We start from the raw sequence: 72,089 nt of genomic DNA, 5'->3' as shown, positions 1-72,089 counted from the left end.
CACAAAACATTTAATGAAAAGTTTTCTTCACATATTGCGGCCTTTAAAGAAGGCCTTTAAAGAACCAATCTTGACAAACTACATCACGATTCTCCAGTTTCTACCTCTAGTTTCTTCCAAGAGCTTCCTCGAGGTTCAATCAATCTATGCAGGCTGAATGTTTTCCTGCTCACTCTCACCTCATAGGTAACACAAATGGATAGAAACCAGGGCAAAAATATATTTGCTGCTAGCTCTTTAGTACTATGGGCATTGAATGCAACCAATAATACCGGAACGTTCCTTACCTGGGATCTAATAGGGCAGTTAACCGCAGACTGCAGTTGGTGCAAAACTCTGCGGCTAGGCTCCTCTGCAGGATAACCAAAACCTCCTCCACATCGGAACATCTGCCCGGTTTACATTGGCTCAGGGTGGAGAACCATATTAAGTTCAAAGCCCTGAGCTATATGTTCAAAATCAAAACTGGCACTGCACCTCAGTATCTTCAGTCACTTGTTCACCCATATGTTCCCACCCGCCATCTGCGCTCCGAATCTAAGTGTACCTTTGTGATGCCTAGAGTCAAACTGGCCAGGATAGGGGGAAGATCTTTTTCCTATTTAGGTCCGTTCCTTTGGAATACTCTCCCCCTGCCTTTACGTACGGAAACTTTCCACACTACTTTTCGTCGAGCCTTAAAGACTTGGTTATTTAACCAATAATCTCAGCTGTATGCCCTGCCTTTCTGCACAAACCCTGCCTTTCTGCTCGGCACAAAGTCTGTCTGGTGCCGGGAAACCCTTTTTGGGTAGCTGTTGCGCCCTACAAATTCAAATAATAAATAAATAAATAAACTGCTGGGTACCAGTATTCCTTGTGTGATGAGAGCCGTGAAATGATGTAGCATAAGGCCGACAATATGGCAGATGCTTCAGCACAGGTGGCTTTTAACGGATATTAAAATCTCAGGCGTTTATAATTCATTTGAATGACCAACATTTCAGGAATTTGGGAGGTTTTAAAAAAAAATCTGGGAAATATATTTTCTCCATTGACTTCTATTGAAGCAGAGGTGTTTTCTGGTGGGAAACAGGTAAAAGAAAGCAATTTTGGCTTAAAAAATTGTGTCTCCCGCCTGAATCCGGTCTGTTGGCATGCATGAATTACGGTAAGGGTGGAAAGCTCTTGGTTATGTCGCGCATGAGGGAAAGTGACACATTACTGTGTTTGACTCAAACGCTTGTGTCATCTGTTGAAGGCAATAACAGTTTTGAAAATAAAGTCAATAAGATCTAGAGAAATATAAGAAGTTGAATAAGATGGCTCGTTCTTTAGATTTTTCGGAAAACCCCAAATGTGTTCTTTTTGGTTCAATGAAGTGCAGCGCCTCCTCCCACTTGCTGCTTTCAGAGGTTTGTCAGAACTATCAGTATCAGAGATGAAAAAGTGCATAAAGTCTTAGAAGAGGGAACTCAACCATACATTCAGCATGTGCCGCCCACGGATTCACTTCCGGAGGCAAATACCTTTTTTCTCTTTAATGCTAGTGAGTGACTGGAGGATGTCTACATGGAGTACAATTAAAGGTGACAACTTTGGTGCAAATGTTGGGCACTCCTTTATTTACTAATTAAATGTAGCCGTTATATTCCCGACATACTTTTATTTAATATTATGGGTGCACAGTATAATTTCATATTTAAGTTTTGCCTTTTAGGGTAACCTTAGCATGTCTCTTTTTATCAAAGTGTTCTAAGTGATTGCATCAATCTTAAGATTGGACAGAGTACAGAGGCACCATTACCTCGAAGAGTGAATGACATGTCAGCTAAAGTAATAATGGTTATCTTTTTCTTAAGCAAGACAGTTCTAGAGTTGCATTTCCTAGGGATTTACTTAAATGAAATAAAAGTAAACACCAAAGATAATTACTTTTCTATGGGCGGTAATGGAAACAGTGAAAATACTTGCTTTTCTCTGGAAAGCGCTTAGAGATCAAAAGTGATTACCCACCTTCAGCCAGATGGATGCCTACAAGCAGGGCCATACTGAGGAATCAAAAGTAGTCCTCGCAAAAATGTTTATACTATAAACGCTGTCCTTTGTCTCCTCATGCATCCATCCATCCATCCTCTCTCCTATAACTCTTCACCCTCTCTGATCGCTTTCTCTCTACCCCCCCCCCCCCCCTCTTTCTCCCTTGAATTCTCTCCCTGCACGCTGCAATTAACCTCAGGAAATGGGAGGGACTAGGAAGGGCCTTGGACTTTCAAATCCAGACTCCAAGTGCTCCAGCCCACTGGGGAAAGGCCTGGTGGAATAAAAGGCCTGTCTGGCCCTGCCTACAAGTAGAGTTATTCTAGATTGACAGTTTTGAGGACATTCTGTCCTTCATCTAGATCCATAGGTGGGCTCAGGATAGAGTCATTAGAGTGAATGCTCAGTCTGCAATCTGCCAAACATCAATGCCGTTTGGAAGCACAGTTCACCGTTTGTAAGAGGGTTTTGTAACACCTTCAATGGTTGGTCAAAGTGGGTTAAAGAGGAGAATTTGATTAGAGGGGAATGTTTCATAATATAGAAGCATAACATTCAGTTTGGGAAGTTCCTTTCTTAAACGGTTGAGTTGCTCACCTCAAAGATCTGTGCAATTCTCTGCAGTCATTTACTGATAAGTTGCTTCATGGGAGCATGTTTGAATTTGTAATGGCACATGCATTCTGCACACATGTAAGTGTGCAAGGGTGTGCAGAGAACTGTGACACACTGAAGTGACTACCAGGAGTGGTGTGACTTGCCAACCAAACCCAGTGAGCGACCAGAGTTCAACTTTGAACCCATTCTGGAGCCACATGGGTGCCCAACAAATGCTAACAGGCCGCCCATACATTAGATCTTATTTGCGCTGTGATCAGAGTGCGTATTGAGGAAGAGAATATTGAGCAAGATAGAAAGAGAGGGTTTAGAGGGAGCCTGGGGGTTAACCCTGTACCCTACACAATAATGGATTCCAGCTGAATGCATGAGAAAAGACCGCTTTAAGGCTCAGCAAAGGGGGAGTAAAAGACTTGCTCTGCAAGAGCTACCAGAGAGAGCGCTGTATTGAGTTTGGAGCCCCTAAAGGATGAATGTAAGAATGCAAAATGTGAGAGGGAGAAAATCCATGTGGAGAAGAAACAGAATAAGGATAAGGAGGCAGTAAAGCATAAATGTGGCAGAAAGTCTAGAGGAGGATGAGGCTGTGTGTAATTGAGGCTACAGGAATGCAGTGTGACCTGCCATTGCCCTCCTTTAGGTCTCACCTGCTAGTCAACGCATGGTCTGTCCATTGCAAAATTATATTTAGCTTACAGAGGGCTTAGACCGCACATTGCTTCCATTGATTGGCTTCATTGTCACTCTCATTTGCTTGTTTCTTATTCATTAACTTGTGTGTGCTTTTCTTCTTCTGTCCTTCCACTGCTCATTTAATTCTTAAGCTCTCTGCTTGTCACTCTCTCTCCGTTGTTTCCTTCCCTCCCCACACCCTCCATGTTGCTTCCCCACCCATGCCCCGTGTTCCTTCCCCTGCTACTTCTCCCACCCTCCATGGTTCTACCATCATCCTCCATATTCCTTCTTCTTCTTCCCTTTCCCCACGCTCCATATTCGTCTCTAGTTTGTGTTGTTTTCTTTGCGCTTGATTCACAGAGAAGTTGGGGATATTTGGATCTGCTTCGACCGGGAGCAAATGACCTTCAGCATTTTTTGGATCAACTTCACTAGGGAACAAATACTGCAGCACCACTTCTAAGGGGCCGCAGTGGGATCAACAGCCCCCAGACCTACAATCACAGCCTGTGGTGTCACAGTGAGGCTTACTTTAAGTTTGCACAACTCCCTCTGCTGATGCATACTGATGGAGCGCGCGGGTCACCTGACCAATAATTTCGCCAATTCTGGCTTCGGGCCCATATATTTCAAATCACCATATACATTGATCAGATGACCTCACGGTCTGCCATCAGATATTTGTGAGTTCCTTTCGTTATTCCTCAGAGTACCCGACTTACCATCCACCGACACGGGTACCTATGACCACAATGGATCAGGGAGCTAGCTGTAAAAGGAAAGGCAGCAAAATACAAACCCAACAAATAACATTCAATACCTTTTGTAAAATGACCACGGACAACTGGAAGTTTTAAAGTCTTTATCTAATTTAGTAAAATTCAGAAATCATCAAGTTCACAGTAATTAAGCAATCGATGATCAGAATAACAGAAAGTACATAGCTGAATAGCAAATAAGTCAGTGCAACCATTTATAAACTAATGGAACCAGGACACACTTGAAATGAATGGATCCAGAACTATAATGTTTGAGATGAATCACTAAAGATGGGACAGGCTTTGATTAGGACTAGTATTCTAGAATTATCTCAAGGGAATGAGACAGGAGTTTGGGACATTTATACAACTATAGGAGAGTCTATGAAGAGAGACACGCTATGTTTAAGGCAAAAGTTCTTTAGACAAATTAAGTAAGGAGGTTCTAGACCATATCAGGAAATGACAAACTGCAATGCAAAATATAATTTCTAACAGGTAGGGTAACATAGGAACACGTTATGAATATATGCAAATGACTTTACGATTCAATGGTTGCGGCAAAGCATGGAAAATTAACATATGCAAAGGTATGTCTTTATTAAAGCAAAAGACAGAAAAATAGAAAGGTGCAGTTTCAGGAGATTCAGAGTGATATTTACCTAGACTGGTGTGGAAACCATACCCTGGCCACGGGTCAGTTAAGGACAGGAAACCCTCAAGGAAGGATACCCCTCAATGGACAGCAGGTGCAGAATGGACACCCAGGACAGGACAGGAAGACCAGATTAGGATCAGGACAGGACCCTCAGGACAGGAACCCTCAGGACAAGACCGGCACCCACAGTTCGGAAGCAACGCCTGCGCTCCACCCTCTCTGCAGCTATCGATCACGACCCAGATTGGGTCAGGGAACTCCCAGCAAAGTGCTCCGCCAGCACTTTAAGGTTTAGTAAAACCTTAGTCTATGGTCAATTTCGGACAGAGTACTCCGCAGTGCTCTGTATCTTCAGTCACCTATTGAGTGCGTTGGGTCAGTGACAGGTCAGCTAAACCAGACAAGTCGGACAAATTCCCTAGGTGAACCCAGGGTAGTTATACTGTTTTGGGACGGTGTACCACCCCCCAATGTTGCAAAGTGTCAGAATCCCTCAATTTGGATTGGTCCTAAGGTAGGCTTTGGGTAACACACCAATCAGAATAGACTATTTGGAGGCCTAATTTACATCTCTGGGTACCGCCTAGCGAGATTGGGGTTCCCATGAGAAACTGCACGGCAAACAGTAGCGCAACACACATTGTATCATATAAGGAGCAACTTTCTCCGTTCTCGTAGGGCAGAGGTGGCTTTCCCATGAGCATCTTGACTGTGGCTGCCAGCTGGCTGAGTTCCACTGTCCAATGTTGCCACCTTTCAGTGCTCCACGAGTATGCGCAGAAGGGACCTTCAATATGGCTCCCAACCGGTTCGGGCCCCCATTCCCCGCAGTACATGAAAAGTAAGCGAGAACAAATTAATACATAGAAATAAATGTATGTAAACACATCATTGGTTTTGTACTTTAAACTTATCATTATAAAAATATACTATGCAGTTTAAATGTTAGCAACATATACACTGTCACAAGAGCAACTGCGCGAACAGTACCACGTTATTGCCAAAGCTGCGTATTACGCATGCGCACCCTTTCCCACCAAACTTATAACTACGTCAAGTCACGTGAGTGTGACTGACACATGCGCAGAAGAATTTCTCAAGCGGCGGCCATGTTTTAGAGACATGGATTAGTTGTATTAGAAAACACATACGCAAGCTTCCTCTACCTCGTTCGAATATAAAAATAAAAGATTAGTAAGACGAACACATTTTTTAATTGATTACACACGGGCGAGGTTCATGACTCGAGCAAGTCGCGATGCGATGCTTGCTCTATCATGCATACCATCAGCTTCACCCCTGCCCTCAAAGAGATGCTGCAGAGGAGCAAAGTGGTTTGTCCTTTTTTTGCCCCGCAATTTTGAAATTTGACTCCAAGGAGTTCACAGTTTTGCAACATCACATTTCTTAGGTTTCGCCTATTCGACAGCTTTTAACTGTCATTTGGAAAAAACCATTTGTGGACCACAGTGCTTTAAGTGGGATGAAATGGGTGGTAGGGGAGGGTGCTGTAAAGGGGCCCTAAGTAACGAAGGGTGTTGCTTAACACATGTGAGTTACAATTAGAATTGGTCATTACAAATGGTACATGTGTGAGCATCACTTTATGTACTTCAGAGAGACAACAAAGTGGATGAGCATGTAATCCGAACACTGTTATGACCCACTTACTCACACTGCCTTAAACCTCAGCTCCAGAGTTCCTAATAATAGCCCATTATGAATACCCTCTCACAACCAGAACTCACCCCGACACCTAAATATGACTCAGCTCACATGTATGATAAAAGCATTGGAAAATCCAATAATATCAGACCTTGACTTTGACAATACTTAGTAAAGTCAATTCGAATTCCAGTACCAAATTTCACTAAAGTACGGTTTATAAATTTTAACAAATTCAAAGTCTTTGCTTATGTAAAATATGCAATCTATATACAGTAGCATATTGCTTAAAACATTGACGAAACCAATAGGTTCCAAAGGTTAAACCTTTTGCCTTTGCCAGTGCTTGCTCTTTTTATCTCTCTATTTTATGTAGGCCTCTTACTCTCATGTACTGCTAACTCTTCCCTATCGGACTCATAACACATACCATTATGAACCCCTTTTCTCTACTGCATGCTATTGCACTTTTACACCAATTTGCTGTTTTCATTCATTTTCTAAGAGTAAAATCAAATAATGCCAGCTTTCCAGAAGAAGATAGGTCCTACTGCAAAGCTTGCCCAGGTCCCAAATGAAGTGGAGGGGATGAGGGAGTAGAGGGGTTGCTCTTGAAAAGTAGAATGTAAACCCACACATTTAAATGCAAAATATTACTCATATAGAGAAACATAGTGAAAAAAGAAATCAAATAATGCCAGGTTTCCACTGTTCTGAATTCACAACAGAAGAAGATAGGTCCTATTGCAAAGCTTTCCCAAGTCCCGGATGAAGAGGGAGGATGAGGGAGCAGAGGGGTGGCTCTTGAAAATGAGAATAAGGAACCCACTCATTTATATGCAAAATATTGCTCATATAGAGATAAATAGTGAAAAAAGAAATCAAATAATGCCTGGTTTGACACATGTACCACAATCCAATTGAGTCCAGGGTATCAAACCAGGGCCAGAGTCTTTTGAATTGCAGCACAATGGTACTTTCTTCCTGGCAGTGAGTTTCCTTCTCATCAGTTATAGATGTTTGAAAAGTACTTCCTCACAGTACTTAATTTGAGCCAGTGGTTTTGTGTGCTCAGCATTGGCACTTCATTCACAACACTGGAACTAATGAGAGTCCACCAAATGGTGACACTGTTTATCTAAAATAGGGATGAGCACAACAACACTATTTAATAATTCAATATACATGAAAATGACCAATACCTGCACCGTGCTCTTTTTATAGCTTTGGAGCCTGGAATAGTCTGAATTGTCACATAGTAGTTGTGTTGGTACTGTCATTGGCAGCGTTGGCTGGGGAAATAGGTGGTGCAGGCTTCCGTGGCCTCCTTAGAAGGTCCCCGACACTCACTCACTTACTTTGTTTCCCCCCCTAATTAAGTACAGCTTTTCACTGATCTAGATGCACAACAGAAGATCATAGGTACTATTGCAAAGGTTGCCCATGTCCCGGGTGAAGTGGAGGGGATGAGGATGCAGAGGGGTGGCTCTTGAAAAGGAGAATGAAGTACCCACACATTTAAATGCAACATATTGCTCATATAAAGATGAATAGTGAAAAAAGAAGCCAAGAACAACAAGAGAGTAACAATCAGAGTGAAAGAAGAAAAGTCGAGCTGCAGAGAGTAGCAGTAGTGGCTTCTCCATGGCAGACTGGCCGGGCGGGGAAAAGGGGATAAAAAAAATTATCAGTTTCTAGCTGGCCGCCGCCACCTGTCCTCCGTCCTCTTATGTCATCCGGAAGCACACAGGCTCCCAGACTCCACTAGCCAATCACGATGCTAGTGTTACCAGCATGACAGCAGCTTTGTGATTGGTCTGAGCGGCCTGGTTCAGTGCTCAGACAGAGTGGGAGCCTGTGCATGTTGTCCACCCAGGCTGTGCAATACAGCCGGGTGGAGAACATCCTAAGTGCGCATGTCTGTTTGGCTGGCCCAACATGAGCACTTAACTGCACCAACCACTCCTTCCTCTCTGGGCTGTAACGACAGCCAATCCCCGCCCCAAAACTGTCTTCAGCACATCCTGTTATTGTCACTTTATTTTTCCTTTTTTGCACTGCTGAAAAGCAGTGGCGCAACGCTCCTCGCAGCCACTGTGAGCAGTAACAGGGCTGATATGAAAAGGGTGTCAAGCTTCGTCCTCACTAAATTAGGTTGTGTCGGAAAGACATAAGGTGATAATCTTACGAGCAAATAATGGATATTGTATTTCAAAGTGTAAAGTGGCTGTGAATGTTGATACGACATTGACAGGACTTTTCAGGAAATCTTTTTTATGTGGATCATGGAAATGGAAGGTTATCCTCTTAATAAAGATTACCCCAGCAAAGCATCCACAAAGAAGGTACGCTCTTTGTGTGTTGCTACTAATGATCGATGCAGTGTTTTTTTAAACGTGTTTCCTCGGATGGAAATCTGACTTTTTTTGACCATTTCCATGATCCACATAAGATTACCCTTTCTTTGGAGAAAAGTATTTTTTTAGAGTCTGTAATATGCTTTTCTTTCATTCATGTTGAAAGAAATGCATAATGTGTATTTTTAAGACCTCTCGATGTACTGAAATGGCAACGATTTCTCAAAAGAGCTTTTCTCCTATTAAGTACATGACAATGCCTCGCACGCGTTGGCCTTTTTTGCTGTAGTCAAATCTCCTGCTGCCCTATATATAACAATGATTTCACACAGAACTATGAAAGGACCCCATGGTAGAAGTTATCAATTTAAAATCCCCTTGCAGGGGGTAGAACACTAAAAAACCAAAGGCAATGATTGAGAAGCGAGCATGAGTTGAACCAGGGATCACCCCCATATGGCCCCTGGGTGAGCGCCTACCAGTAGGCCATAGGAAGGGAGTAGCAGGAAACAGATTGATGTCACTGGTGTCACCACCCAGGCTTTCATCTCGCCCAGGGCCGTCGGGCATAAGTGGGTGATTACTGGTCCTCATGCCCTGATGAAATTGACAGTAAGTTACGGGGTGGCTATGAAATATGTCGGCCGTTCAAATTAAAATGATCTAAACATGGTTGTTTGTTTTTAATCATGAGTGTGCGCATAAAATAAATACGTATGCTAAATGTCACACCTAACTCATTTTTAGCTTTTTTTGTGAGAAGATAATTCTGCTTCCTTTATGAGAACCTTGGAAGGCTACGATATGAGTGGCACATTTGATAGGATACACACATGCAATATCTGTTATTTAGTCTAGGTGTTAGTTCCTTCGGTTTATAGGAAAGCTGCCAATGATGGGACAGCAAGTGAATTGGTGAGTAAAAGCCAATTAACTCAGGATGATTCCTTATGTGAGGCATTTCCTATATATACATATTACCTACTGTCGGTCGCCAGCAAGTAGTTATAGTTAGATGTCGTTTCCAAGAGTTTTTTCATTTGGGAGTAACTTTTGCATCATTTGATGAATCCTCGTAAAATCTTCAAAACTAGTATGATGCTCACTTCAACTGAAAGTTTTGTGGTGATCCGTCAAGCAGGGGCCAAGAAGAAGGGGGGCCCCAAAACAAGTTTTCCCTTGTTAATTCCTATAGGAACTACAGCCCTCACTGCTGAACAAAATTACACCAAATTTGCCAATACAGTAGAAGTTGGTCCCGGGAAGTGCATTTTTGTGTTTAGTGTAAATCCTTTCAGTAGTTGCGGGATTAGTAAAAGAAATATATGTATATATATGGATGTGGATCCTTCAAGGATCCAATAGTGCCCGTGCTCAAATCTGATTGGCTGCCAACAATTCAAACCAGGATGTGTTGGCAGCCATCTTTGGACTCGGCTTGAGCCAAATACCAGATTTTTTATTTTTTTTTGTAAAGAAAAGGGCAGGGTAGGAAAACCCTGACCCCGTAGGCCTTTTAATGGGCTCCAAGTGGGACCACACCAGGGCAAAAAACCACTTGCAAAAAAAATAGTCGGAAGTGCGTGCTCCCGTGCTTCTCTATTATTTAGCTCCCAGATGGGCCAGGTCCCTCTGCATGCAGCCATAAAAACTCAATACGTAATAGATCAAAATAACTAGATAACCACTACACAAGGTTTGTATAACCTAGAGATTACACTCTTGTTTCAGATAAACCTAGATACTGAGAAATCTTATTTGTACATACAATGAGAAACGTATGTCACATATTGCTTCACAAACACATGTACTAAATTCACCTAAACCTACATACGAAATCCCCGTAGACATTGCACAGGGAAAAAGCATTTTGGGACCCCCTTTTTCTCAGCCTCCGCTTGAAGGATCACCCTGAAACTTTCCGTGCAGAAAACACAGTAGAGCTCTCTTTTGGGAAATTTTCTTGAAGATTTGTCAAATGGCGCTAACCTTATAAAAAAACATATATATTAATTACCAGGTCAGTGTTTCCATAAGAAATGCCTTTTTGGCTTATAACTTTGCCACCATTTGATGAATCTTCACAATACTTTCCAATAATGTGCTCTTTTTTACCTAGTTTGTGCATGGAACGTTTGAAGTAATTTGTTAAGCGAGGGGCCTAAAAAAAGGGGCATTCTAAAACGCAAAGTCCCCATGCATCTTCGAAGGTTTTTTTTGAGAAGCACTACCACAAAAACTGCAGAACAGAATCACACCAAATGTGGCAAGAAAATCCTGGTCCAGAAAACGTGCTTTTTGTGATTTGGTGTAAGTCCGTTTGGTAGTGTTTGAACAATATATGTTAAAAAATATTTTATAGACGTTTAGGTTTTGAGGGACTCACAGGAGTCCATTGAAGCCCTTTTTTAAAAAAGAAATAGGGCGTCCTGATTGGCCAGGGAGATTTTTTTTCCTTGGGCCAATTCGCTCCCATCCTAAAGTCTCCTGTCCCGAAATTCAAAAGAAAAAAACAATATAAGGGGGAAGGATAGGGATACCCTGCCTCAACTAGGCCCTCTAGGAGGGGGACTCAGAGGGAACCCCGGGTCTAAATAAAAAAATGTGGTCAGCTTAAAAATAAATATTTGAGGCGGGGGCGTGAGTAGAGCCTTCCTACTTAATATTTGGGGAGTCGTTTTTTGGGGAGGGGTCCTTTTTAGGGCTCAGGTATGGGTCGGGGTTGTTTTTAGGGCACAGGAAGATTGGGTTGTTAGGGCTCAGGGGGTCTGGTTGTTTTTAGGGCTCAGGGGATCAGGTTGTTTTTAGCACTTGGGGGGGTCGGGTTGTTTTTAGGGCTCAGGGGGGCTCGGATTGTTGTTAGGGCTCACAGGGATCAAAGTTGTTTACGGGCTATGGGGGGGTCAGGGTTGTTTTTAGGGCAGGGGCCGGGGGTTTAGGAGTAAGGGCGGTGGGGGGAAAGTGACAGTTTTCAGGGCTGTGGGCAGTTTTAGGGCTCAAGGATGGGTTTGGGGGTCGGGTAGTTTCTAGTATGTGTGGCCGGGTTTTAGGAGTCAGTGCGGGAGGCCTGAGGTGTGATCTTTACCACGGATATTTCTTTACCAATCATGCCTTTACAACGTAATTGCATGGTAAAGGCATGCGTGGTAAAGGAATGCGTGGTTAAAACGCATTTGTTGTTGGGGCTGTGTAGTAGAGGCACGCATGGTGTAGCCATGCGTGCTTCGGTCATACAACCATTCATATCTGCCTGTTTGAAATCAAAGTAATAGCAGATGCTATTTCTGTATTGTTGAGCTGCCCTAGGTAGCTGGGTATTGCACCAAAAGTGGCACTTAGTTGTGGGTTTTTAGTAATAGTAATAGTAATTGCAAAATCAGTGATAACTACATATTGGAAGGCCAAAAAACTGCTGTGTTTTCAAGTATGAGTGACAAAAAATAGAAACGTTTATGACCTGAGAAGAATCTATGCGAAGCGTATAAGTGTTTTAAATATGTTTGACAAAATCTGGAGATGGTATGAGCATTTTATGGAAGTTAATAAATTTTTTCTTTACAATTTTTTTTGATACCTTGAAACCTTAAAAATTAAATTTGCTGTAATGAAATATGACGTATGCAACGACACTACTATACTCCTATTCCTGCCTTAGGTAAAATATGTACATTTTTGGGCTATGTTTATTGTATATTTCAGGAAACCTAATAACAATAATAATAATAATCATAATAAAAAAAAAAGCTCAGCAAATAAAGAATTTTGGCTTCATCGAAAGGGCGCCTAAGTTCCCGTGGCTAACGACCAAGAATGAAAATTGTTCTAATGTCTCGTATTGACTTGGAGAGCATGTTGCTACCTAGATTGCTGGATGGAAAGAGCTACCTCTGCAGAACATCTCCATTGACCTTTCAATTTCTAATCCGCACGTCAGAACGCCGAACCATATGTCCGACTGCAGAGGTGCCTTGAGATGGAATAGTTGGGCGCAAAAATCCAAGGAGGCAAAACTGATAGTTGCTGCAGGACAGTAAACCATGGTCTTTGATTCCAATCAGGACGATCAGAAAACTTCCACTTGATTGTCTTCGATCCACGGGTAAGTCATTGCATCCAGGCTACAGACTTCCAGAGAAGGAAGAGTGGAGCACAAATTAAGAAGGCTATGGTTCTGGGGGACGCAAACAGATCTAACCATTAGGATCCAAGCCTGTCTTAAATGGCGTGAAATAGGCGATTTCAAGAGCGAAGGGTGGGTGACTACAGGAAACGCTGACTCAGCCATTCTGTATAACCATTCTCCAGCCCCAAAACATGCATTACAGACAGCTACAGAAAACTGAACTCTGCCCAAGAGCCCATAGTGCCCACCAGTTGGGCTAGTCTTGTAACACTTGACCCCCTCCCAAGTCATTGAAGTAAGCGCGAGTCATCTGAGTGTCACCTCTGAATCTGAAATGTCTCACTCTGAATCTGAGGAGCAGATGACATTGGAGCTTTGTAGAACGCTGCCAACTCCTTCCAATTCAAGAGTGCCCCTGATTGGTCCTTTGTCCACAGACCCTGAAGAGCCTGATCTCTCAGAGTAGGTTACACCCTCTGCTGCTGGAATCCATTGTTATCACTGCAGGTTGTGGAGGGGACAGAGCCCTTTGGATGGATGATATGGAACTAGCCAACACAGAAGATCCTGAAACCTTAAAGAGTGACTGGAACCATCAACTTATAGTCCTCTGACCTCGTGTCCCAAAGAGTCATATGGTTTATTGATGATGGCTGAAGATGCAAGAGAGCCTCATTAATCTACACTCTCAGCCAATACCTGGCCAAAGCGCAGGGAGCTGCATCTATGCAGCCAGATAATTCATCAACTTGGACTTTCACTGAGGAGGAAGAACACCCTTCCTAGGCCTGTTCAGCAAAGTGCATCTCTGAACTGAAGATTAGGAACAAGAACCGGATACGATTTGGCTTTGTTTAAAAGAATGCATGGGTCCTTAAAACTTTACAAACCTGATCAAAAGCTACTATATCCTTTAAGAAAACATACACAAATTGACCTGTCATCCAGGTATGGCACTACCAGTATCCTCTTAGCATGAATATTACCCTCCAGATCAGCTAGCATCTTGGTGAACAGTAAACTCTTAGGGCAGAAGAGCATAAAGCGCAGGATTTAAATGGGAAGTGTAATTCTTCCATGCAAATGTAGAGATACCTGTAGCAGTATGGATGGAACAGAAAATACAAATAGTGTGCAACATGTAAGAAGCAAGGAAATCAGTTGAAGACATTAACAATACAAAGGTAACCATTTGGAAGTGTTGATGAGGCAAGACGGTGTTCACTTTCTTTGTCAATGATTGATCGAAAGTCCCCTGAAGGCTTCTGACCAAGAAAGATTTGATTTTATTGTTTTTGTTTAAGGTCTCTTATATTAGTCATATATTCCACAAATACAACAAATAATCCACCTACATTCAATGGTCGGTGGGCATGTACAAAGCAACCTGAACAGGAGAAGAAGAAATGTGAGTACAAATGGAGAGAAACAGGAGGGGGACATGTCATAAGGGGAGGGTACGTGGAGGTGACCCCAGTGAGTTGAGTAAGACATCATGAGCATGCTAGGAAAGCACAGGGGATTAGAGCCAGGCCTTGGACAATCACCCTCCACTTATCTAATCTTGGTCTCTGTCATTGTGGGTTGGACGAAGAACTCTTAGGAATATTGGGCACGTCAATTCTCAAAATTCACCCGAGAGATAGCAGATGCAAGGTCCTAATATCTTGTCAAATAATGGCAAAGTGTGTTGCAACCGCAGTCATCTTCTCCATCCCCAGTAGATCACACAGTTTGTGAAGCCAGTCTGTGAAAGTTGGGATGGATTCAGAACATAGAGCAAGAGCTGTTTACTGTTCCCAACGCTACAGTATTGGCACACTCTTAAGTTGATTTCAGAGTATATGTCAGCGGGTTCGGGAGTCCCAACAGAATGTATCTGTGGAGTCAGGGTAAGTCTGTTTCATATATCCTAAGATAGGGGGATATATATTTCTCTTAAGAAAGGGGAAGATGTGAATATTGCTAACTTGCAGGTAAAAAAATGGAGAACAGGAGCACTGGATAATGTAGCTCCCAAGATTACCAGGGACCAAACAAGTACCTGTAGTTTTGCACCTTGGTTCAACAAGTTCTTAGTTGCATCCAAGAAGACATGCATACGCCTGGAGTGCATTTGGTGGAAGGACTACAGTATAATCAGTCTTCAAAAATAAAGAATGCTAATAATTCCTGCAAAGAATTGTTCCATATTCTTAACTCGCTTTCCTCCCAAGAACACGTTGCAGCCATAGCACCTGCATCCTTAGACAGCTGCAATAAGAGTGCCTCCTTCTTCGCTTCTAAAGTAGCTATGATATACAACACCTTTCTGGCAGAAGCTCGCATTTGCAGGAACCTAGGCTCCCTTTCAGTGAATTCCCCATCTTTGGAAGATCTAAAAAGACTTTTTATGATCATTAAATCAGGTTCTCTTCTAGATCCTGCATCACCAAAAATTATGTTGCAAGGGATGGAGGTTATTCCCCACCCACCTACAACAGCTGATTTCAATGTCCTTCCGGTCAGGTGTGATCCCGCAAAAATGGAAGCATGGGCTGGTGCTTCCCCTACTGAAAAAACTTTCACTGATCCCCACGTAACCAGAAAATCTGCGTCCCATTTCGCTCCTGCCGTTCTATGCAAAAATAACTGAGAAAATTGTGAAGAGCCAACTTACGAGTTTTATGACCTGCTTCACCCGCCTCACCCGCCTCAATCTGGCTTTAGGGCCTCTCACTCCACTGAGTCTGCTCTCCTTCTTGCCACCAAAATTCGGAGACAGTGCGAGGACAAAGGGCATAGAGCCACCCTGGTGCTGATAGATCCAAGTGCGGCCTTTGACACTGTATATCATGACCTACTCCTCCACACCACGCTGTGCACATTGGCGTGCTCGTACCGAAGACCCTTCACGGAGAGTGAATTTGAATTCGCACACGGAACTTGGCCCGTCAGACCGCATTTTTTCACGAACAGCTGAGCAAGCACATGCTGCCGAATAATATGACTGTGATGACTGTCGGTAATCAAAACGAGAATTCTTCACAATCTAGATAAATTATGCCCCTGAAGAAGGGCTAAATGCCCGAAATGCATTGGGCTATGTACTATAAGTGAATTATAAAAACAATTGATGTTTTTCATGAATGAAATTAAGAATACAATGAAATCAAAAAAAAAATTTGAATAAAATTTTATTTTGAATGATCTAAACTTGAAAAGAAAATCATTTCTTGAGTGCTTGTGAGGGCGTCATTCCCTGTTGGAATAACGCTACTAATCTCTACTCCTCCAGAGGCTCAGGCTGTGCGGTGTCGTGGGTGCCGCTCTGCGTTGGATGACTCAATTTCTCCAATACCGTAGCTTTCAAGTTACCCAAAAGCCGTATATGTCAAAGATCATCTCTCTAATGCAAGAGGTACCACAGGGCTCAATATTGAACCCAACATATTCAACCTATATATTTGCCCCTCAGCCGAAATTGTGGAAAGGCACAACTTCAAAATTATGTCATATGCTGATGATACGCATCTCATCATCACTCTCTCCAGGGACACGGTAGCTGCTGTGGACCAGTTCTCTCTATGCCTACTAGAACTAGCCTCCTGGATGACAAACAACTGTCTTTAACTGAATGGCAACAAAACGGAGGTACTGGTAGGTGGTAAAGCACCCTCTATCTGGTCATCAACACAGTGTCCTGTGGTCCTGGGTCAAACCCCCACCCCGAGATCCAAAACTCAAAACTTGGGTGCATTGTTTGACTCCAAACTTTTGTTTGAGAATCAAATTAGTAGTGTAGCTGGGAAATGCTTCCGGACTCTAAAAATCCTGAGGAAGACACTGGACCTACTACCAATAGCAGTCAGGAAAACTATAGTATAGGCTCTAGTAACCTCTCAAATAGATTACTGCAACATCCGTTACCTTGGGGCCACAAAGTGTAGTTTGAAAACTCAAACAGATTCGAAATACAGCAGTCTATTTAGTTCTAAATCTTCCCAGAAGGACATCCCATTCCAAATACCTTGACTACATTGTCTTCCAGTGGAGAAGAGAATCATTTACAAGGCCATGTGTTACGGTCACCGAATCCTGATGGATAAAGGCCGTAGATACCTGTGCTCCATGATAGTACCTTACACACCTTCACAGAACTTAAGACCCGCTAAGGCTAATGTAGTAAGGGTGCTTAGAGAGCAGAGGGCCAGGCTGGGGGCTCGGTATTTTAGCCATCTGGCGGCCAAGACATGGAATTCCTTACCACCATATTTGAGAGCAGAACCAGTAGACGGGGACTTTCACAAAGGACTTAAAACTTGACCATTCAGGACATTAGATGCAAATGTCTAGAGGAGAGGTCTGCTCCCCCTGTTTCTTTTTACCCTTCGTTATGGTTAGATCTTAGAGCTCAGATCTCCCTTATTGTTGTGAGGCTAGGTTTATAGCACAAGGACACACCGGTCGGTGTAACCATGTGCTTTATCTAATGTTTTCTTATTATTTATTATATGCTGTCTATCGTGATCAGGACTCAAGAAAGAGTTTTTGTGTAACATCCCACCTTTCTCTCTTCCTCAGTGACTGGGGTAACTTCTGCCGTGCTTTGGGTAGCTTGATGAACCCTTTGATGCCAAAGCAAACACCATGAACAGGAGTTGCCAGAAAGAAATCCAATTCTCTGGAGTGTCCTGGATTTGATTCTGGTAACTGGACCTTACTATTTGGAGAACCCAGGAGTCCAACACTGAGGCTTGCCAGATCCAATAAAAAAAGTCTGATTCCTCTTTCCCATCTTCTCAGAATAGACATGACTTTGCTGGGGTAGGGTTGGAATAAGAGATAGCATGTCGGTTTAGGAACACCCCCAGGCAGGACCTTTGCCTAGTTCTTCCCTTAACCTCTCAAAGAAGAAGGAAGACAAACAGATCTTAAAAATAATCCTCAGCTTTTCACTCAAAGTCATATCAGAGCCAACGATTGGTGATCGTCTATTGACTTCTTAACTTAGAGGCATATTTACCAAACGTTTACAGCACAACTCAGCAAGCCACCTTGGTGCTCTGCGCTGCATGAAAGGGGAAGGACAGAAATGTGCCATATTTAATATTTTAAGGTGCATTCTTGTCCTTTCGTTGCTCTGGCACTTTAGGCTGCCTCGAACCAATGCAGGCACCCTTGCGTCATGATGCAAGGGTTCCTGCCTGCAATCCTGCCTGTTTTGCAGGCAGGATTGGTTTTGTGCAGAAAGGGACACTATCCTGCACAAAAACAGTCCTCTAAGGCATGTTCCTCTTTCTATGTGTGCTGTTGAAGGCAGCACACGTATAAAGAGGAAAAAACTAGGAGAAATAAAGATATTTCGTCCCCTTACACCTCTCCAGGGAGGCGTGGCATTTTCATGCCTACCCAGGTCTACGACTAATGGTAAATCTGCGCATGCGCCAAAATCCATGTGTGGGAACACCCATGCTCCACCCATGGAAGGGCTCCCTGGTGCAGAGTAACGCAAGGCAGTGATTTGCGCTGTCTTGTGTTACTCTAAATTTACCAAGCCGTACAGGACCACACAAGGGGGCCTTGCGTGGCTTGATAAATCTGGCTTTAGTGTTGCATCTCCCTTGCACCCCCTTGCAAGGTGCAAGGCGACACACCACTATGATAAATCTGGCCCTAAATCTTCTAGCTGTGATCCAAAGAACTTGACATTGTTGAAGGGAAGATGACAAAAGTGATTTTTGGGAACTTTTGGCCATACAAGCCCTCATCAATATCTGCCCTCTTACTCCAACATCTGATATTGATGCTGTGGTGTGGAGCCCATCAACAATGACGTTTACTAAAAACCTAAGCTGATGTTCTAAGAAAGTCAGGCAGTACGGATTAAGTCCTGTCACATCTCATCAATCAAAAACAGAAAATCTCAAAAAAGCGATTTCACTGTGTAGGTACATACATTCCAGCTCTCACCGCACAGTTGGAACCTTCACAGCATCATGCAAAGGCAAAGAGCCAGGTTCCATTTCATTATATAGCTAAAAAGTAATCTTCATCCTCCTGGGAAAGAGAAGAAGGAAAAACCAAATTACTGGGCAGGTGTTGTATTACTTCAGATAAATCAGCCCCTTACATGGCTTCTCAGTTCCAGTTTCTCTTCAGATACATTAGTGGAGCAATCATCAGGGGAGCCATCAATATTGCTTCTTTTGCATGGAGAAGGACTCTCTCTGACCTGAAAAGCTGTTTCCACAAACTGATTACTCAAAGACTACATCATATCCAAAGAAGGCATGATCTCCAGATCTACCCTTGAGTGGGGCGGATCCTCCTCTCATGAGGAATTGAATTGTGGCGTTTGCTTGTTTTTACTGCCCCTTCAGCCACACTGACTAGTCGTCTGCACAATGAACAAAACAACGCTCCACGCATCTCATTTCCTAGCACAGGGTTCTCCGAAGTCGGTCCTGGATGGCCGGATCCATGCCAGATTTTCAGCATATCTCTATTTAGATAAATGTAGTTAACTTAAAAATGTGGCTTGGATCCGTCTCTCCAGAACCGACTTTGGAGAACGCTGCCCTAGCATATAAACAACGCAGCTCTTTGTCAAGTCTCGCAGGACTGCAGCTCTGTTAGGAGAACCTCATCACTTAGTGGAGGTAGGTGGGGCATTGAACCCCACATATATTCAGTCCATCTCCTTCTAGACACGGCCATTGTAAGAAGACAACATCAGCACTACCTATCACACTGCAGAGGCCAGCAGCAATACAGCAGTTTCAAGGGTAGCAGAGGCACGCTGCCACAGAACAAAACTACAACCTGCATTGAAAAGGGAGCTCTTGGGATGAGGGAAAACCACATTTCTTATTTTTGGCAACCCTTCAACCTGGACTGGACTAATTGGTGGCCTGTCGCTCTTGCAGCTCTTCCAACCCTCAATGTACAAGAATTCTGGGGCCCATGTTTGAACCCATAGCTCTCCTTTAAGAAGTATATATTTCATTTGACCTGAACCTGCTTTCATCTCTTGAGTATAATCAGAAAAATCCTGGCTTATTTCCATCCACCATTTTCCAGGAAAAGCGTAGTACCATCCCTAATAACTGCCAGGCGGGACAACTGTAATCATGTGCTTTTGGGCCTGCCCCGGTACTTAAATTCAAAGGCTACAGGTGGTCCAATGGGCAGTGGCTCCTCTGCTACAGGGGATGATCAGACGATCACTCGTCTCTTCCCACCCAGCAAAGCTCCATTGACTACCTGTAACCAAAAGAAGTCCGTTTAAGGCTCTGTGTTTGTGTTCTACATCTATCTAGGCCCCTTCTTGCCAGAAGTTACAAGCCCCTACTTTCCTCCTGGTATGGTACTCCACCACACCCGGGCCTTTTAGTCTAGTTCTCTTCACTAGTGGTAGTCCCAGTCATAGAAAAGCTAGACGGTAAGACGATCGCTCTCCATAGTGACAGCACAGGCAGGACCAGCTTTAGCGCTAGTGGCACCTGCGATAATCTTTTTTGGCGTCCCTCCTCCATGGCCTCCTCCTTGGATTCCCTCTCTATCATCTGGCAGAAGTGCCCCAAATATATTCATAGCCCTTCGCTCACATACATTCCATTTGTTTTAAAGCACCAGTAAAGGCTCTCTTTACTAATCCATCCAGCTATCCACATAAAATACAGATCTGGTCTTTGCAGCAGGCATATTAACCCTCTGCGCCACTTTGTGTTGAGTCAAAACTGCCACTCAAAACTCCAATCTCTCTCTCTAGCAGGAACATTAATCACAAGAGTCATTTTTATTGCTGTCTGAAAGCTGGACACACAATGAACTCTGCAGCAGGTGATTTTAAATTGTAAGTAATTGCTAAACACAGTGCCCCCGTGCCAGGTCAGTGCCCACTGCTGCCGCTCTGGTCACTAGACAAAACTCCAATCTCTCTCCAGCAGGAACATTAATCACAAGAGTTATCTGGACATTTTTATTGCTGTCTGAAAGCTGGACGCACAATAAACTCTGCAGCAGGTGCTTTTAAATTGTAAGCAATTGCTAAACACAGTGCCCCCTTCCAGGTCAATGCCCACTGCTGCCGCACTGGTCACACCGCCCTAAAGCCGACCCTGAGCAAAGGCCTCCAGTAACTTTCCACCTGACCTGACGGCAGAAAATAATTAGCTAAAATGTTAACGTTGAGGAAACTGTGCCTTTTTTCTACCAGTGCACAGTTGTTTTTGTTTTCCTGTTATCTGTTACCCGAAGTCAGCACCAGGAGGACTCTTTTTGGAGGATAATTGAGGGCGTATAAAGAGAAAATCAACCAATCAATGCAAAAGTGTATGCAAATGGTATGAAAGTGAAAATGTTGGGAAGAGTGATTGAGCACGATAGTGAGCATATCAATTCAACACTAATGCTTTATGGGTTCCAGAGTAGCGGGCTACTCACCAAAAAAGTGCTTTGACGCCTCAGTGGTGGTAAGCACTAGAATAATGCTATTACAATCCAATCCAATATCAGAGAGAGTGGCCAGTACAGGGGTAGAACGAGTAAGCCACAAAGCGAATTGCACGTGGTTGAGTGAAGCAGTGACTGACCTTTGAAAAGAATAAGCGAGACAGCCCACTAGTGAGTGAGAAAGAAAACCTTATGAGTGGGTGGGTTACAGTTCAAAATGTCTACATCAATTACCAGTATTCTTCATTACTCCTAATCCAGTTTTTCGTTTGCTTCTTGTGCACGTACTTGAAGGCTGATCACAGCCTGCAATAATGTCATCAGTGCATAATTTGAGCCAGTACTTTCTGGTGCTTGGCACCGGCAGATAATTGTCAACATCGCCACTTATGACAGCCTGCCACAAGGTGGCACTGTTTATCTAATTTAGAGATGAGCACAACAACAGTTTTCTATTAATTCAATATACATTTAAAAAAATGACTAATGCCTGCCGCCAAAGCCATTCTTATTGCTTTGGGTGCGTGGAATGGTACGAACTGTCATCCTTGTAGGAGCCTGATTGGTAGTTATTGCGTTGTTTCTGTAATTGGCGGCGCTCACAGTTGCAATGTGCAGTGCAAGCATGAGTGGCATTCTGAGCGGACCCTGGCACTTATTGTTTTTACAAATTAAGCTCTGTATGCCACCATACACTGCTCTAACTATTGTAGTCAGTATTTCTACATATTGGACCTAGAGCTTTAATTGCAACTACCACAACCTGCTGCTTTTCCCCAGACTACTGTTTGATGAGTGTCTCATTCTCTGACTAGTTACTTCAATATCGTTTTGACCTCCTGCTTGTGTCAGTCTGGTCCAATCAAGAGCATCCAAAAGGCATGCGTGTGAACTACTGTATTATATATATATATATATGTAGATTTATATAGCCCAGCTTATCACCCGCGAGGGCATCCAGGCGCTGTCCATGGGCATAGGCCATGGACACTACTGTAGACGCTTCTTAATTAAACTTTTTATAAAACCTTACAAATGAATCCCTGACCCCTTTTACCAAAGTGCTCAGTAAAAGTCTCATTATTCCTGAAACTTAAACTCAGCCTTAACTGTACCATCTTCTCTTACGTATACACCAGTAACTTCTCTGCCTTTCCTCTGTTCTCCAAAGAGTATTTATTTCCTCTAAACATGCTGTGTTCTATGTGTTTGGTCTTTTAGAGATTTCATTCTAGCCGAGATGTTAATAGACTGACAAACATGAAATACATGTAACATAAAATAGAAAACTCTGAAGATGGTCAATGTGTCAGTAAAGGCCGAAGATGAGAGCTTTTGTAGCGCAACAAATTATTTTTCCCATCGCTTTTTATATGTGGTGGTGTCCCAACACCTTTAACGAATCTTCATACACAAGATGCAATCCATTTTATACTATTGGTTTCTGTAAGATAAATTGTAACATGGACCTCATTAAGGGGGTCATTAGGATGACGGGCGGACTTTGTCCGCCCGCCATCCTGTCGGTATTCTGGACCGCCCGCCATAAGGGCGGGGGTCCCGTGGGGGTATTGGGATGTGCCCGCCACAGTGGCGGGCACATCCTGTATTTTTAGCATTGTGGCGCGCGGTGCTCTCTGCACCGCCCGCCACAATGCTAAAAATGCATTTCAGCATTTGCATTAAGAAAGCGGCATGTACTGGGCGGTGCCTGCCGCTTTGTTAATGCAAATGAAGGGGGGTACCACAGGTACCCCCTGTGTACACCCCCCACCTATACTTCACTCTGGGGGCCCGTAGGGGGCCCCGAGAGTGAAGACCGCATGCCTTTCCAAAGGCACGTAAATACAACCATCATAATATGGCTGGCGGTGTCTGATAGACACCGCCACCATATTATTCCTTTTCCGCCCCGGCTGCAAGGCGACCAGGGCGGAAAAGCGGCGGACGGTCTTTCCGTCCGCCACGGTCCCCCCCGCCATACTAATATGGCCGGGGAAAACGAGTGTGGATGTCGGGCGGATTGCCCCCGCCAGGCTGGTGGTGGCTACCGCCAGCCTGGCAGGGGAAATCCGCCCGACATCCTAATGGACCCCTAAGTGTCTTAATGTAATCAAGTAATACATATTCTGCGTAGACCCAAATACAGAAATATTCAATAAATGTGTAATAACTTTTCAGATACGGGGACCAATCGTTTTATTTAGCATTTGAGGACAGCATGATAGCCCATATCTCAGACTGCTAACAAGATTGCACAATACAAGAGAAGTTGCTCCCTTGTTCTCCTACAGTTGTCAGGTCTTCCAAGACTTTTAATACTATTGGTGCTGCACGCCTGCTAGGTCTTAGTCTTGCCGGATGCCACTGTAGGGTACTGTTGCTCTCCACAGGCCAAAATGAGCACTATTTCCAAACCTGAGCATTGTACAGAAGGCTTGAGATGAGCCGACATGTTTCAGGTTGGTTCTCAGCCAGAGAGGGGCTTCTTCGGTCGGAGTTGATCAAGGCGGTGTAAATACAGGGGGCATCAGACAAGTCACCAGGGATCGGCTAATCATTCAGCACAGATGGGCAGCCCTTCAGGATGGACAGTCAGCCCTTCAATTATATGCGGGGACAGACACACATCCAAGGGTGAGCTTTTACTTGCAACTATCAATTTGGGGACATCCTTAGAGAACAGGAGACAATGACTGAGCCAAAGAATTCAAAAGTAGTTCACTGGGTGTTAAAGAAGGAACCCCTGGTCTTGTGGATTTTGTTACTCTTAATATTTGATATGTGGATTTAATAGTAGGGAAAAGTAAGGATTCCAGTTTATTATATGAGCCTTGGCATGGTGCGTATTGCACACCTTAGACCATCCTGTAAATTTTTAATACATTTTTATAAATTTCTCCTGTGGGAGAGAGGGAGGCACTCATGACAGGTTTAACGTAAAAATCGTCTGCCTAATTACATCTTTTGAGCTGTATGGGAAGGTCAATAATTTATGTTTGCCTAAGTTTCATGTGATAATCACCATTTTCGTTGAAGTTGATATAAATTGAAAGAAGACCAATTGTAATTGGGCGATAATAAGTCTTCTTGACTGCATGGCTTACATTTAAAAGTGGACAAGCCAATCTGAAACACAGAATGCAGTCCCTAACTACTGGTGCTGGCATGCTTACTCACAACATACAGCTCATTCAAAGCACTGCCATTGAACATGGAGAACTGATGAAATGAGATAGTCATGTGTTAAGAGCGATGTTGACCTTGCACCCAGTAAAAACGCTAGTTATTGGCCCTTGTCTTCCTTGTGTGCCTTCGTGGATTGGGGAGAGATTAAAACCATAGGCCAACAATTAGAGTTTTGTGCCAACTTCAATAGAGCCAGCAGCCAATAGAGCTTTATTAAAGTGCTTTGGAGAAAACCTCTATAGAATTACACACAGTAGAAATGTAATCCAAGCATGTTGTGTGCACAGGAGGACATGCATTTCCCTTTTCATTAAAGGAATATGAGAGACACTGAAATTATCTGTGTATTTGATAGTGTAAGAAACAATTATTGAAATGTTGCTAGAACATAGTTAGCCAGCCGGTCACTCCTTTAATAAGTCTAGGTTCAGACTCTCTTACACCAGCCACCTGCTGGGTATGTATGGGAGAGGATGACAGTTCTTGCACTTTCATCTTCTAATGTATGGCTCCCATAGCGAGCCTCTATCATTTATTTCACTTTTTGTAAGTCATAACTGCTTGCTGTGACATCACAACAGTTGAAAACAAAATATCAACTGCTGTGATGTCATCAAGCTCTTCCAGGCCTGGTGACAGGGCTCTCTGAGAGCCTGTCAGTGCACCTCTGCCTGTCTGCTTTGGCTGAGAACAGAAAGCACACCCGCAAGAGGGCTGGGGGGAAGGTAGTCGGTTTTGGTTAAGGATAGCAGGTAAGATATTAATTTTTCACATTTGTGTCGGGGAGTAGAGGGCATGTTATGTATAGTTCTCAAATTATCCACTGCCCATGCGCAGTAAGTGAAACCAGGCATAATATAAAATTATAGATGAGTAAAATGTGATTGCAGGGATGTTTTTCACCTCGGAATTCTGAGAGATGACATCACAAACAACTTGAGCGTCACTCTTGTTGTCTATTTGACGTCACTCAGAACCCCTTGGTGAAAAGCATTCCTGTCATTCACTCCTATCCATCTATAATTCAATATATTGACCTTGAATCCAGTTGATTACATTAGCTATTGTCCTCTTGTCTGAGTTGTCTCCTTATATGATGCAACCTAATATTGGACCAAGAAGTCAGGAGCAGAGGAAAATAATATGCTTTTCATCAGCTCCATTGTCAGTAATGATACAGCAGCAGGACATTCGTGGCTGCTCGTAGATTGCTTTAGTATTGCTGATGTATCCCTATCGCACACAATTTCCCCATTATGCTCCCCACCAACGTGCCCTACCCTGTTAAGCCCCCTTCAAGAATACCTCTGCTTACATTGCTGTAAATTCACCCTTTAAAATATGTTATAGTACAGAGGTTAGTGTAGTACTGCAGTGACATAAGGATGGCTTTGCGGGTTACGTCAAGACTGAAGTTTGATTTGGGATTGCTTGAGTTGGATCATCAATAGAGTGGGAGTGATTTATATTGTGGTCTTGTCTTCTTGGTCATGTGTGTTGAAATGGTTAGTTGCGCCCAGGGTCCTTTGCCTTATCTGGAATGTGCCATCTAGGAGGGCTGGTATGTGTCTCTCACAGCTTGAAATATGTCTCTGAGGTCATTGACAGTTAGTTGTCTTATTCTTTCAACCCAACTAACAGTGCCAGGTTGGCTGGGTGTTTGTTTACTGCTGTATTGGTTTTTCTGGAGTATTCTGGGCTCATGGATGTAAAACGTTATGGTGACTCAGAGAAGTGCTGGATGTATGTGCATTGTTCTGGCTAATGTGTTCTTTGGAAAAACAGATACAATATGGTACTGCTATTTTTGATTCCTGTTTAAGTCTAAACTCTTGTCATGCTGATTTTATTGCACTGAATTCAATATATTGGTTGTATTTTTCATTAATACCTTTTTTAACAGACTGGGTAGCTCAGTAAGTTGACCCACTTGCTGATGAAATCTGTATATAACCTTGGCATCACAGGTTTGAAATTTAGCAGGCCGTGTCCTGCTCCGCCTGTCATCTTCGTAGCTTGATAAAAGTGAGTGTGAATATGTTAGGTTGTAGCCATTCTTATTTACTATACCAAAACGGTAAAATAATGTGGTAACATTATTTTATTTAATGTGCCATAAAATACAAATTGACCTTGGTGGCAGCAGAATGGCTCAGAAGCAAGAAGACATCCTGCAAGCATAATGTGTCCGTTTTATTTGAAATTTGATACTTGCAGTGCTATGAAGTAAGAAATGTCTTTTTACAAAAAAACTCGAATAAATAAAAAATAAATAAATAAATAAATATGGACAGCCTTCCACAAAACGGTTAAAAAGTAGACTGGAAGCATCCTGGGAATTATATAGAGTGTTGGAGATGGTGCTGAGCAGGATCTCTCTGCAGCCGGGTGGTCACAAGCCTCACTCCTGCAGCCATTCGGTGCTGAGTCTCATTCCTGCAGCCAGGCGTCACTGTACCTTAGTTCTTCCTAGGCCCTGAGGGGAACCAAGAAAAGGGATTATAGAATGTGGAAATAAATAAATCACCAATTTCATAAACCTGATCAAGACGAAACAGTACTCAAAATGTACCATTTGCCCACAAATCATCCGGAATAAAACTGCTCAGGCGATAGAGAAAATCTGCAACTTAACCTTAAATATCATGGGACGACTTCAAGAAACCAAAATCTCAATTACAACAGGAGTATATAACCTAATCACTGTATTAATTTACTTCGAATTCCCATAAATTTCTGACTTATCCATATATTTAAAAAAATGCCTAAAAAACAGAAGTTAATTGTATTCATGAAAAAGCTCATTTACACCTATCTCTTTTATGCTAGGTGAGTAAATAATTCATTTCTAGGGTTAGGTAATTTTAAAATCTCTGTTAACAGTTTTCCCTAACATCTTCCTTTTTTGCGCTCCTTTGAAAAGTAGGCTAATTGTTCTCTATCAGCAGCTGTTTCACGTTGGAATTTTAAGGAATGTACATGTTCTGAAAAAGTTAGGAAAACTTCCTTACGCATTTCTGTGATTGACCACTAAGTTCTGAATGAGTGAGTGTTTGGTACATTGCATGGGTTTTCCATGCATGCATACTCCCTGGCACACCTCATGGAACACCCTCCAGTGGAGTGTGAATCAGAGTTGACTATTAACTTGTGTCTTATATGCATTTACAGTTATCATTCTTTATTAATCAGGCACAAATTACTCAGTGTAAGTTTTGATTTGCTCTGATAACAATCCTACTTACTATTGCATTTCCCTACCTTAATAGCCTCGCCCAAGCTACATTATCCCTTGTGGTCAGAAATCTTGTTATGCAATTCCGCCTGCCTCATCAACATCTCTACATGTGAAGACTCTGGCAGCACACCTTCGTCCAATTGGACAAGAACCCTCATCTACTCTCTTGTCCTAGACAAACTGGACCAGGGCAACATTCACCTCCATGATCTTCCCCAGCATGTACTCTGAGTAAATGTATTTATTTCACCAAGTGCATGCTGTTCTCACAGCTTGCTGTCCACACAAATTAAGGTCCTGTTTTAATTCCTTAAACTGGTCTTAGCAGCAGTTGATGATCATTACCTGATGAGCAACATTAGCTTTAACTGTCCAACCTGCATCTATCTCACTGCTACCCGGCACCTAGAGCCACCGGCATTCCTTCACACGCAATGTCTTCTTGCTCCTGGGCCCACTACATTGGAATGCTCTTCCTTTGAGCTAGGCAAACTCCTTTCTGGTAGCATTTACAGAAGGTTCTTAGGGCACAGCATCTAGCCCCAGAAATGCCTCCACAAAGTCATGTCAGTAGCTCTCAAAGTGCCGCATGGAACATACCAACAGCCTGACCCTACCGAACAGTCTATAGACATGCATGCTAAGTATGTTTGTTTGAGTCTGTATTATTTCCCTTTTCCAACCTCCTTTCTCAGCCACCATCTTAATGCATGTGTCCTTTGACCTCTGCGTGTTTATATGCTGATTGTTATTAGCTATTATAAAGTTTTTTCTGGTCCAAATGTTATTTCAAATATTACTGATATTTCAATCATATTTTTATGTACTGGTCTTCTTCAGTGGCCAGTCCAATTTCTCTTCTATTTTCTTTAAATTGGCCTCGAAGCTTAGAATGTGTGCTTTATCTCAGTGTGTGTCGATAATGGCAAAAGAGATATACCTCGTAAAAACTCCCTCGCAATATAAGCCTCTCTGAATTGCATTATATGCTGTTAAACATGCAAAAACCAATAAAGACAGTTATAAAAAAAATCTCAGTGTGTGTCACAACAAGGAGGGAGATACTCTTTCATAAGGAGATGTCTGTGTATGTTGGCTGTGTTATCTCAAGTTTGTATATTTGTTTTCATACAGCTCTACCGCTGACTAGGTGTGCCCTAAATTGTTCACAATACAAAGCTGCAGACTGCATGTTTTTACATAGTGCACAAACAGGTGAGTCACCTCTGGATGCTGGGAATGTTCTGCTCACAAATGGAGACCGATTAATGGTTTGGGATGCTGAGCTCCATTTGTGAGCAGTACATTCCCAGCATCCAGAGATGACTCACCTGTTTGTGCACTATGTAAAAACATGCAGTCTGCAGCTTTGTATTGTGAACAAGGAAGGACATTGTGATGAACATGCACTCCTACCAATGATTATTAACATAACATGGCCTTTAAAGAAACTTCATAGTTAGTTTTATGAACCAAGGATACAGAGGGGTGAAAGACAGCTGTACTAATTTAACTTGACACATTGCAGCAAATCCCCCCGAATCAAAGAGCATTACTATTGACACTATAATCTTTCCACGACCATGCCATATTTGCTCTCAACTGTTCTTTAATAAACCCCATTGTCATTTTCCTGACTTACACAATAACCAGCTTTTGTCCCACTTTTCCTCCACTTTAGAGGCCTGTGTTCATCCAGCTGTGCTGTAAGTTGTCCGGCTCACTTCCCTAGGTATGCATGATGTGTTCCCCAAGAGGTATTCCACCTATTACGATTATTATATCACCTCTCCCCCATGTGTGCCGCACATATTCCCAGTTGCTTATCACCTCTCCCTCACATGCAGCATAATTGTTCCCAACTGTGATATCACATCACCCCCATAAGTCATAATTATTTCTAGTTGCACATCATCCCTCACCCACATGTACCACAATATGTTCCTAATCATGCATCAACTCTTACCCACATCATACCTGTTCACATGTGTACATCTCTTCTCCCTCACATGTGTAATACATGGTCCAAGTTGGTTATAGCCTCCCCATATGCATCATACCTGCTCTCATGTGTCGCCTCCCACTGCGTGCATCATGCCTGTTCCCAGTTGTATAAGACCTCTCGCCTGCATGTGTCATACCTGCTCACAAGTGTATATGTAAATGGGAGTATCTCGGTGCTTGTACGCATACCGCTGTGGAACCCTTCTTGGCTTTTCCCTGTGAAGTGCCCACTCATGGGCACCCCCAAGGTGAAGCCAGGCATCCTAGCGTTGTTGGGGCCGTTTGTGGCCAGGGTTCAATTCCCGACTTGGCGGGTCTTGGGCTCAATTTCCTCGGACCTGATAATTCTCGCCTCGGTGCCTGTTCTAATCACCTGAGGCGAGAATTATCAGGAAATTGAGCCCAAGACCCGCCGAGGCAGGAATTGAACCCTGGTCCCGGGCCAGACCTCTGCATCAGGGTCTGCCGCTCTAACCATTGAGCCACACTTCTCCGCCTCAGGTGTATGTGCGCCCCCCCACTTGCTTCACCCCTTTTTATCAGTTATATGTCCCTCTCTCCTCCATGAATCATACATGTTTATAGGTGCGTGCCACCTCTGTGATGTACTACTGTCTCCTGATTGTGTGCAGTTTTCTCCCAGTTGTGTGCCACCTGTCCCAATTCTGGCCAATCTACTCCAAGCTCTGCCCAGCTTGCCCTCAGTTGTCCCCCAGTCTTCCCATAATGTTTGTCCTTTAAATCCAGTTTAAGGTGGTTCAGCCTGGACTCACCATTGCAGCCCATGCCGCTCATGGACCCGATCCGGTCAATGCGCCGTCCGAAGCACCCCGAGTCGCGCATCATCCTGGGGTTCTGGATGGCGCGGAGCCCCTTCAGCAGGGAGTCCTTGAGGGAGTAGGACGCTGCAGCCACCCTTGGCTCGGACTGCTGGCTCTCGCCGTCTTCAGAGGGGTCAACTTGAAGCCCACCTTGGACCTCCGGCTCCTGCAGGTCGGGGCTGGACTCCAAGGTCTCCATCAGAGAGAACTTCTCCTCCAACCTCTCGAGGATGGTCTGAAAGAGACGTGTGAGCTGGAGTGAGTGGTCTCTGGTGTGCCATTGAAGCTCTTGCGCCAACCCCCATATCACTATAGTACTTCTTTTGGATAACATAAGAATAACATTACCTTTGGTATCAATAGCATGCGTTACATCATGAACTATAAACTTGATTCAACATTTTCTCATTACATTCCAAAGGTTGACTGGCCAATGAACTCTTGACAGTAGTTTGAAACAGCATTAACAAAAATAGGAGCACAGAGGGAAAAATCGGACACAGGTCGTCCTCCACTCATAAAGTCATTCCAAATACAATGACCTGGTCCACTTAGGCAGTGTTTTTTATTTCTTTGACAAATGTACAACACGTTGCAAATATTTACAATTATCTCCCCTGTCTTAGAAGTTCATGGGGTAGAGAGTACACCGTGACCATGCCAAATTTAAAAGGCCTCAATCCCTTACCAGACAGTCGTGACGAATGGACAACACACAACAATGTGTCTTTGTGAAAAAATGTGAGAAAGCGAGATGACCCCTCACGGGCGAACCACCAACGGGGAACCTGGTAGGTACTCACCAGTGTTGCCCTATTCTCATCATCGGCAGTCATCAAGCTTTTAAATGAAATGTGTCCAAACAAACATAGATGTGTATGTGAAAATAAAGTGCAGTGGAAAAAATTAGTGAAAAACACATACATATTTGTGCCTTTCAATAAAGTTTTTAAAGAAATTGTCTCGGAACATAGTCGCGTCCTCCTTGAAAGGAGTAGTTTGAAACAGCCATGTTTATCACAAAATGTGTCAGTTATGAGGATTCCGCAATAAATTTGCACAAGATGAATACTTCACATATATAACAATGACTTAAAACAGCATGATAAGCCATAACTCTCATGCATGGTTAAATCATTAACACTGGGCTTCCTGTCTACCAAGCGCTTCGTTACCCCATCAGGACTAGTGAGCGCTACATAAATAATCACATCGTGACATCACTGTCAGGGTCAGCTTTATTGCTGTTATGTTTGTTCTTGATACGAGTATTATTTCCAGTAGAAGGTGTAAGCCCCAAAGGCTTCAGATATTTAGCTGCAGCCTAAGGAGTGTTTGATTCAGACCTGCATCGCCGCATGCCCACGTTTAACTCAATTATAAATTGTTAGTCGTCAATTTCTTTCAATATGGCTGATTTTTCTGCTTTCTTCTTGTAAAGTTAAAACCGTAATACCACCTTCAGCGCCAATCTGGACAGATGTTCAAAGACTCGGCAACGTGCACCGACCCGTTCACCTGTATTTCTATGTTTTGCAATTTATATAGCGCCAATTTCACCGGAAGGTTTTGAAGCACTATACGTAAGCACCACTTGGATTACACAAATTCGCGTTCACTTTTTTAGGCGGGGGAATTGAAGGATTTGTCCAGAATCACACGATGTTAGGGCCGACGCCGAGACTCGAATCTGATTTACAAGTTCTAAAGTCGATAATTTTGGCCCCTTGCGCAACATCCTACCTTCTCTATTCTGGTTCATCACATTCCTGTTTTTAAAAGTTCTGAGATCTATGGTTTAAGCGTATGGCAGTTAAACAGTCTAATGGTGTCGTATATATCGGTCATTTCTACCGGGAACGCTTAGGAATAGTTAGTGGCCCCTTACGAGTTTAAAAAACAATTTTCGATCCTGCCCTCGAACTCACGCATTTACTCTACACCCCTCTCTGGGTCAATTCGATCATTTCCCCCACCCGTGGAAAGGTAGAGTGGGGGTAGGGCCCCCGGCTCATCACAGGGACAGACCCTCCCCACCCCTACAGCGTCCGATGACATGAACTGCTACACCCGTTCCTGCTCTGCTCAAGCTCCGAACGAAAAACCCCCGACCCCGAGAGGTACGGCCGGGGTCCCTTTGTCCCCGCAGGGAGCCCGCACGCCTCGCGGGGATCCCTTTCCGGAATCTGCCGAACCCTTTTCGTGACAGCTCGGACCGGACGCCCCTCACCGCAGAGCCCCCCGCGCGCTCTTCAACATCAAGTCTCAAAAATACTTTGGGGCAGATTTACAAGCCACTTGCGACACTTTTGCGTCATTTTTCACATGGGAAAAATGACGCACAAAATGGCGCAAGGGGCTTGTAAATGTGCCCCTCTATGCGGTTACCAAGGGCCAACAAAGCACGTGCATGAGATAAACACAATAGTGAATATCACTTAAATCTTCCTTAACAAAATCTCTTATTCAGAGAATAAATGTGCAAATTAGCAAAGCGTCACAATTACTAATGTAATTGTATTAGCAGCCAAATAACACTTCTATCAAGCAGCATCGCAAAGTATGGAACGATTTTATTAATGTAAAAGCATTTTAAAATTACTTTTAGTCGGGTTCGTATGAAAACAACGCGCAGTACAATACAGCAGAGCAGCCTTCCCTGGAAGGTGCGCAGTTTACACCCAGGAACGTGGTTTTAGGTCGACAGGTAACAGTATCGATTCTCGCTTCCAGCAGACATTCACTGCAACTACAATTAGGTCTGATGTATCGGTTTTCAAAGTCCTGTGAGCAACAGGCACCTGGTTACCTGAGCTTCAGACAGATAGGACGAATCCATCCCACCTGAAGCCCAGGTACACTGGGTAGAAAAACAAGACATGCTCAGGTCTCAGTGGAGCCCGCTCCCCTCTTTTCAGGACCCCTCTCTCTGCACGGACACTTCCCTCTCCTTCCGAGACACTGTTCCTGCAACACCTTACTTCCTTTAAGAACCCGTCACCCAGAAGCATCCCTCCTCCGAGAGCCCTGTCTCCTGTGGCATATCTCATCCTAGGTCATCTCTTCTCCCTGCAGTACCCTCTTTCTGCAGCACCCCTCTAGCTATAGTCCCCTCTCCCTGCAGCACCCCTCTAGCTAGAGTCCCCTCTCCCCAGAGCACCCCTCTAGCTAGAGTACCCTCTCCCTGCAGCACCCCTCTAGCTAGAGTCCCCTCTCCCCAGAGCACCCCTCTAGCTAGAGTCCCCTCTCCCTGCAGCACCCCTCTAGCTAGAGTCCCCTCTCCCCAGAGCACCCCTCTTCCTGAAATCCCATCTTCCTGCAGTACCCCCCGAGCTATGGTCCCCTCTCCCTGCAGCACCCCTCTAGCTAGAGTCCCCTCTCCCAGGAGCACCCCTCTAGTTAAAGTCCCCTCTCCCTGGAGCACCCCTCTAGCTAGAGTCCCCTCTCCCTGCAGCACCCCTTTAGCTAGAGTCCCCTCTCCCTGCAGCACTCCTTTAGCTAGAGTCCCCTCTCCCTGCAGCACCCCTCTAGCTAGAGTCCCCTCTCCCTGCAGCACCCCTCTAGCTAGAGTCCCCTCTCCCTGCAGCACCCCTCTAGCTAGAGTCCCCTCTCCCAGCAGCACCCCTCTAGATATGGTCCCCTGTCCCTGCAGCACCCCTTTAGCTAGAGTCCCCTCTCCCTGCAGCACCCCTCTAGCTAGAGTCCCTCTCCCTGCAGCACCCCTCTAGCTATGGTCCCCTCTCCCTGCAGCACCCCTCTAGCTAGAGTACCCTCTCCCTGCAGCACCCCTCTAGCTAGAGTCCCCTCTCCCTGCAGCACCCCTCTAGCTAGAGTCCCCTATCCCTGCAGCACCCCTTTAGCTAGAGTCCCCTCTCCCTGCAGCACTCCTCTAGCTAGAGTCCCCTCTCCCTGCAGCACCCCTCTAGCTAGAGTCCCCTCTCCCTGCAGCACCCCTCTAGCTAGAGTCCCCTCTCCCTGCAGCACTCCTCTAGCTAGAGTCCCCTCTCCCTGCAGCACCCCTCTATCTAGAGTCCCCTCTCCCTGCAGCACCCCTCTAGCTAGAGTCCCCTCGCACTGCAGCACCCCTCTAGCTAGAGTCCCCTCTCCCTGCAGCACCCCTCTAGCTAGAGTACCCTCTCCCTGCAGCACCCCTCCAGCTAGAGTCCCCTATCCCTGCAGCACCGCTCTAGCTAGTCCCCTCTCCCTTTAGCACCCCTCTAGCTAGAGTCCCCTCTCCCTTTAGCACCCCTCCAGCTAGAGTCCCCTCTCCCTGCAGCACCCCTCTAGCTAGAGTCCCCTCTCCCTGTAGCACCCCTCTAGCTAGTCCCCTCTCCCTTTAGCACCCCTCTAGCTAGAGTCCCCTCTCCCTGCAGCACCCCTCTAGCTAGAGTCCCCTCTCCCTGCAGCACCCCTCTAGCTAGAGTCCCCTCTCTCTGCAGCACCCCTCTATCTAGAGTCCCCTCTCCCTTTAGCACCCCTCTAGCTAGAGTCCCCTCTCCCTGCAGCACCCCTCTAGCTAGAGTCCCCTCTCCCTGTAGCACCCCTCTAGCTAGTCCCCTCTCCCTTTAGCACCCCTCTAGCTAGAGTCCCCTCTCCCTGCAGCACCCCTCTAGCTAGAGTCCCCTCTCCCTGCAGCACCCCTCTAGCTAGAGTCCCCTCTCTCTGCAGCACCCCTCTATCTAGAGTCCCCTCTCCCTGCAGCACCCTTCTAGCTAGAGTCCCCTCTCCCTGGAGCACCCCTCTAGCTAGAGTCCCCTCTCCCTGCAGCACCCCTCTAGCTAGAGTCCCCTCTCTCTGCAGCACCCCTCTATCTAGAGTCCCCTCTCTCTGCAGCACCCCTCTAGCTAGAGTACCCTCTCCCTGCCGCACCCTTCTAGCTAGAGTTCCCTCTCCCTGCAGCACCCCTCTATCTAGAGTCCCCTCTCCCTGCAGCACCCTTCTAGCTAGAGTCCCCTCTCCCTGGAGCACCCCTCTAGCTAGAGTCCCGTCTCCCTGCAGCACCCCTCTAGCTAGAGTCCCCTCTCCCTGGAGCACCCCTCTAGTTAAAGTCCCCTCTCCCTGGAGCACCCCTCTAGCTACAGTCCCCTCTCTCTGCAGCACCCCTCTAGCTAGAGTCCCCTCTCCCTGCAGCACCCCTCTATCTAGAGTCCCCTCTCCCTGCAGCACCCTTCTAGCTAGAGTCCCCTCTCCCTGCAGCACCCCTCTATCTAGAGTCCCCTCTCCCTGCAGCACCCTTCTAGCTAGAGTCCCCTCTCCCTGGAGCACCCCTCTAGCTAGAGTCCCCTCTCCCTGCAGCACCCCTCTAGCTAGAGTCCCCTCTCTCTGCAGCACCCCTCTATCTAGAGTCCCCTCTCTCTGCAGCACCCCTCTATCTAGAGTCCCCTCAACCTGCAGCACCCTTCTAGCTAGAGTTCCCTCTCCCTGCAGCACCCCTCTATCTAGAGTCCCCTCTCCCTGCAGCACCCCTCTAGCTAGAGTCCCCGCTCCCTGCAGCACCCCTCTAGCTAGAGTCCCCTATCCCTGCAGCACCCCTCTAGCTAGAGTCCCTCTCCCTGCAGCACCCCTCTAGCTATGGTCCCCTCTCCCTGCAGCACCCCTCTAGCTAGAGTACCCTCTCCCTGCAGCACTCCTCTAGCTAGAGTCCCCTCTCCCTGCAGCACCCCTCTAGCTAGAGTCCCCTGGCACTGCAGCACCCCTCTAGCTAGAGTCCCCTCTCCCTGCAGCAGCCCTCTAGCTAGAGTACCCTCTCCCTGCAGCACCCCTCCAGCTAGAGTCCCCTCTCCCTGCAGCACCCCTCTAGCTAGAGTCCCCTCTCCCCAGAGCACCCCTCTAGCTAGAGTACCCTCTCCCTGCAGCACCCCTCTAGCTAGAGTCCCCTCTCCCCAGAGCACCCCTCTAGCTAGAGTCCCCTCTCCCTGCAGCACCCCTCTAGCTAGAGTCCCCTCTCCCCAGAGCACCCCTCTTCCTGAAATCCCATCTTCCTGCAGTACCCCCCGAGCTATGGTCCCCTCTCCCTGCAGCACCCCTCTAGCTAGAGTCCCCTCTCCCAGGAGCACCCCTCTAGTTAAAGTCCCCTCTCCCTGGAGCACCCCTCTAGCTAGAGTCCCCTCTCCCTGCAGCACCCCTTTAGCTAGAGTCCCCTCTCCCTGCAGCACTCCTTTAGCTAGAGTCCCCTCTCCCTGCAGCACCCCTCTAGCTAGAGTCCCCTCTCCCTGCAGCACCCCTCTAGCTAGAGTCCCCTCTCCCTGCAGCACCCCTCTAGCTAGAGTCCCCTCTCCCAGCAGCACCCCTCTAGATATGGTCCCCTGTCCCTGCAACACCCCTTTAGCTAGAGTCCCCTCTCCCTGCAGCACCCCTCTAGCTAGAGTCCCTCTCCCTGCAGCACCCCTCTAGCTATGGTCCCCTCTCCCTGCAGCACCCCTCTAGCTAGAGTACCCTCTCCCTGCAGCACCCCTCTAGCTAGAGTCCCCTCTCCCTGCAGCACCCCTCTAGCTAGAGTCCCCTATCCCTGCAGCACCCCTTTAGCTAGAGTCCCCTCTCCCTGCAGCACTCCTCTAGCTAGAGTCCCCTCTCCCTGCAGCACCCCTCTAGCTAGAGTCCCCTCTCCCTGCAGCACCCCTCTAGCTAGAGTCCCCTCTCCCTGCAGCACTCCTCTAGCTAGAGTCCCCTCTCCCTGCAGCACCCCTCTATCTAGAGTCCCCTCTCCCTGCAGCACCCCTCTAGCTAGAGTCCCCTCGCACTGCAGCACCCCTCTAGCTAGAGTCCCCTCTCCCTGCAGCACCCCTCTAGCTAGAGTACCCTCTCCCTGCAGCACCCCTCCAGCTAGAGTCCCCTATCCCTGCAGCACCCCTCTAGCTAGTCCCCTCTCCCTTTAGCACCCCTCTAGCTAGAGTCCCCTCTCCCTTTAGCACCCCTCCAGCTAGAGTCCCCTCTCCCTGCAGCACCCCTCTAGCTAGAGTCCCCTCTCCCTGTAGCACCCCTCTAGCTAGTCCCCTCTCCCTTTAGCACCCCTCTAGCTAGAGTCCCCTCTCCCTGCAGCACCCCTCTAGCTAGAGTCCCCTCTCCCTGCAGCACCCCTCTAGCTAGAGTCCCCTCTCTCTGCAGCACCCCTCTATCTAGAGTCCCCTCTCCCTTTAGCACCCCTCTAGCTAGAGTCCCCTCTCCCTGCAGCACCCCTCTAGCTAGAGTCCCCTCTCCCTGTAGCACCCCTCTAGCTAGTCCCCTCTCCCTTTAGCACCCCTCTAGCTAGAGTCCCCTCTCCCTGCAGCACCCCTCTAGCTAGAGTCCCCTCTCCCTGCAGCACCCCTCTAGCTAGAGTCCCCTCTCTCTGCAGCACCCCTCTATCTAGAGTCCCCTCTCCCTGCAGCACCCTTCTAGCTAGAGTCCCCTCTCCCTGGAGCACCCCTCTAGCTAGAGTCCCCTCTCCCTGCAGCACCCCTCTAGCTAGAGTCCCCTCTCTCTGCAGCACCCCTCTATCTAGAGTCCCCTCTCTCTGCAGCACCCCTCTAGCTAGAGTACCCTCTCCCTGCCGCACCCTTCTAGCTAGAGTTCCCTCTCCCTGCAGCACCCCTCTATCTAGAGTCCCCTCTCCCTGCAGCACCCTTCTAGCTAGAGTCCCCTCTCCCTGGAGCACCCCTCTAGCTAGAGTCCCCTCTCCCTGCAGCACCCCTCTAGCTAGAGTCCCCTCTCCCTGGAGCACCCCTCTAGTTAAAGTCCCCTCTCCCTGGAGCACCCCTCTAGCTACAGTCCCCTCTCTCTGCAGCACCCCTCTAGCTAGAGTCCCCTCTCCCTGCAGCACCCCTCTATCTAGAGTCCCCTCTCCCTGCAGCACCCTTCTAGCTAGAGTCCCCTCTCCCTGCAGCACCCCTCTATCTAGAGTCCCCTCTCCCTGCAGCACCCTTCTAGCTAGAGTCCCCTCTCCCTGGAGCACCCCTCTAGCTAGAGTCCCCTCTCCCTGCAGCACCCCTCTAGCTAGAGTCCCCTCTCTCTGCAGCACCCCTCTATCTAGAGTCCCCTCTCTCTGCAGCACCCCTCTATCTAGAGTCCCCTCAACCTGCAGCACCCTTCTAGCTAGAGTTCCCTCTCCCTGCAGCACCCCTCTATCTAGAGTCCCCTCTCCCTGCAGCACCCCTCTAGCCAGAGTCCCCTCTCCCTGCAGCACCCCTCTAGCTAGAGTCCCCTATCCCTGCAGCACCCCTCTAGCTAGAGTCCCTCTCCCTGCAGCACCCCTCTAGCTATGGTCCCCTCTCCCTGCAGCACCCCTCTAGCTAGAGTACCCTCTCCCTGCAGCACTCCTCTAGCTAGAGTCCCCTCTCCCTGCAGCACCCCTCTAGCTAGAGTCCCCTCGCACTGCAGCACCCCTCTAGCTAGAGTCCCCTCTCCCTGCAGCAGCCCTCTAGCTAGAGTACCCTCTCCCTGCAGCACCCCTCCAGCTAGAGTCCCCTATCCCTGCAGCACCCCTCTAGCTAGAGTCCCCTCTCCCTGCATCACCCCTCTAGCTAGAGTCCCCTCTCCCTGCAGCACCCCTCTAGCTAGAGTCCCCTCTCCCTGCAGCACCCCTCTAGCTAGAGTCCCCTCTCCCTGGAGCACCCCTCTAGCTAGAGTCCCCTCTCCCTGCAGCACCCCTCTAGCTAGAGTACCCTCTCCCTTTAGCACCCCTCTAGCTATGGTCCCCTCTCCCCGCAGCACCCCTCTATCTAGAGTCCCCTCTCCCTGCAGCACCCTTCTAGCTAGAGTCCCCTCTCCCTGCAGCACCCCTCTAGCTATGGTCCCCTCTCCCTGCAGCACCCCTCTAGCTATGGTCCCCTCTCCCTGCAGCACCCCTCTAGCTAGAGTCCCCTCTTACTGCAGCATCCCTCTAGCTAGAGTCCCCTCTCCCTTTAGCACCCCTCTAGCTAGTCCCCTCTCCCTTTAGCACCCCTCTAGCTAGAGTCCCCTCTCCCTTTAGCACCCCTCTAGCTAGTCCCCTATCCCTTTAGCACCCCTCTAGCTAGAGTCCCTTCTCCCTGCAGCACCCCTCTAGCTAGAGTCCCCTCTCCCTGCAGCACCCCTCTAGCTAGAGTCCCCTCTCTCTGCAGCACCCCTCTATCTAGAGTCCCCTCTCCCTGCAGCACCCTTCTAGCTAGAGTTCCCTCTCCCTGCAGCACCCCTCTAGCTAGAGTCCCCTCTCTCTGCAGCACCCCTCTATCTAGAGTCCCCTCTCCCTGCAGCACCCTTCTAGCTAGAGTCCCCTCTCCCTGGAGCACCCCTCTAGCTAGAGTCCCCGCTCCCTGCAGCACCCCTCTAGCTAGAGTCCCCTCTCACTGCAGCACCCCTCTAGCTAGTCCCCCTCCCTTTAGCACCCCTCTAGCTAGAGTCCCCTCTCCCTGCAGCACCCCTCTAGCTAGAGTCCCCTCTCCCTGTAGCACCCCTCTAGCTAGTCCCCTCTCCCTTTAGCACCCCTCTAGCTAGAGTCCCCTCTCCCTGCAGCACCCCTCTAGCTAGAGTCCCCTCTCTCTGCAGCACCCCTCTATCTAGAGTCCCCTCTCCCTGCAGCACCCCTCTAGCTAGAGTCCCCTCTCTCTGCAGCACCCCTCTAGCTAGAGTCCCCTCTCTCTGCAGCACCCCTCTATCTAGAGTCCCCTCTCCCTGCAGCACCCTTCTAGCTAGAGTTCCCTCTCCCTGCAGCACCCTTCTAGCTAGAGTTCCCTCTCCCTGCAGCACCCCTCTATCTAGAGTCCCCTCTCCCTGCAGCACCCCTCTAGCTAGAGTCCCCTCTCCCTGCAGCACCCTTCTAGCTAGAGTTCCCTCTCCCTGCAGCACCCTTCTAGCTAGAGTTCCCTCTCCCTGCAGCACCCCTCTATCTAGAGTCCCCTCTCCCTGCAGCACCCCTCTAGCTAGAGTCCCCTCTCCCTGGAGCACCCCTCTAGTTAAAGTCCCCTCTCCCTGCAGCACCCCTCTAGCTAGAGTACCCTCTCCCTGAAGCACCCCTCTAGCTAGAGTCCCCTCTCTCTGCAGCACCCCTCTAGCTAGAGTCCCCTCTCCCTGCAGCACCCCTCTAGCTAGAGTCCCCTCTCCCTGCAGCACCCCTCTAGCTAGAGTCCCCTCTCCCTGCAGCACCCTTCTAGCTAGAGTTCCCTCTCCCTGCAGCACCCCTCTATCTAGAGTCCCCTCTCCCTGCAGCACCCCTCTAGCTAGAGTCCCCTCTCCCTGGAGCACCCCTCTAGTTAAAGTCCCCTCTCCCTGCAGCACCCCTCTAGCTAGAGTACCCTCTCCCTGCAGCACCCCTCTAGCTAGAGTCCCCTCTCTCTGCAGCACCCCTCTAGCTAGAGTCCCCTCTCCCTGCAGCACCCTTCTAGCTAGAGTTCCCTCTCCCTGCAGCACCCTTCTAGCTAGAGTTCCCTCTCCCTGCAGCACCCTTCTAGCTAGAGTCCCCTCTCCCTGCATCACCCCTCTAGCTAGAGTCCCCTCTCCCTGCAGCACCCCTCTAGCTAGAGTCCCCTCTCCCTGCAGCACCCCTCTAGCTAGAGTCCCCTCTCCCTGGAGCACCCCTCTAGCTAGAGTCCCCTCTCCCTGCAGCACCCCTCTAGCTAGAGTACCCTCTCCCTTTAGCACCCCTCTAGCTATGGTCCCCTCTCCCTGCAGCACCCCTCTAGCTATGGTCCCCTCTCCCCGCAGCACCCCTCTATCTAGAGTCCCCTCTCCCTGCAGCACCCTTCTAGCTAGAGTCCCATCTCCCTGCAGCACCCCTCTAGCTATGGTCTCCTCTCCCTGCAGCACCCCTCTAGCTATGGTCCCCTCTCCCTGCAGCACCCCTCTAGCCAGAGTCCCCTCTCCCTTTAGCACCCCTCTAGCTAGTCCCCTCTCCCTTTAGCACCCCTCTAGCTAGAGTCCCCTCTCCCTTTAGCACCCCTCTAGCTAGTCCCCTCTCCCTTTAGCACCCCTCTAGCTAGAGTCCCCTCTCCCTGCAGCACCCCTCTAGCTAGAGTCCCCTCTCCCTGCAGCACCCCTCTAGCTAGAGTCCCCTCTCTCTGCAGCACCCCTCTATCTAGAGTCCCCTCTCCCTGCAGCACCCTTCTAGCTAGAGTTCCCTCTCCCTGCAGCACCCCTCTAGCTAGAGTCCCCTCTCTCTGCAGCACCCCTCTATCTAGAGTCCCCTCTCCCTGCAGCACCCTTCTAGCTAGAGTCCCCTCTCCGTGGAGCACCCCTCTAGCTAGAGTCCCCGCTCCCTGCAGCACCCCTCTAGCTAGAGTCCCCTCTCACTGCAGCACCCCTCTAGCTAGTCCCCCTCCCTTTAGCACCCCTCTAGCTAGAGTCCCCTCTCCCTGCAGCACCCCTCTAGCTAGAGTCCCCTCTCCCTGTAGCACCCCTCTAGCTAGTCCCCTCTCCCTTTAGCACCCCTCTAGCTAGAGTCCCCTCTCCCTGCAGCACCCCTCTAGCTAGAGTCCCCTCTCCCTGCAGCACCCCTCTAGCTACAGTCCCCTCTCCCTGCAGCACCCTTCTAGCTAGAGTTCCCTCTCCCTGCAGCACCCCTCTATCTAGAGTTCCCTCTCCCTGCAGCACCCCTCTATCTAGAGTCCCCTCTCCCTGCAGCACCCCTCTAGCTAGAGTCCCCTCTCCCTGGAGCACCCCTCTAGTTAAAGTCCCCTCTCCCTGCAGCACCCCTCTAGCTAGAGTACCCTCTCCCTGCAGCACCCCTCTAGCTAGAGTCCCCTCTCTCTGCAGCACCCCTCTAGCTAGAGTCCCCTCTCCCTGCAGCACCCCTCTAGCTAGAGTCCCCTCTCCCTGCAGCACCCCTCTAGCTAGAGTCCCCTCTCCCTGCAGCACCCCTCTAGCTAGAGTTCCCTCTCCCTGCAGCACCCCTCTATCTAGAGTCCCCTCTCCCTGCAGCACCCCTCTAGCTAGAGTCCCCTCTCCCTGGAGCACCCCTCTAGTTAAAGTCCCCTCTCCCTGCAGCACCCCTCTAGCTAGAGTACCCTCTCCCTGCAGCACCCCTCTAGCTAGAGTCCCCTCTCCCTGCAGCACCCCTCTAGCTAGAGTCCCCTCTCCCTGGAGCACCCCTCTAGCTAGAGTACCCTCTCCCTGCAGCACCCCTCTAGCTAGAGTCCCCTCTCCCTGGAGCACCCCTCTAGTTAAAGTCCCCTCTCCCTGCAGCACCCCTCTAGCTAGAGTCCCCTCTCTCTGCAGCACCCCTCTAGCTATGGTCCCCTCTCCCTGCAGCACCCCTCTAGCTAGAGCCCCCTCTCCCTGCAGCACCCCTCTAGCTAGAGCCCCCTCTCCCTGCAGCACCCCTCTAGCTAGAGTCCCCTCTCCCTGCAGCACCCCTCTAGCTAGAGTCCCCTCTCCCTGCAGCACCCCTCTAGCTAGAGTCCCCTCTCCCTGCAGCACCCCTCTAGCTAGAGTCCCCTCTCCCTGCAGCACCCCTCTAGCTAGAGTCCCCTCTCCCTGCAGCACCCCTCTAGCTAGAGTCCCCTCTCCCTGGAGCACCCCTCTAGCTAGAGTCCCCTCTCCCTGCAGCACCCCTCTAGCTAGAGTACCCTCTCCCTGCAGCACCCCTCTAGCTAGAGTCCCCTCTCCCTGCAGCACCCCTCTAGCTAGAGTCCCCTCTCCCTGGAGCACCCCTCTAGCTAGAGTACCCTCTCCCTGCAGCACCCCTCTAGCTAGAGTCCCCTCTCCCTGGAGCACCCCTCTAGTTAAAGTCCCCTCTCCCTGCAGCACCCCTCTAGCTAGAGTCCCCTCTCTCTGCAGCACCCCTCTAGCTATGGTCCCCTCTCCCTGCAGCACCCCTCTAGCTAGAGCCCCCTCTCCCTGCAGCACCCCTCTAGCTAGAGCCCCCTCTCCCTGCAGCACCCCTCTAGCTAGAGTCCCCTCTCCCTGCAGCACCCCTCTAGCTAGAGTCCCCTCTCCCTGCAGCACCCCTCTAGTTAAAGTCCCCTCTCCCTGCAGCACCCCTCTAGCTAGAGTCCCCTCTCTCTGCAGCACCCCTCTAGCTATGGTCCCCTCTCCCTGCAGCACCCCTCTAGCTAGAGCCCCCTCTCCCTGCAGCACCCCTCTAGCTAGAGCCCCCTCTCCCTGCAGCACCCCTCTAGCTAGAGTCCCCTCTCCCTGCAGCACCCCTCTAGCTAGAGTCCCTCTCCCTGCAGCACCCCTCTAGCTAGAGACCCCTCTCCCTGCAGCACCCTTCTAGCTAGAGTCCCCTCTCCCTGCAGCACCCTTCTAGCTAGAGTCCCCTCTCCCTGCAGCACCCCTCTTCCTGAAATCCTATCTTCCCGCAGTATCCCTCTTTCTGGGGACCCATTTACAAGCAGATCCCTCTTTCTGATCCCATCTCCATGGAGCATTCCTACTCCTGGGGCCTCATCTCTCTACTGGTCCCCTGTTCTTGGGCCCTCTTGTCCCTGTCGCTTCCCTGGCCAGAGCATCCCATCTCCTTGAAGAATCCCTCTTCTCATTTCCCCATCTTTGTTCACTATCACTGTTCCTAGTATCCTATCTCCCAGCAGCATCCCTGGTCTGAGGATCCCATTGCCTTGCAGGATCCCTCTTCCCAGTGACCCATCCTCCCGCAGCATCCTGCTTCCATGTATCCCATCTCCCTTCAGCATCCCTATTCCTGAAGCCCTACGACTCTGGACCATGCCTCTTTCTGAGCTTCCACCCCCATGCAGAATTCCTCTTCCTATTGTCCTACCTCCCTGCAGCAGCCCTCTTTCTAGAGGGCCATCTCCCTGGAGCACCCCTCTTTGTAGGATCCAATCACCCAGCAGCTTCTCTTTTCTTATGCTCTCATCACCCTTCAGCATCCCTCTGCCTTTGATCCCATCTCCCTGCAGCATTCCTCTTCCCAGGACACCATCACCCTGCAGCATCCCTCTTCCTGTGAACCCATCACCTGCAGCATTCCGCTTTCTGTGACCCCATCACCCCCCAGTATCCGCTTCCTGTGACCCCATCACCCAGCAGCATTCCTCTTCCTAGGATCCCATCATCCTGCATCATTCCACTTCCACTGGATCCCATCACCCTGCAGCATTGCTCTTCCCAGGACACCATGACCCTGCAGCATTCCACTTACACTTGATTCAATCAGCCGGCAGCATTCCTCTTCCCAGGACCCCATCACCTGCAGCATTCCTCTTCCTAGGATCCCATCATCCTGCAGCATTCCGCTTTCTGTGACCCCATCACCCCCCAGTATCCGCTTCCTGTGACCCCATCATCCTGCATCATTCCACTTCCACTGGATCCCATCGCCCTGCAGCATTCCTCTTCCTAGAACACCATCAGTCTGTAGTGTTCCTCTTCCTAGGACCAAATCACCCTGCAGCATTCTTCTTCCTATGACCCCTGTCACCCTGCAGCATTCTTCTTCCTATGACCCCTGTCACCCTGCAGCATTCTTCTTCCTATGACCCCTGTCACCCTGCAGCATTCTTCTTCCTATGACCCCTGTCACCCTGCAGCGTTCCTCTCCCTTTGATCTCATTACCCTGCAGCATTCCCTTTCCTAGGACCCCCATCACCCTGCAGTGTTCCTCTCCCTTTGATCCCATCACTATGCAAGGTGCTTTCTTTCCTTGATCCCATCACCCTGCAGCATTTCTCTCCCTAAGACCCCATTTCTCTGCATCAGTCATCTCTCTGAAAACACTCCACTTCCCACGGAAACTTCTCTGACTGGAGCATCCCTCTTCCTAGGATTCCACCTCTCCACCCTGCAGCAACCCATCACCCTTCCCCATCCCTCTCTTTATGATCCCTTCTCCCTGCATTATCCCTCTCCCTTCAACACCCCACTTCCTATGGGACCTTCTCTCCCTGAAGCATCCCTCCTCCTAACACAAGTTGTCCGAAAAGTTCCTCTCCCTGCACCATCCCGTGATCAACGGGTCACATTTCCTTGCCCTCACTTCCTATAGGACACCCTCGCCTGCAGTGCCCCTTTCCTCTAACATGACTCTCCCCAAAGAATCCCTGGCCGACCCTTTCGCCTTTTCTTCAAGGGCCCGTCTCCTTAGCAGGTATCTTCTTAAGACCCACCCTCCTTGTACCACCCGCCAGTGCTTAATTTGAGCCGGTGGTTACCAGTGCTCGGCACCAGCACTTGATTGTCAACATCACACTTATGACCCTCTGCCACGTGGCGGTGATGCTCATCTAATTTCGAGATGCGCAGAAAACAGTTGTTCATGAATACACTATACATTAAAAATTGCAAATGCCTGCTTTCCCAGCCATGCCTTTACCTTTGGGGACATAATCTGAACTGTCTCCCTTGCAGGTGAGAGAGATGCTCAGTAGTTGTTCTGGTACCCTCATTAGCAGTGATGGCAGGCCAAAGGGTGGTGCAAGCTGCAGACACTTGGCCAGGACCCCGGCACTTATTATTTTACAAATTAAGCACTACCCCTGTCCCCATCACACCTCTGATCCTATACAACCTTCTACCTCTTGAGCCCTTCCCTGCCCCGGGGTCTCACCTTCAGGCTGTCCAGCTCCCGGGCGGGGCTCAGGTCGTAGATGGGGCCCGCCCTGGCCCCCTGCAGCTGCAGCAGCAGGAGGAGCAGGAGCCCGGAGAGGAGCGGCGCCCTGGGGTCCATGCCGGAGGGGAGGGTGCTGGGCTGGAGCTCGGGTCCTCTGGTTTCCTTGAGTCTGGCCGGTCTCTCGCTTCGGCCTCTCGCGCTCTCTACCTCGCGCTCACTGTTCAGACTCCGGGTCTCTCCTGTGCCTCCGGTGTCTTCCGCACTCGTCTCCAGGTGTATCCTGTATTTCTTGCTCTGTTCTCTCTTCTTCTTTCTCTACGGTATCCTTTTTTTCTCCCTCGGTCTCTAGTTCTGGTACTCCGGCCTTTCTTCGCTCCTTCTCTTCTGTCTCTTCTCCCTCAATCTTTGGTCTTTTATACTCTGTCGGGTGCGCTCCCGGACCCGGGTTTATCGGGGTCTTATCTGCACACATTCCTGTCCCGGGCTGAGATAAGGGGAGCTCGTGTCCCCCTCCATGAGGCACCGGTGAGGAATGTGTCACGAGCCCGCCCCCCGGCTCCCGCTATCCCCGTGATTCCGGCCGTAGATAGCGCCCCGGCTCTCAGCGGAAGATTCTTCCAAACACGGTGCGTTCCGGGAAAGGCGCGAAGACGCCACAGAATCACTCCCCGCTCCTCCGACTCCCACAACAACACCTAGGCAGAGCCGTAGACCCCAGCCGGGAGACGCATGAGGAGACACTTAACCAAATAAGCTACAGGACCAAGAACTCACACTACCAAGTCAAGAACTTCCACAGGCACCACACTCCAATAACAAAGACTTCCCACAGAACCACTAACTCACACAACAAAACTAGAACTCTCGTAACCGAGCAAGGAACTCACACTACTGAACGGAGAACTTACACTACTGAACCAAAAACTCACACTCCTGGACCAAGAACTCACACTACTGAACCAAGAACTCACACTACTGAACCAAGAACTTACACTACTGCACCAAGAACTTACACTACTGAACCAAGAACTCACACTACTGAAGCAAGAACTTACACTACTGAACCAAGAACTTACACTACTGAACCAAGAACTTACACTACTGCACCAAGAACTTACACTACTGAACCAAGAACTCACACTACTGAAGCAAGAACTTACACTACTGAACCAAGAACTTACACTACTGAACCAAGAACTCCCACTACTGAACCAAGAACTTACACTACTGAACCAAGAACTCACACTACTGAACCAAGAACTTACACTACTGAACCAAGAACTTACACTACTGAACCAAGAACTCACACTACTGAAGCAAGAACTTACACTACTGAACCAAGAACTTACACTACTGAACCAAGAACTTACACTACTGAACCAAAGAACTCACACTACTGAAGCAAGAACTTACACTACTGAACCAAAAACTCACACTACTGAAGCAAGAACTTACACTACTGAACCAAGAACTTACACTACTGAACCAAGAACTCACACTACTGAAGCAAGAACTTACACTACTGAACCAAGAACTTACACTACTGAACCAAGAACTTACACTACTGAACCAAAGAACTCACACTACTGAAGCAAGAACTTACACTACTGAACCAAAAACTCACACTACTGAAGCAAGAACTTACACTACTGAACCAAGAACTTACACTACTGAACCAAGAACTTACACTACTGAACCAAGAACTTACACTACTGAACCAAGAACTCACACTACTGAAGCAAGAACTTACACTACTGAACCAAGAACTTACACTACTGAACCAAGAACTCCCACTACTGAACCAAGAACTTACACTACTGAACCAAGAACTCACACTACTGAAGCAAGAACTTACACTACTGAACCAAGAACTTACACTACTGAACCAAGAACTCACACTCCTGGACCAAGAGCTCACACTACTGAACCAAGAACTTACACTACTGAACCAAGAACTTACACTACTGAAGCAAGAACTTACACTACTGAACCAAGAACTTACACTACTGAACCAAGAACTTACACTACTGAACCAAAGAACTCACACTACTGAAGCAAGAACTTACACTACTGAACCAAAAACTCACACTCCTGGACCAAGAACTCACACTACTGAAGCTAAAACTCACACCACCAAATCAAGAACCCCACCAGAGCCAGGACACCACACTCCAATAAAAAAGACTTACCACAGAACCATGAACTCAAACAACAAAACAAGAACTCTTGAAACCAAGCTAGGAACTCAAACTACTGAACCGAGAACTTACACTACTGAAACAAGAACTCACACTACTGAACCAAGAACTTACACTACTGAACCAAGAACTCACACTACTGAAGCAAGAACTTACACTACTGAACCAAGAACTTACACTACTGAACCAAGAACTTACACTACTGAACCAAAGAACTCACACTACTGAAGCAAGAACTTACACTACTGAACCAAAAACTCACACTCCTGGTCCAAGAACTCACACTACTGAAGCTAAAACTCACACCACCAAATCAAGAACCCCACCAGAGCCAGGACACCACACTCCAATAAAAAAGACTTACCACAGAACCATGAACTCAAACAACAAAACAAGAACTCTTGAAACCAAGCTAGGAACTCAAACTACTGAACCGAGAACTTACACTACTGAAACAAGAACTCACACTACTGAACCAAGAACTTACACTACTGAACCAAGAACTCACACTACTGAACCAAGAACTTACACTACTGAAACAAGAACTCACACTACTGAACCAAGAACTTACACTACTGAACCAAGAACTCACACTACTGAACCAAGAACTTACACTACTGAAACAAGAACTCACACTACTGAACCAAGAACTTACACTACTGAACCAAGAACTCACACTACTGAACCAAGAACTTACACTACTGAAACAAGAACTCACACTACTGAACCAAGAACTTACACTACTGAACCAAGAACTCACACTACTGAACCAAGAACTTACACTACTGAACCAAGAACTTACACTACTGAACCAAGAACTCACACTACTGAACCAAGAACTTACACTACTGAACCAAGAACTCACACTACTGAAGCAAGAACTTACACTACTGAACCAAGAACTTACACTACTGAACCAAGAACTCACACTCCTGGACCAAGAGCTCACACTACTGAACCAAGAACTTACACTACTGAACCAAGAACTTACACTACTGAACCAAGAACTCACACTACTGAACCAAGAACTTACACTACTGAAACAAGAACTCACACTACTGAACCAAGAACTTACACTACTGAACCAAGAACTCACACTACTGAACCAAGAACTTACACTACTGAAACAAGAACTCACACTACTGAACCAAGAACTTACACTACTGAACCAAGAACTCACACAACTGAATCAAGACCTCACACTCCTGGAGCAAGAACGTACACTACTTAAGCCAGAACTTACCCTACTGAATCAAGAACTTACACTACATAACTCACACTACCAAGTCAAGAACTCCTGCTGAGCCAGGGCATCATACTCCAATAACCAAGGCTTCTCACAAAGCCATGAATTTACACAACAAAACAATAACTCTTGTAACTGAGCTGCAAACTCACACTACTGAACCAAGAACTTACACTACTGAACCAAGAACACACACTACTGAACCAAGAACTCACACTACTGAACCAAGAACTTACCCTACCGAATCAAGAACTTACACTACGGAACTCACAACACCGAATCAAGAACTCCCACAGAGACAGGACACAACATTCCAATAACAGACTTACCACGGAACCATGAAGGCACACAACAAAACTAGAACTCTCGTAACCGAGCTAGGAACTCACAACACTGAACCAGGAACTTACACTACTGAACTAAGAACTTACAATACTGAAGCAAGAACTTACACTACAGAACTCACACCAGGAAATCAAGAACTCTCACAGAGACAGGACACCACACTCCAATAACAAAGACTAACCACAGAACCATGAACACACACAACAAAACTAGAACTCTCATAACCAAGCTAGGAACTCACACCACTGAACCAGGAACTTACACTACTGAACTAAGAACTTACAATACTAAAGCAAGAACTTACCCTACTGAATCAAGAACGTACACTACAGAACTGCCACCACCAAATCAAGAACTCTCACAGAGACAGGACACCACACTCCAATAACAAAGACTTACCACAGAACCATGAACGCACACAACAAAACTAGAACTCTCGTAACCGAGCTAGGAACTCACAACACTGAACCAGGGACCTACACTACTGAACTAAGAACTTACACTGATGAACCAAGAACTCACATTACGGAAGCAATAACTGACCCTACTGAATCAAGAACTTACCCCAGTGAACCAAGTACTCACGCTAGTGAACTGAGAACTTAAACCACTGAACCAAGAGCTTATTCTCCTGATCCAACAATGTACACTACTGAACCAAGAACTCACACTGCTGAACCAAGAACTTACCCTACAGAACCAAGAATTTACCCTACTGAACCAAGAACTCACACTACTGAACCAAGAACTTATTCTCCTGAACCAAAAACTCACACTACTGAACCAAAAAGTTACCCTACTGAACCAAGAACTCACACTACTGAACCAAGAAGTTTCACTACTGAACCAAGAACTCACACTACTGAACCAAGAACGCACACTACCTGGTCCAAAACGCCACAGAGCCAGGTTGCCACCCTACAATAACAAATACTTACCACAGGAACACAAACTCACGCCACAAAATTAGAACTTTTGTAACCATAGAACATAAAAAATAACGTGTTTTGTAAAGTGCATGTTTACCTGTAGGCCTCTTGGCGCAGAATAACAGATGTATATTGTTAACCAACAGTACTAGTTTTATCAACTTCAGATGGATGAAAGGCTGAGAGGACCTCCAGGGATTTGATTCTGTTACAATGGGGCAGAACACAGAACCCTGCAGTGGATGCATTAGTCCACTGAGCCACCAGACCCCAGCCAGGAACTCTCACTACTGAATCAAGAACTTACCCTACTGACCCAAGAACTTACCCTACTAAACCAAGAACTTACCCTGCTGAACCAAAAACGTACCCTACTGAACCAGGAGCTCCCACTACTGAACCTAGAACTTACACTACTGAAACATGAACTCACACTAGCAACTCAAGAACTACTGCAGAGCTAGGATGCCACAGTACAATAACAAACACTTACCACATAACCAAAAACTCAAGCAACAAAACAAAAACTCTCATAACCGAGCTAGAAACTCACATGAATGAAGCCAAAACTCCCTATAGCAAATCAAGAGCTTGCACCAGGGAACCAAGAGCTCACGCTAGAGAGCCAATATGTTAAACAACAGAGCCAGCTCCCAGACCAGTAACTAAGCTTATAGAGCCAAGGACTCATGCTGCAGAGCCAGGAACATGCCCTACAGAACTTTCACCCAGAGAACCACAAACCCACCCACAGAGCCAAAAACTCACCCTCCACAACTAAAAACACACAGTATAGAGCCGGGGATACAACTTCCAGACCAGGAACTAAACTCGCAGAGCCAGAGATTCACTCTACAGAACCAAGAACACACCCTACAGAGCTTTCACCCAGAGAACCACAAACCCACCTACAGAGCCAGGGACTCACCGTCCACAGCCAAGAACACACTGTATAGAGCCAGGATTCAACCTACAGACCATGGACTAAACTTGTAAAGCCAGGGGACTCACTCTGCAGAACCAAGAACACACCCTACAGAGTGTCCACCCAGGGAACAACGACCACCACCCACAGAGCCAGGGACTCACCTTCCACAACCAAGAACACACAGTATAGAGCCGGGGACTCAACTTCCAGACCAGGAACTAAACTCGCAGAGCCAGAGATTCACTCTACAGAACGAAGAACACACCCTACAGAGATTCTACCTAGGGAACCACGACCACCTCCCACAGAGCCAGGGATTACCTTCCACAACCAAGAACACACAGTATAGAGCCAGGATTCAACCTACAGACCAGGGACTAAACTTGTAGAGCCAGAGATTCACTCAACAAAACCAAGGAAACACCCTACAGAGCGTCCATCCAAAGAACCACAAACACCCCCACAGAGCCGGGGACTCACCTTACAAAACCAAGAACACACACTATAAACCAGTGATACTCAAAATACGTCCCTGGGACAGTTGCGGCCCTCCTAACCGTTACACCTATTCCCTTCGTGAACAGCAGCATTGGGTTGCTCTTTACTTAACCAAGTACTAACTTTTAGAAAGATGTTGAATAAACGGGCAAGAATTTATTTACATGCTAACACAAGTAAAAACAAATAAGTAAATAAGGTGCCCTGTCCCACTTGCCTTTAGGAACACATTCTTTTTTAAAGACATCATGCAACAAACATGTAAAAATATGATAATGTCTCTTCAAAATTCAACAAAGTGTATTTCATTAACATGCAGAAGCATTTCACCCTGAAACATTAGATTATAAGAGCGCATTGAGAAGTTTTTTTTTTAAACTGACTGTTTTAAAAAATAAACTAGAATCGTTTATTCCTCCTCCCCCCAGAACAATTCCAATACCGTACTAAGAGGAAAGTCACTTGTCAGTTGGACCCCTCTGGGCGGCCCGGGTAGCTGCGCGCTCTATAAATATAAATATAATAATAATACATGGACAACATTATATATTATTAAATCAAACACAAGAGAAGGGTTCAGCGTATATCCTGAACTAATATAATTCAAGGTGCTCTAAAATGTGATAATGAGCCAAGAGGAGGCTAAAAGAAAGAAAACAATTGCCTAGGATCACACATTTTTGTCAAGTGGGGGTTGATCCTGGGTTTTCTGCTTTCACATTGTGCAAGTTTATATAATTCCTATTCAGTAATCAAAAGTTACTTAATTTTCACACTGACTCTCCCAGGGTAGCAGTAGCAAGCAGTAAAGACTTAGCCCAATGAGATGTAACAGGATGGCGATTCAGTTACAGCATAATGCAGTGTTGTCAAATCTATTGCTCTTCTAGAGTCTAGGGGCTTCATTAAGGGGACAAGTTGGACTGAAACCCTGAAGATAACTCCATAACTCCATGACTCTCTGGCCACACCATGCACACCAGGTCCCAGACTTTGATATACACCCTACACTCTCCTAACACCCCTGCCAAAGCCTCACTCCCACACTGCCGGCATTAATGCGGCCCTCGGGCATACCACAGACCATACTTTTTGGCCTCTGGGAATAAAGAAAGTCATCCCAGAGAACAATGAACACCGCTCACAGAGCCAGGGACTAACCTTCCAGACCCAGGCATTTAGCATGCAGAATAAGGAACTGCTGCTGAATCAAAAGCCACCTCAGCCTCCGTACCACCCGCACAGTAAGTTCCCAGAGTCGGACCAGCCTATAGGGCAATCAGTCAGTGCAGAAGAGCTGGCCTCACAGGCCAATGTCTGGGCTGTTTGTTTTTCCGTTTGTGGGCCTGTTTGACGGCCTTCTGTGGATTTCCCTGATATTACCACAAACATTGCCTGCAGCAAACACAAATGCATGCAGCCTCAGATACCGTAAAAAAAAACGATTTGCAAATGTGGGGCCACTTTTTGAGCTATCTGATTCGCTAATGGTGGCCACTTTTATTTTGGTGCTTGTGTTCATCCACTGTTCCAGTCTGACCAGGTATGTCACTGTTATACACCGCCAATAACCAATAACTCACTTCATCGAACGGGGCATATTATCAAGGGGGTTTATCGCCGCTTTTTTGGCTTTAAAAGCCAAGAAAGCAGAGATAAAATTATCTCCCTATTACCTAGCTGTCGCTAACACCAGTTAGCAACAGCTAGTAGGAGATAGCGACAATCTTGGGCCCCGCTTTGCATGTCAGTGAAATTTATCACTAATGACATGCAAAGTGGGCGTGCCAAGATGTTAGCGACTGGAAACAGTCGCTAACATCGCTATCTCCTATTATCAGCTTTTGGAGATATTCGCGCTAAGCGCGAATATCTCCAAAAGCTAACACCTGCCCTGAGCAGTTCTTAATCATGTTATCCAATGGGAGGTGGATAACATGGCTAAGAGCATTAGCTCGGTAATGCATGAATATCGCTGACTTTTCAGCGATATTCATGCATTGCAGCCGTTTTTTATCGCATTTGCAATAAACCTTGGTAATACCAAGGTTTATCTGCGATAAAAATCGCCGCAGCTCAGCGGTAAATTTTTTTCTCTAACCAAGCAATAGCGATAATTAGCGCTATTGCTTGGTAATATGTCCCCTGATTTCTTACATACATAGGAACTCATCCTACAGAACATGTTAATCGCATGAAAAGGAACCATGCGCGTTTCTACCATGGCAGTATCCCTAAGTATTGCAGTATTAAAGAAAAGAGCCGACCCGCAACGCCAGGCACACTCCAGACACTCAGTCAAAACTGTGCTCACATATGCACACATCAGACAGCGGTCTGGAGTCACTTTAGAAGTATGTGCACACATCCGATAGAGTTGTGCATACACCCTGCAGAGTCAGGACCTTACCCCACACGGCCACCCATCTTGTTCTGTTCTGTTTAAAGCGGTGTTGTCAAACTCGACTTCTTGATCATAAACTGGAAGGAGCATATACTGCGGTCTCCTGTGCACTACCCTCTCACAGGCACCAGGGGGCTGTCCCGTTTCATTCACAGTGCCTTAGGGCTTTGGTGCAGGGATACCCGAAGGCCAGAAATCCAGATTCAGGATCGCAGTCTCCGCCGATAGCAAGTTTTCTGCCAGGAATGGGGACTAACCACATGGATCTGAAGATATTGAATATTTTTCCGTGCGACTTTGCCCAGTTCTCGAGAGAGAACTGGAGACATGTTCCACCCGCTCTGTGTAGGTGGAAAGTGTCACGAAAAGAGCCGCTGAGGATTGTCAGGGCTTTAAGTGGGATAAAAAAAAAGGGGGGAGGTGGGGCCCCTAAAAGCAGCCTGGCCTTTATCCTTTAGGGAATGTGTAGAACATAAAGCCTGAAATTCCCACAGACAGCTACTCTACCCACATATTTGCAGAGGATCACAGGTGGAACTGACATACGTGATCATTGCTCTGTGCGCTCCTCAGAGTGGCCAAGGATTGAGGAGACTCATTCACTATATTTTGACACACGGCAGCGCACCAAGACTTCCTGCTGCGCTGCATCAAAATAAAAAGGCAGGAATGACCCGTATCTACAAGATATGGCGCATTCCTGTCCTTCTCCCCCGCGCACAAACACAAGCTGTGCCCCAACGCAGACACCCTTGCTCCTGCGATGCAGGGATGATTGCTGTTCTGCTGGAAGGGACACCTTCCTGCACAAAAACAATGAATGGCGTTTTGCTGCTAGGTGCGCTAGAAAGAGCCAGAAATAGAGGAGAAATAAAAGTATTTCTCCTCCTTGCGCCACTCCTACGCCCACCCTGGGGAGGTGTAGGATTCTGACGCATTCCCAGCTTTACGCCACTTTGTAAATCTGGGAATGTGTCGGGTTCCATAGATGATGTGCGGGAACACACACAGCAACACCCAAGGAATGCCGCTTTCACAGAGAGTAATGTGTGAAAGGGGCCCATATTTACAAGGCAATGAAAAGTCACGCAGGGTAACTTACGTGGCCTTGATAATATGGGCAGGTTCACTGCGCCACCGGTGTGTCTAAAAAAGTGATGCACTGGTGATTCAATGGACTTGTAAATGGAGCCCTGAATGTTTATATGTTTTGAACACCTTTTTAACCCACTGACAATTATTGAGAGAAGCTTTCACTGCCTTCCGCCTAAACGCAGTTGGGGCCTGTAAAATCACTTGGATGTGACTCAATCGATTCAAAGCATGCACTATACAAGATTAGTATACTGCTTGAAAAAAAATACCATAACACAGCATCCCGAAAATAGCTGCCACTCTTAGGAATTGCAAGATTAAGTAAAGCATGTAAAATATAAATAGAAACGACATAGATTACAGTAACTTTTTTACATGTGTTGTTCAGAAATCGATCAGTATTTTTGCCTGTAAGGTCAGCGGTGACTACTATGAGGCCATGGTGGTGGGGAAGGTGTGGGTGGCGGGTGTTTAAAAAAAAAGAAATAAAATTGCACTTACCTGGCTGCCACCACGCCTCCATTCATCTTCCGTCAACGACGCAGGAACAGGAGGCACCCAGGCTCCCAGACTCCCATAGCCAATCCTGACGCTGCTGACAGCAGCGACGTGATTGGTCTGAGCACTGTGGTTTGGTGCTCACAGAGGGAGTGGGAGTCTGGTCATGTTCTCTAACCAAAGTAGCTGGCCAAAACGTCATGCGCAGTTATGTGCACATACCACTCCTCCACCTGCTGGCTGACAGTCCTGCCTCACGTCATATACAATACTGGACCAGTGAAGTAAAAATAAAATAACATTATTATCATTTTATTTTTCATGTGGGGCGATGCTCCTCCACTATGTAAAGTTAAGGACATGAATACAGGGCCCGAAAAGGAGCCGCGTTAATATTTGTTTAAAAATATTACTGGGTCTGAGACCCAGAGGGACTGGCCGCTTAAAGCCCTGGGGCCTCATTTATGAAAAGTGACGCATCGCTGCGTGAAAACAGCGATGCGTCACTTTTCACTGTGCTCTCCCTGCGACATGATTGATGCGTCATATTTATAATATGACGCATCATGTCGCAAGGAGTTACAGATACGTCAGTATTTCTGACGTATCTGTAGGCGCAAAAGTGATGCATTGCTGGAGTGTGTCACAAAAGTGACGCAACTCCAGCAATGCTTCCTTTCACATGGGGAAAGCCCCATGTGAAAGGGCTTGCGTCAGTCTTACGCCTGCTGTGAAGCAGGCGCAAGATTTTGACGCAACAGCGTCCTAAAAGTGACGCAGTGAAATCTCATAGATTTCACTGCGTCACTATTACGAGGCTTTTTGCGGGTGAACGCCCCCTCTGCATACATTATACCTGATGCAGGTATAATGTAGCGCAGGCGTTTACAAAGTGACGCATCTGCTTAGATGCGTCACTTTGTAAATATTGCGCATCAGGAGGCATGTTTTACTCCGCCAATGCATCACAAAAAGTGACGCATCAGAAGCGCAAAACTCACGCAAGGCCTCATAAATGAGGCCCCTGGGATTGTGATGGTTGGCATAAAGAGGATGGGGGCCAGGGCAGGTTTCTAACCAGGGCAAACATTGTCTGCTCCCCACACCGATCCATGGACCAAGCTGAGTTCGGCTGTACTGTTGCCTTCAGCCCCAGCAGCCTGGAAAAAGGTCGGTGCCCCATGGCTTGGAAAGTTTGAGAGCAGAGTTTATGGGGCCTGATAATGCTGGGTCTGGGGATACTTGGAAATATGGGTGGCAAAAGTTAACCTGGATTTTCTCTCTCTGGGTGAAATCTCACCACTCAGAATCAGAATCAGAACAAAGCTTTATTTCGATTGTGGTATAACAATCATAAAAAACACAGATAAAATACATAGTGAATACAAAGAATTTCATCAAAAAAGTATAAATACGGTGTTTAGATAAGAAATAGAAGTTTAATCTAAAATATATCTCATATTTAAAAAGTTATAAGAATTAATAAGAAGTGCATCTGGAAGGGGCCACCTCCTGAGTCCTAAATGACAATACTCTTTCTCTGCTGCAGGATTTTTTTTGTTGAAAACATGGATACCCTCCAGGCAACAGGTTTATTTTCTAAAAGCTGGAGCCTGATAAAAGCAGGGCGGCATTGCCTCAGACCCCATTTCTGTAAAATCAGGACTATCCAGATCTTTCTGACCTCTGTATAAAATTTACAGAATAACACAGGGGCCAAATACTAAGAAGTGCGTTAGTAAACGCACATCCCCATATCGCCGGCTATCGCCGGATTTCATCGCCTTTTTAGCGCGCAATTATAATTGCGCATCACGTAGGCGATTTGAAATCCGGCGATAGTCGGCGATATGGCACATTAGCGCATGAAAACAAACGTTGTTTTCACGCGCTAATGTGTTCCTTGATAATATGGGGGGGTGGATTCAGCTTTATGATCCACACCCCCATGTTATCAATGCCCTAACACCTGGTCAGAGACAGGCGTTGGGAGACCTGCGATAAACGAGTTTATCGCAGGTCTCTCTCTCCCAACGCCTGCCTAGGTAATAGGGTGCTCCCACTTCCAACCACGTTTTACATGTGGTTGGACGTGGGAACGCCCACTTTGCATGTCATTAGCGATGTTTATCGCTGACATGCAAAGTGGGCTTGCGCCAGGCTTTAAAATGCCCTTGTTAATAGGGCTCTAGCAGTATCACCGCTTTCTCTGCACAATTCGCCGAAAAAGCGGCGATACTTGCCCTTGGTAATATGCCCCACAGTGTGTAAAGACGATTGGGACGATAAGTTATCACATGAACATAGTTGTAGCTCCCTTGCCCAGTCATTCAGGTTGGGAAAGGAAACAAGTCTATGTATTGTCCCCAATCTAAGTCTTAATAATAGGAACCTGTAAAAGCCGCTTGAAACAAATACTAAATATGGCTGCATACTAAAAGATGTAAGAATCATCTGGTGCTGCAAAACACTAGGCTTGGTGATTTCCCCCGATAGTCTTAGGCTTTCCAGGAAGGAGAGGGCCTCTTTTCTAAGATTTTTCCTGGGGACCAGGGTGATGGTGCTAGGGTTAGTAAAGTACTCCCGTTTGCCCATATCTTTTGTGAAGTGTTGAATGAACTTAACCCATGGTATCCTTAGCGCACCATTCAGCCTGAGACTATCCTGCAGTAAGTCCCTGTTAAATGTGGTTTCGCCACTCATCAATGGGGATTAAGCAAGACAGCAGTGGCCTCCGGTGGAGGTAGGTCATCAAGCAGAATCTACAAGCACCTGCAAATAGGTTAGACAAGAGCCTGATCTGCAGACAAAAAAACCAGTACTCCTTCAAAATATGGGGTGTCCTCCTGTCCCCGGGAGGGGTCCCCTTAGAACAAAGGCAATCTTCCCAGACTAACTTTTCTCTGAAAAACACTTGTGATTAAGTAAAAGAAAACAGAGTAAATGTGAGGCTGTCTGAAATGGTCCAACTGTAAGGTCTTTAGTCCGTCTTGTCCTGGCTAGGAGTAGGTGTCAAACCAAGCCTCCAAATAATCCCAATAACCATTCTGATAAAGGGTCATTTTTATGCTGGCATGTCTGCCAATTGCCTGGAGACAACCATGTATATTTGATTGTGCTTTTAAAAGGAATAACCAGGAGGTAAATGGAGTGTTAGAATTGTTAAATAAGTTTGTTGTTCATGTCGTGCGACATCATCAGCCAGTTGAGGCATTATATCCGATTGCTTGTTGCATTTTGGGGTTTGTAGTTTTGCTTTTCACATTCTGGGGGATATTCTCAAGAACGTGCGATAACCAGCGACAAAATAGGTTAATGCAATGTTTCATATCGCCATCTATCATGGGAGAATAACTCGGTGTTAACGTCGTATTCCAAACACAGCGGTAATATGCAATAGTATCCCGATAACGTATCAAATATCCGCGATAAAAGTCCCGGAACGGTGATAAAAATCAAAACATGAACATGAAAAAAGTGGTGATGGGCGCAACCACGATGACAAAATCAGTGATAAGCTGTGCCAGGCCTGCAATTCACACACGTCAGGCGGGTAAAATCACTATAAAATCAGAAAAAAAACCACAAACAAAAACAAAACAACTGCGAAGCACAATGGAGGTACCCGGAGCAGGAACATAGGATGACCAGAACCCCACAGCCCCCCGGAGGACCAGGCCGGGACCTCAGGGTCAGGGAAGGGCAAGGACAAGAAGAAGAGGAAGATGCGGTTCAGTCCGCAGGAAAACAGGATCCTGATAACGGAGGTGATAAAATACCATCAACAACTGTTTGTCACCTCCAATGTGTCATTGGCAACAAAAAATGGAATATGGCAGTCCATTGTGGCCAAGGTGAATGCAATTGGAATGCTGAGGAGGACAATGGAAGAGGTCAAGAGGCGCCGGAATGATGTCAAGCGCAAAACCAAGCAGAAAATCGGCAGCAATGCAGACTGGAGGTGGGAGTCCAGCGCCACAGGAATAGCTGGACGAGATGGAGGAAATGGTGTCCACAGTCATCAGTGTGGAGACTGTGGCAGGAGTTGGGGGACCGGACACTGCTCGAAAGGAGCCGACACAACAGCAAGAAGGTGAGTAACGACCAAGGACTGGGGGGACAGGGGGAGAAGGGCACAATGGCACACATGCACAATTAAGCATAGCACAGTGCACACCCACAATGACTCTGGGGCATGTCCATGATCCCCTTGGCACACTGCAGCACACCTAGAAACTACAAGTAGGCCCCCGTCGACTATGTGCAAAGAGGGGGCCCTCCTCACACATCACTAATCTCACAACAAACCCATGCACATGTGCTGAACCCAGCAAAGCAGCAGGTCCGTGACCCACACTGACAATGCAAGTGGCACTGCATGAGGATTAGCATGGCTGCAGTCCAATTATCATGACATGGTGCACGCCACAACACTGAGGTGGCTGAGTGTGGACCACATCCGTAAAGGAGCAGGTCACACTCTGACACATCCACGTGCACAAACAACCCCTGACGTCAACAAGACATCTGCGGACAAACCATGCCCAAGAGTCCCAACTCCCACCAAGAGCCCAATTTACCAAAGTCTGCAACATCTCAGCACTGTATAAGCACAGAATTGAAAGGCACACCACCTGAAAGGAATAAGGGCCAGCAAAATCAGAGCTGCAGGGGCGATTCTCCCACAATGCAGCACACACACACATAAGAAGCAGAGCACATCAACATTGACAACAATGTGGTACAAACTGCAACACGTTCACAACAGAACAGAGGACACAACTGCTTCTGCTTGTGTGTAGAAACTGGCCAATCACATTTGGCATAGCAGGGAAATGTGAGATGATGATGTACAAGTACAAACACACATCTGTGATGTTGTTGAAATGTCCACTGTCCCCCATCAAATAGGCAGCTCCTCACAAACAGTCACAATATAAATTGTCATGCAGTCTGTATGTAAACTTGTACAATGCGTCAACATACATGTGAACACAATGTTAAACTGCATCTCGCCTTCACATTCCAGAGGGAGAATCAACACCTTCTGCATAGCAGACCCAACAACTCTTCACTGATGACGAAGAGGACCTCGCCACCTTCGACACTACCATCCTCCAACAGCTCATGGACAGCATCGGCACCTCACCTCCAGGTGCAGGGCATCTCAGCTGCATCAAGGAGAACTCACCCCCTGCACAGACCACACAGCAGGAAGCACTAACCACCACAGCTTTCTCCCAGGACCCACACGAACAACAAATGGCCTTCCAACGACGTGTGTTAGGGTACCAGGAGCAGATGGCTGATCAGGTGTGGCCTGGGTCTCTTGGAACAACAGGTCAATTGATATTGCAGTTATTAGTGGTAATAGATTGCGCTCTGGACCACTGCAGTACTACTGTTTAAATGGCTTGAATTATGACGATAAAATCTGTTGATTATAGGTGGCCCTATTCTATTATGCGCAGACTGCTAACTGGACACTTGGCAATACACAGGTATATTTATATACGTTGTACTGTCAGTTGGAGTAGGGGCAGCTGTATCTTGCTATAGCTAGTAGCTAACTCGGGCAAGGTTAAGCCCCTCTTTCTCCTCCTCTAATTATCATAACAAAGATATTTTGACATTGTTTTAGCATATATACATGTGTGTGTGTGTGTGTGTGAACTAACAGCTAGCTAATCAGAACAAATGGAAGGTTTTCCTCTGAGGCCAAAAGGCATTAGCACACTGTTTTATCCACTAAAGGTATGGCTTCAATGATGCTAACTGAGTAATTAGCAACTCTGACGTGTAAGGAATTCCCAAACTGATTCAGAAAAATGAGGATACATATTCAATGAGGTATTCCGCAACTATAGCTATGCTGGGGTCTGCACACTGGGAAAGTCCTGCACATTATAAGATGGCTGCACTTTGGAAGAAATATGCACAGCCGGTGAGGATACATGCTATGAGCAGGCTGCACACTGGTACAGGCCTGCACAGTATGGTAAGTAAACATAATGGTGGAGGGATGCGCACTGAACGCGTTCACGCTAGGGAAAGGATGCACATTATAAGATGGCTGCACTTTGGATGATATCTGCACAGTAGGTGAGGGTAGACCCTATGAGATGGCTGCACACGGGGATAAACTCATCCTAGGAGTGGCCTGCACACTAGGGTTGGCATTTATACTAGAGGAGGGATGCACACTGAGAAAGGACCTCACACCAGGGAAAGGCCTGCACATTATAATGTGGCTGCACTTTGGATGATATCTACACAGTGGGTGAGGGTACACGCTATGAAATGGCTGCACACGGGGAAAAGCCTGTACACTAGGGTAAGTATACATACTAGAGGAGGGATGCACACTGAGAGAGGGCTGCAGTCTAGGAAAACAATGCATATTTGCAGATCTTCACCCTGGGAGAAGTCTGCCATCTTGGAAAGGGCTGCACAATAATATATAGGCATACTCCTGCACAATGAAGGATATATTTACAAGAACTGCCACTAACTTGCGTTAGAGTTAGTGAGAGTCAGTTTTCTTAACGCAGTATATCATCGAAAACTATCGACCTGTTAGCGATGTATTTACAATACGCCTCAAAAATAACAGTTGATGGACAGAATGCAGAACAATGTCATACATTCACCCCTGTACAGAGATCTGCCCCTACATCCATCGTTTGTTTGCTCACTGTTGGAAACCGGCTATTTCTGGTAGGCTAAGGCTGATGCCAAAGCCAGGCAGAAACCACCATTCCAGTCAGGGCAAGGAAGTCACACGCCAAGATAACCCCTGCTCGCCCTCTAGGTAGCATGGCGCGGGCAGTCTAGGCTAAACTCGGAGGCGATGTGTAAAGCATTTGCGTCAGCGCACGACAGCAACAACATACTAGGTACACCACAAAAGAGACTCCACACAAGGTTATATTAAAATAACTTTTGTATTGTCAAAACATATCAGATAGTCATCACACATGTACATTGTGCCAACTGGCACGGCAATATTCACAAGGGATTATTTACAAGACAGGGCCACATGGGCCACTGTCTGAATCAACACTTTGCAGATATAGAAATACTTGTCAGAAATTAGAATAAAAGTATATAAACTTCACTGTAGCACAAAGTAACAGTTATAGATCACATCCAGTAACTACTGGGGACAGGCAAGTACCACCTACGCAACCCTAAACTCCTTGGGAGACTGTCACGCAGGGGACCAGGACCTCACTAGGACCACCTATACTAAAGAGAACAACCTCCCTAAGTATCACACAGCATTTAGGGGTCTAAGCAAGAACACATTACCCATGATGTATGAAACACATTCAGAGGAGTAATAAAGAGAAACACATAATGTATAAATCTACACATTCAGCGGTGTTAAGAATAAAGCACATGATGCAATAAAATTACATTCAGAGGTACCAGAATACAGTTTACAGTAGCGCAAACGTCACATGATGTCTAAAACATTCAGAGGTGCAGGAATAAAACATGATGCAAGAAATTACATTCAGAGGTGCAATAACCATACAATTGCGCACAACCTACATAAGCCACCACCTGTGGCAGTCCCTAGGCCAACTGGCCGTGTTGGGGCTAGAACGCCCTGAGTCTCAATGTCAGGGGCCTAAACGATGCAGGGGCCCACTACTTGCTGGGCCCCTGGGAACACTCACAAGGGCCTAAACGTTGCAGCTGGCACTAAGTGCTGCGCAGCTGTGACTGGCCTGGCACCACTGTGCCCTCGCTGTCCCACACAGGGACTCTCTCTCCAACTTGCGCTTAAACGGTGCAGCTGCCCACTAATTGCTGGACAGCTGGAGAATCATCAAAACTGCGCCAGGGCCCTCACTGGCCCTCAGGCGCAAACTGCGCCAAACTGTAGGAGCCACGCAGGCTCTGGGCAACACTACACAGACGTTGGAGCCACACAGGCTCTGGGCATCACATGCCCAACGTTGGAGCCTTCTGGGGCTCTTAAACAACCATGGTGCTCTCACTGGCACCAGAACTACACAGCCCAGGAGGGGACGGGCATCGACAATATGCCCCGAGGTGTCCCAGGAGCCATCTAGACTCCTTAAACAAATATGGCCTGCGTTGGAGCCTCTCAGGGCTCGTAGGGGCGTCACCCACTCCGTTGGAGTCCCACTCGGGGGACTCAGGATTACGACATTACCCCTGCGCCTCCCGGCGCTCTCAAAATGAACAGGAGCTTTGGAGCCTCAGGCTCCGTCGACCTGGGGGCGGCCCACTGTCAGCTGGGGCCGCCCTACCTCCACTCCCGCCCAGGTGCCGCTCTCCGGCACCAACAGCAGCTGCACGGAGCCCTCCCCAGCCCTTCCGACTCACCGGGCTTTCTTGCGCGGGCTCCTCCGGACGGCGGCTTCTCGGCTAGGCGGCGGCTCACTCTCGCCGCCTCCTAGCAAGTCCGGTCTCCCTCTCTGCAGGGCTCCCTCGGCACACGGGAGCCCTGTCAACCGGCCGCCTCTTCTCCTCGGGGCTCCCTCAGCCGACAGGAGCCCCGCGAACGGCCGCCATCTCCCGCGCCTTCCCCTTTCTTCCCGGGGCCGCCTCGACCAGCCAATCCCGTCGCGGCCCCGATGACGAGTCTCCTCTCCTCCTCCAATCACGGCCCGACAGGGGCCATGACGCTGCGCCGCACGGGCCTATCCCGTCGCGGCGTTGGTGAGGGGGCTCGGCTCTCTCAGCCAATGAGAGCGCGGCGCCTTCGGTTCTGCCGGCGCTTCCAAGCCCGGGCGGCGGCGGTGACTGGGAGGCAAATGCCGGGGGGCACCGGCCAAAGCCCACCAAGCGCCCCCCAGCGCTAGAACACAATAAAGCGCTCCTAAGCGCTATGGCCAAGGATAAAGCGCTCCTACGCGCTAGGGGGAAATCAAGCGCTCCATAGCGCTAGCAAACAGGCAGAGCGCTCAGGGGGAAGCTCAGCGCCTCCAGGCGCTAGAAATACGGTTCCAGCGCTATCCACAGAAAATGCAGCTCCTTCATGCTGCCAAAGCTCCAGAGCTTCCCAGGGGGGCAAAGCTAAGTCTCCCCATCAGCCCAGGCACGGCAGAGGGGTCCCCCAGGAATCCAGGAAAGTCCATCAGGAGTCCAGGGGCTGGGCAGGACTCAGGGATTCCCTGAGCCCAAGCATCAGCATGCCCCTGGCAGATTCAAGTCAGAAAACAAGAACATTTTGGAAGGGGCAGAGCCCCTTCTTATACACAGAAAAGGCTTTGAAGTCTTTAGAAGTCTTTGTGTAGGCGAGCCCTAAGCTCTGGGAGTATCTGGTTTCCCTCTCCTGTCAGCCTCAGGTCAGAGGTGACAGGGGGCCATCGGGAGGGAGAGTCATCCAGGGTGGGCCGGCAGACACAGCCTGGCACCACCAGAGCTCTTTCCACTCCCCCCTAACAGCAGATGGGGGCCTTTCATCTACGGCTTGACTCAGACCCCCCTCCTCCAGACAGTCCATCTACCAACAGGCCCAGGCATGCCTGGGCCAGGCCCATCAGCCAATCACGTGCTAGCAGACTCACTACACAATTATGCCAACTTCTAAAAGTGGCGCTTCTGGACTAGATACAGCCATGCCGCATACACCATTCTGCAGCATTCATTCTCACGAGTTCATACATATCAAACTCGGCCCTGCACTCCCCATGCATCAGGAATCTATCATGGGCATCCATATTCCCCATTCATTCCTATGGGAGGGCAGGGCGCTCACCATCCATACACAGAGAGCACACGCACTTTACACTGTATCACAGTGAAAAAGTGCGCAGAGGCCTAAAAATCACCAACCCAGGTTCCAAAAACAGGCTAGGAAAAAGCAAAAAGTCACGGGGTGAACCTGCCCAAAGGACCGGGTCCAACACATCCCCCTTCCAGCCAAAACGCAGGGTAGACCAATCACTACACTGATGGTCTTCACTGCTTTGGGCGACAAAAACCACGGACACGGGCCTGCACGGCAGGGCCAACTTACAGTTTTTTTTCGCCACTCTGAACCCACAGGGATTTCCCTCAACAAAAGCTCTCTGACACAACTAGGATACCCCACTGGTACACACTAGTCATCCACAGCCAGGTCCTAACCAATCCACAGAGTGGGGGCAGAAGCCCCTGGCACACAATAGCCAATCTCCACTCTCTCTCTCAGTGTAGCTACACTACCACTGATCCTACAACCTAGGGACCACCCCCTCAGGCTGACTAGAGGTCACGGCAAGAATGCCCCATTCTACCTCTACTCCACCAATGTTAGAACTGGGGGTCTCTAGTTGGCAGAGGTAAGTACCTTAGACCAAGTAGGGACCCTTGCTTCCAGTCAGGGTGAAGGAATAACCCTCACAGCGAAGCACTCACCAGAACACAACTCTCCTACCAGACCAGACGATTCCACTTCTGAGGTACAAAGCACACAGCACAGTCCCTCTTCAAGCAGGTGGGGGGACACAGCACACAGCAAAGTCCCCTTTCCTCTACCTTAGTGGAAACAACAAACTGCAGGCGGGCCCCAGAACACACAGCAAGGGCAGCTCCCTCGGTCTCTTCAGCTGATTCACTTTGGTAGAGTTCCTCTTGACCTAGAAGTTTCCTAATCTCCCAACCTAGGATTTACACCCTTAAGTTGCACCGGGGTCAGAAGTACACCGTCCTTCTGCACCCCCTTCCAGTTCCACTATTACAGGCACAGTATGTCTCAGGCTAGACAGAGCACACGCCAGCGGCGTAGCAGCGACACACTCCCCTCCAGTACTCCCTATCACCGGATGATTCTCAGTATGTTCCAGGCTAGACAGAGCACACGCCAGTGGCGTATCAGCAACACACTTTCCTCCCACCGGGGTCAGAAGTAAGGACACCGTCCCTCTGCAGCCCCCTCCAGAGTTCTGCACCCTCCCACCTGGGAGCGGTACCCCTGGAAGCCAACAACCGGTCAGGACACTGACTACAGATGCCCTTCCCTCCAGGTCAGGCTGAACCTGAACCTGGCCTCCCCCCTCCTCGGGGAACAACCTCCAGAGGCCCCACAAATGGTCAAGCACTCTAGACGGTTAAATGCCCAGCGAACCAGGACTTCTGCACCCTCCACTTAGGAGCGGTACAGCCCAACACCAGGACCGCCGGAGTTCAGGTTACAGAAACTCCCCGTCCTCTAGACACAGGAAGATCCTCTTCAAATGACCTGTAAGTACAGCCTAGGCCCCTGACCTGGCGCTCCCCTAGGGAACCCTCCAGGCCCCGAGACAGGGTTTCGGGCGAACGTGGGACACACCGTCCCACACTCACTCCGCCTCCACTGAGACAGGACGTGAGCCCCTACACACCTACCATACTAATGGGACCTAGCTGGGCTACACATGAACCTCTTCCCCTACACAGGATCATCAGATACACAAGCCACTACTTTTAGAATCACTCCCTAATGTCTCTGCACGACATCCAGCACACCGCCAGACATCCACCTCACGTGCAAGCTCCTTAAAAAAAACTCACACAACTCCTCCAGTTCAACACAGCACTCATTCACACAATCCCCCTCCAGACTGGTGAGACAGTTCCTCACTGCCTCCGACTCTCAACCTGTCGCCCTCTTACTGAGCGCACCAGGCACCATACTCTGGGGAATGGGAATGGGAATTCGCGCACTGGACACATTTAAGCTGCCACCACTGGATCCTACCATACTGGGGAATCCAGACACACACACACACTCAGGGAATAACCACCCTCCTGAGCAAGCAATTTCTCCTCCACCCTCCCTCTCTTCCATCTACCCACACAGGGACAGGAATAGGAGTTGTACACTGGACCCAGCAAGGGATTCCTAATCTATGGGAACCTCCCCTATCTACTGGCGTCCCGCCCTGTCATTTTCTCTCATCTGCCACTTAACATAAAGCGCAGGAACACCATATGAAAATGACACTTTTGAGGAAAAACAAAATCAAAAACAATAATCCCAAACATGTGACTATCTGAAAAATGCAGAGTTTTTGTAATGTAGCCAGCTGTCGCTATGGCACTGGGCAAACGCATGTCCAAATCCGCACCGCTGACCCACCAATGTTGGAAACCGGCTATTTCTGGTAGGCTAAGGCTGATGCCAAAGCCAGGCAGAAACCACCATTCCAGTCAGGGCAAGGAAGTCACACGCCAAGATAACCCCTGCTCGCCCTCTAGGTAGCATGGCGCGGGCAGTCTAGGCTAAACTCGGAGGCGATGTGTAAAGCATTTGCGTCAGCGCACGACAGCAACAACATACTAGGTACACCACAAAAGAGACTCCACACAAGGTTATATTAAAATAACTTTTGTATTGTCAAAACATATCAGATAGACATCACACATGTACATTGTGCCAACTGGCACGGCAATATTCACAAGGGATTATTTACAAGACAGGGCCACATGGGCCACTGTCTGAATCAACACTTTGCAGATATAGAAATACTTGTCAGAAATTAGAATAAAAGTATATAAACTTCACTGTAGCACAAAGTAACAGTTATAGATCACATCCAGTAACTACTGGGGACAGGCAAGTACCACCTACGCAACCCTAAACTCCTTGGGAGACTGTCACACAGGGGACCAGGACCTCACTAGGACCACCTATACTAAAGAGAACAACCTCCCTAAGTATCACACAGCATTTAGGGGTCTAAGCAAGAACACATTACCCATGATGTATGAAACACATTCAGAGGAGTAATAAAGAGAAACACATAATGTATAAATCTACACATTCAGCGGTGTTAAGAATAAAGCACATGATGCAATAAAATTACATTCAGAGGTACCAGAATACAGTTTACAGTAGCGCAAACGTCACATGATGTCTAAAACATTCAGAGGTGCAGGAATAAAACATGATGCAAGAAATTACATTCAGAGGTGCAATAACCATACAATTGCGCACAACCTACATAAGCCACCACCTGTGGCAGTCCCTAGGCCAACTGGCCGTGTTGGGGCTAGAACACCCTGAGTCTCAATGTCAGGGGCCTAAACGATGCAGGGGCCCACTACTTGCTGGGCCCCTGGGAACACTCACAAGGGCCTAAACGTTGCAGCTGGCACTAAGTGCTGCGCAGCTGTGACTGGCCTGGCACCACTGTGCCCTCGCTGTCCCACACAGGGACTCTCTCTCCAACTTGCGCTTAAACGGTGCAGCTGCCCACTAATTGCTGGACAGCTGGAGAATCATCAAAACTGCGCCAGGGCCCTCACTGTCCCTCAGGCGCAAACTGCGCCAAACTGTAGGAGCCACACAGGCTCTGGGCAACACTACACAGACGTTGGAGCCACACAGGCTCTGGGCATCACATGCCCAACGTTGGAGCCTTCTGGGGCTCTTAAACAACCATGGTGCTCTCACTGGCACCAGAACTACACAAGCCCAGGAGGGGACGGGCATCGACAATATGCCCCGAGGTGTCCCAGGAGCCATCTAGACTCCTTAAACAAATATGGCCTGCGTTGGAGCCTCTCAGGGCTCGTAGGGGCGTCACCCACTCCGTTGGAGTCCCACTCGGGGGACTCAGGATTACGACATGCCCCCTGCGCCTCCCGGCGCTCTCAAAATGAACAGGAGCTTTGGAGCCTCAGGCTCCGTCGACCTGGGGGCGGCCCACTGTCAGCTGGGGCCGCCCTACCTCCACTCCCGCCCAGGTGCCGCTCTCCGGCACCAACAGCAGCTGCACGGAGCCCTCCCCAGCCCTTCCGACTCACCGGGCTTTCTTGCGCGGGCTCCTCCGGACGGCGGCTTCTCGGCTAGGCGGCGGTTCACTCTCGCCGCCTCCTAGCAAGTCCGGTCTCCCTCTCTGCAGGGCTCCCTCGGCACACGGGAGCCCTGTCAACCGGCCGCCTCTTCTCCTCGGGGCTCCCTCAGCCGACAGGAGCCCCGCGAACGGCCGCCATCTCCCGCGCCTTCCCCTTTCTTCCCGGGGCCGCCTCGACCAGCCAATCCCGTCGTGGCCCCGATGACGAGTCTCCTCTCCTCCTCCAATCACGGCCCGACAGGGGCCATGACGCTGCGCCGCACGGGCCTATCCCGTCGCGGCGTTGGTGAGGGGGCTCGGCTCTCTCAGCCAATGAGAGCGCGGCGCCTTCGGTTCTGCCGGTGCTTCCAAGCCCGGGCGGCGGCGGTGACTGGTAGGCAAATGCCGGGGGGCACCGGCCAAAGCCCACCAAGCGCCCCCCAGCGCTAGAACACAATAAAGCGCTCCTAAGCGCTATGGCCACGGATAAAGCGCTCCTACGCGCTAGGGGGATATCAAGCGCTCCATAGCGCTAGCAAACAGGCAGAGCGCTCAGGGGGAAGCTCAGCGCCTCCAGGCGCTAGAAATACGGTTCCAGCGCTATCCACAGAAAATGCAGCTCCTTCATGCTGCCAAAGCCCCAGAGCTTCCCAGGGGGGCAAAGCTAAGTCTCCCCATCAGCCCAGGCACGGCAGAGGGGTCCCCCAGGAATCCAGGAAAGTCCATCAGGAGTCCAGGGGCTGGGCAGGACTCAGGGATTCCCTGAGCCCAAGCATCAGCATGCCCCTGGCAGATTCAAGTCAGAAAACAAGAACATTTTGGAAGGGGCAGAGCCCCTTCTTATACACAGAAAAGGCTTTGAAGTCTTTAGAAGTCTTTGTGTAGGCGAGCCCTAAGCTCTGGGCGTATCTGGTTTCCCTCTCCTGTCAGCCTCAGGTCAGAGGTGACAGGGGGCCATCGGGAGGGAGAGTCATCCAGGGTGGGCCGGCAGACACAGCCTGGCACCACCAGAGCTCTTTCCACTCCCCCCTAACAGCAGATGGGGGCCTTTCATCTACGGCTTGACTCAGACCCCCCTCCTCCAGACAGTCCATCTACCAACAGGCCCAGGCATGCCTGGGCCAGGCCCATCAGCCAATCACGTGCTAGCAGACTCACTACACAATTATGCCAACTTCTAAAAGTGGCGCTTCTGGACTAGATACAGCCATGCCGCATACACCATTCTGCAGCATTCATTCTCACGAGTTCATACATATCAAACTCGGCCCTGCACTCCCCATGCATCAGGAATCTATCATGGGCATCCATATTCCCCATTCATTCCTATGGGAGGGCAGGGCGCTCACCATCCATACACAGAGAGCACACGCACTTTACACTGTATCACAGTGAAAAAGTGCGCAGAGGCCTAAAAATCACCAACCCAGGTTCCAAAAACAGGCTAGGAAAAAGCAAAAAGTCACGGGGTGAACCTGCCCAAAGGACCGGGTCCAACACTCACCATGCCATTCCAGTTTGAACCCAGCCATATGCAAATCAGTCTTGACCCTGTGCCTCAAGGGAACAGTCCAGCCCGAACTGGCAAGCCAGGTCCTCCCTGGTCTGGAAACGAGCATCCTAGGACCGGTTTTGAGGTTTCACCCCTCATCAGCCAGGATAGCTTGACTCCAGTGGCATGGAGAGTACGGGACCCATGTCTGCGCATACCTCTCCCACTCGGGTTGACAAATGCAAAAAGAACAGTTGAAGGACAGAATGTAAAACAATGTCATACATTCACCTCAGTACAGAGATCTTGGACTAAATCCATAATTTTTTTGCTCACCATGCCGTTCCAGTTTGAACCCAGCCATATGCAAATCAGCAAAGCCGCTAAATGGCGATAGTGTCAGGTAGCCGCGGTGAAAACTGCTGCACCACTAGCGTGAAGACGAAACAAATTCTGACGTTAGCGGGCAAAAACTGACGAAAGGCCAATTTGCAGGCAGAAAACTCATGTTAGTCAGCAGAACTTCACCTTTTTTGCATCTAGTGGCAAAACTAGCCAATAAGTCCACCTCCAATGAAAAAAAGAAAAGAAAACATTGGAATACAGAATGGAGCAGCCAGGGACAAGAGCAGCACAGATCAACAACCTCCCCA

General features: G+C 48.2%; 1 protein-coding gene across 1 annotated transcript; it reads right to left on the bottom strand.

The window, feature by feature from the left end:
* Positions 1–26,581: 26,581 nt before the first annotated feature.
* Positions 26,582–46,423, bottom strand: LOC144754433 (natriuretic peptides A-like). The gene is made up of 3 exons (XM_078642206.1): positions 46,020–46,423; positions 30,514–30,796; positions 26,582–26,974 (listed from the first exon to the last, which is right to left on the bottom strand). The coding sequence occupies exons 1-3, from the start codon at positions 46,137–46,139 to the stop codon at positions 26,958–26,960; spliced, it is 420 nt and encodes a 139-aa protein (XP_078498332.1). The 5' UTR covers positions 46,140–46,423; the 3' UTR covers positions 26,582–26,957.
* Between the last annotated feature and the right edge of the window lie 25,666 nt (positions 46,424–72,089).

This window comes from Lissotriton helveticus, chromosome 5_1 (assembly GCF_964261635.1).
Source record: "Lissotriton helveticus chromosome 5_1, aLisHel1.1, whole genome shotgun sequence".
Classification (NCBI taxonomy): domain Eukaryota; kingdom Metazoa; phylum Chordata; class Amphibia; order Caudata; family Salamandridae; genus Lissotriton; species Lissotriton helveticus.
This window is presented reverse-complemented; position numbering and strand designations above follow the sequence as displayed.

Coding starts and splice junctions, on each gene's coding strand:
- LOC144754433 (XM_078642206.1), bottom strand. CDS start 46,139: ATGGACCCCAGGGCGCCGCTCCTCTCCGGGCTCCTGCTCCTCCTGCTG. Junction 30,797..46,019: donor GGGAGCTGGACAGCCTGAAG/GTGAGACCCCGG, acceptor CGTCTCTTTCAG/ACCATCCTCGAGAGGTTGGA.